The sequence below is a fragment of the Bos grunniens genome, chromosome 17, assembly GCF_055505025.1.
Source record: "Bos grunniens cultivar Pamir isolate PY7600 chromosome 17, Bosgru_T2T1.0, whole genome shotgun sequence".
NCBI lineage: Eukaryota > Metazoa > Chordata > Mammalia > Artiodactyla > Bovidae > Bos > Bos grunniens.
This window is the reverse complement of record NC_141181.1, coordinates 60,938,623-61,010,711: the sequence shown is the minus strand read 5'-3', so window position 1 is coordinate 61,010,711 and position 72,089 is coordinate 60,938,623.

Below are 72,089 nucleotides of genomic sequence, written 5' to 3'. Positions count from 1 at the left end.
GAAGTCTGAGTGCCCTAGAGCCTGTCGACAATAAGAGAGGTCATCACAGTGAGAAGCCCAAGCAACGCAACTAGCGAGTAGCCCTCTCTCATTGCAACTAGATGAAAGCCTGTATGAAGCAACAAAGACAGCATGATCAAAAAAAAAAAAAGACATTCTTGAGATGTATTTTGCAGATATTCTCATTGTGAAATTCTAACCCCTAGTCCCTCAGAATGTGACCTTATTTGGAAATAGGGTCACTAAAGATATAATCAGATGATGTCATGCTGGTGCAGGGCGAGCCCCCAATCCAGTATGACTGTTGTACTTCTACAAAGGGGAACATGGGACATGGGCATGCATGCAGCGTGAACACCATGTGAAGATGAAGGCAGAGATGGGAGTGAAATGTCTGCAAGCCAAGGGATGTTGAAGATTGCTAATCAACCCACCAGAAGCCAGGGTAGAGGCCAGGAGCAAACAGACCCTCCTTCATATCCTCAGAAGGGATCACCTTTGCTGACACCTTGATCTTGGACTTCCAACCTCCAGGACCATGAGAACAAATTTCTACTGTACCAGCCACCCTGTTGATGGTACTTGGTGACAGCAGCCTTAGCAGACTAATAAACACCCTAAAATAGAAAATTTCGGTGCTGCCAAGGAGAGGAACTTCTCTTTTCCGATGTGTTTTGGGTCATGGGCCATGCAAATCATCAAACAAAATGACAGATCCTCTCTACAAAAATCTCAGGTGCAGGGAGCATTTTGGAAACAAGGTTTGGAAATTCTTGAATATCGGAGACATGTTACTGCTCAGAGGAGAACAGTTTTAGGCAGACATGAAGAAGCATCCCCGAGCTGATTAAGTCCAGTGGATTTGATCTACAGATGTTCTTTGTATGAACGACCTTTGTTGAAACATAAATCACGAGAAGGGAGAGAAGCCCGAAACCTTTCATGATGGAAGGAGTGTGAACAGCAAGAACCGTGGGCAAGGGTTTGGCGTGAATAAAGCCCCCTTGAGTCATAGCTTCCGGCTCCCAGGAGAGGCTCTCCAATGCTGGTCCCTTTCTGCCAGCCCCTGGAAGCTAGGGATGTATAAACAGGATCTAGCACTTGCAGACCAGAAAAAATTACATGGGGCTGTTCATTTTAACCAGATCGCCAGGTTTTCAGCAGATTTGCACCATCAATGCCCTGTTCAGATTCCCTTCACTTTTTTTTTTTGGCATATTCTGTGCGAACATCCTCTGGCTTCCTTGAACTTTTGCTCCTCAAAGCTGCACCTGGAGCTGTCTTTGGAAGTCTGCTCCCAGGCTGCCCACTGCTCTGCTTGCAAACCCAGAGTGCTGAGATACCAGGAGATAGACTACACCCTGGGCACCACCCTTGGCTATCAACCGACCGGTTCAGAAGTGTGAAAGCTCGATTTCTTTGCCTTGATGAGTTGAGGCGAGCTGTGAGGCAAAATTTATGCTCCCGAGCTCCCCACAGGATCAGGCTAAGCTGAGGCTTTGTGGAGACCTCACCCTGACTTGGCTTCTTCCGTATCTCCCTTCTGCTTTCCCCCATCACCTGTTGCTTCCTCCTGGAGCACTTCCTAAATAAATCACATGGCAGGAAACTTCTAGTGTCCCTTCCTGCTTCTGCGAACCTGATGTCAGTGGGGGTGGTTTAGTCCGTTCTGAGCATCCCAAGTACCTTCTCAAATAGGCCTGGACTGTCTCCTGTGGGCTTGATCCAAATTTTGTTTAAGTAATAAGAGGAGAAAGAATACCTGGAGATAATATTGTGAGAGATTAACCAGGGAAAACGTCCTTCTGTTAATAAAGTGATCAAGGCAGGAGGTCTGAGTAGAAGGCAGAGTTTCTCCATCTCGACATTACTGATATTTGGGGCTGGATAGTTCTTTGGATTGAGGGGCTGTCCTGGGCGTTGGAGGAGGTTGAGCAGCCTCTTTGGCTTCTTCTTACTAGATGCTAGTGACCAATTGCGAGTACCAAGAATGTCCCCAAACATTGACTGCTGCTGCTGCTGCTGCTAAGTCGCTTCAGTCGTGTCTGACTCTGTGCAACCCCAGAGACAGCAGCCCACCAGGCTCCCCCGTCCCCGGGATTCTCCAGGCAAGAACACTGGAGTGGGTTGCCATTTCCTTCTCCAAGGGATCTTCCCGACCCAGGAATGGAACCCAGGATGGGCTTGGCGTATATCACGCAGGGGCTTGTGCAGTAAAGACTTGCGATTTTAACTTAAAAGCAATGGAAAGCCATAGAAGTGTTTTTCCCTTCAATTCGATGTGTATTTATTGAACATCTGCTCTGTGCCAGACACTGTGTAAGTGAAAGTTGGAGAAGAACTTTCAGAGGAAGGATCATAATGAATGGTGAGGTCGTCTCCTGATATGACATTGTTGTTCCCAGTTCCAGACTCAGGAAGGTCATACTGACGCTTTGAAATTGGCCACTGAAATCAATAGGTGCTGCAGATTAGGACTTCAGCCACTGTGTAGCCCACCAGAGCATGCCATCCACAAGTAGAACAGCCTTTCTTTCTAATCTGGTTGCCTTTTCTTTTCTTTTCCTTTTTTTTTCTTCTTCCCTCCCTCCTTTCTTTTCTTCCTTTCTTTCTTCTTTTTGTCTAATTCCCTGGCTGCAGCTTCTAGTACAGTACTGAATAGATGCAGCAGGAGTGGCCATTCCTCTTTAAAAAAAAAAAAAATTTATTTGTGTGGCTGTGCTGGATCTTGAGTTGTGGCATGTGGGATCTAGTTCCCTGACCAGGGATTGAACCTGGGTCCTCTGCATCGGGAGCTCACAGTCTTAGTCACTGGACCACCAGGGAAGTCCTGTCATCTTTGTCTTAATCCAGATCTTAGGGAGAGTGGGGAATGCTTGTTGTGTTCCATCATTAAGCCCTCATCATTGGTCGACTCATTGAAAAAGTCCTTGATGCTGGGAAAGATTGAGGGCAGAAGGAGAAGAGGGTGTCAGAGGATGAGCTGGCTGGATGGCATCACCGATGCAATAGACATGACCTTGGGCAAACTTCGGGAGATGGTGAGGGACAGAGAGGCCTGGTGTGCTGCAGTTCATGGGTCGCAAAGAGTCGGCTTTGTTTGTGTGACTGAATAACAAGCCTCACACTTGCTGAGGGTTTCTTGTAATCAGGTTGAGGATGTTTTCTTTCCATCCCTCTCTCCCCCTCACCGCCCACAAAGGGTGTTGAATTCCAGAAGAATTGCAGAGGAGCACGTTGAATAGAAATTTACTTTTTTTTTTAAATTTTAGAAGTCCCTTCTGGCCATTTACAGGACAGTGACCTGCAGAGGGCAGGAGTGGAGGCAGAGAGGCCGAGGAGCAGACCTGTGGTCGGGCAGGCGAGGGATGCTGGTGTCCTCGGAGCTGGTCTTAGCTACAGAAAGAAGGGCAGTGCTTCCAGAGATGCTGTGGTGGGAAAGATGACACCGAAGTTCATGAACCCAGCCATAGGCATGGTCCCAGGTCAGGATTTCTAGAAGCAGAGCCTGAGGGGTCGGGGAGGGGCAGTGAGGCATTCAGGAGGGGGCAGGGGCAGGGGCCCAGCCAGGGTGTGGTCCCAGGTGAAGTCTGGCCTCGGCCTGCTCCATTTCAGCCTGAGGCTCTAGAATCCCTCTTTCACTCTCCTTTCCCAGCATTAAAAGCCTCGATTTGGTGACTGGACAGCCCCGTGTTAAAAACAAAACTAAGTTGTCTGAAATGCAGTGTTGTTTGAATATGTGTATGATATCCTGAGAGTCCCTTGGATGCAAGGAGATCAAGCCAGTCGATCCTAAAGGAAATCAGTCCTGAATGTTCATTGGAAGGACTGATGCTGAAGCTGAAGCTCCAGTATTTTGGCCACCTGAGGCAAAGAACTGACTCATTGGAAAAGACCCTGATGCTGGGAAAGATTGAAGGCAGGAGGAGAAGGGGACGACAGAGGATGAGATGGTTGGATGGCATCACCAACTCGATGGACATGAGTTTGAGCAAACTCTGGGAGATGGTGAAGGACAGGGAAGCCTGGTGTTGTTGCAGTCCATGGGGTCACAGTCGGACACGCCTGGGCGACTTAACAACAACCACAATGGTATTGTTAGTTGGCTCCAGCTGTCATAATGAAGTCCTTAAACAGAAATTAATTCTCCAGCAGTTCTGGAAGTTTAAGATCAAGGTCTCAGCAGTTTGGTTTCTTCTGAGATTTCTCTCCTTGGCTTACAGACAGCCGTCTTCTCTCTGTCTTTACCTTAACCTCCCTTCTGTGTGTATCTGTCCAAACACACACACACACACACACACACACACACCACTCCTATGCCACCCCTGATCTTTTTAAGGATTTCGGTGGTTTAATTGCAAAACTGGGTCCCACACCCTTTTGGACCTGTTAGCAGCCACGGGGAGCGCCATGTACATTCCGAAAAGGTGATAGATGTGGCCAAAGCTCCGCCCACATCCCCGTTATCCCTGATGCGCCCACTCCCGAGTTGCTTCAGGAGGCTCACAACCACACAACCTTCCCTGAGAAACTGAACTGGACTGAGTGAAGCCACTTCACCCAGAGATGCACACCCCTGGGAGGCTCCACTTCCTTCTACTGGGGGCAGCCAATAACCGGCGGATATGGGGGCAACTCTGTAATGCAGGTGATGCTCCAGAGTCCCCCGAGGGTCAGGCCCCTTCCCCTGCCAGCCATGTCCTCGGACTGCATTTTGTCTGTTGAAAAAATTTATCCAAAGAGTAAGTTCAGTCAGAAAAGTGAGAAAAATGCAGGAACAAAGGAAAACGGTCAAAGGAGACAAAATAATCTTAATGTAGTCATTAAGCACAGTTGAGGACCTTTAAGCTCCTTCTCAAAGGCTATAGATGTTAATAATATTCTGAGCATATTCTGTGAGCTGTCTTAAAGATACTAAAACCCCCACCAGGTGGAAGATGTTCACTGCATGATGACCAGACTGCACCCAGACATGAGCTGCTGCAATTCCAAGAACTGACCTCAAAGAAATGGAGACTCTGGAACTGAAGATTAATTGTACCTAAAATAACCGAGATGACAATGGTCGGGCAACTAATGACCAATTTGCAGATGACTGTCAGAGCTGACTGTGCTGTTTCTGCACATGGCACCCCCATCTCTAAAAACTCTCCCACCCTGATTGTGGTGTTGAGGGGGCGCGGTGTGGAGAAGTCAGCCCTTGGATGGACATCGGCCCTTCCCACCCCTACCCTCAGTTGTCAGCTTTATCCAAAATAAAGCAAGCTTTCCTTTGCACCAACCTGGCCTCTCTTTTGGCTTTTGAGTAATGAGCAGCAAGACCCTGCTTTCGCTAACAAGGCCTGATTCCCTGTCTGACCAGTTGCAACTTGTTCAACACCCTCCCCTTGGCTCAGGGCTTTCTAGTATCACCTCCCAAACATCCTTCCACTTGATCCCTTGGCTCAGGGCCTGTTTCTGGAGCCGTCCAGCCCAAGACACCTCCCAACCCGGGAATTTGAGTCTTTGATCGGTCCTGACCAGGGGCTGAGGTCACTTTCATGTGTGTGATGTGCTTGGCTGGCTTGCCTCGACCACAAGTAGCTAATATTAGGGAAGGATGGTTTCCCAGGTGGATATTCGAAGCTGCTCAATTTGACCACTTTGCTCTGCAGCAAAAGCCAGCCTTCCCAGACCCTGTTTCATCTCACATGGGCAAAGGGCCTGCGGTTCTGGACTTCACAGCCTCAGGTGCAGGCTCTCAACTGTCATATCTCACCTGACCCAACATGCTACATTGCTGTGACAGGCAACTGTTCAAATTCTATTCAAAAGGAAGGGACCGTTAGCTGCAGAGTCCTTTATTTACTTATTCATTTTTGGCTGTGCTGGGTCTTTGTCTCCAGGAAGGCTTTTCTCTAGTTGCAGTGATTGGGTGGGGGTGGAGGGTGGCTCCTCTTTAGTTGCAGTACTCCAGCTTTTCACTGCAGTGCCTCCTCTCGCTGCAGAGCACAGGCTCTAGGGCACGCAGGCTTCAGTGGTTGCGGCACGTGGGGTCAGTAGTTACAGCTCCTGGGCTCTAGAGCGCAGGCTCGGTAGTTGTGACGCACGGGCTTAGTTGCTCCGCGGCGTGTGGGATCATCCCAGACCAGAGATCAGATCACACCTGTGTCTCCTGCATTGGCAGGTGGATTCTTTACCACTGAGGCACCTGGGAAGTCCAGCCCATAGAGCCTTACAGAGGAGAGGGGATAAGCTGGGATCTAGAAACCTAGAGATCACTAACATGACAGAGAAAGACAAATTTCTGGTATCACTTATATGTAAAATCTTTAAAAACGATACAAATGGACTCATTTACAAAGCAAACTCAAAGACACAGAAGACAAACTTATGGTTACCAAAGGGGAAGGGAGGGATAAATTAGGAGTTCGGGATTAACGATACAAACTACTATATAGAAAATAGATTAACAACAAGGACCTACTGTACAGCACAAGGAACTATATTCAGTTTCTTGTAATAACCTGTAATAGAAAAAAATTTTAAAAAGAATATCTATATATACACACATGTAAAACTGAGTCACTTTGTCATACACCGGAAACTAACTCAACATTGTAAATCAACTATAATGAGAGAAAGAAAGATAAGCTATTAAAAAAAAACTTTCTAAAAATCCCATGGACGGAGGAGCCTGGTAGGCTATAGTCCATGGGGTCGCAAAGAGTCGGACACGACTGAGCGACTTCACTTTCACTTTTCCTGAAACTTGAAATCAGAAAACCAAATTGCTGTCAACTTGCTTACATTTAGAATGGATAAACAAGGTCCTACTGTATCGCACAGGGAACTGTATCCAATCTCTCTGGATAAACCATAGTGGAAAAGAATATTTTAAAAAAGAATGCATGCATGAGTAAAACGGAGTCACTTTGCAGTACAGCAGAGATTGGCACAACATCGTACATCAACTATACTTCAATTAAACACACACACACTAGGAAGAAAGGGGGAAAGTCTCTCTTCAGCAGCTTGCCTGTGCAAGGGCGGTCCCCAAGCAAGAGGCATTGCCTTTGGCTGGGAGATCGTTTTCTGGGCTCTTTTTGGAAAAGAAGTCAAATAAGGTTTTTGAAAATTGTCCTCAAAGGCTTCCAAGAAAACTCAGTCCTCGGACCAGAGCAGGAGGTACTGTGGCTTTTGCTGGGCAGGAGTCACCCGGGAGCTGGGGAGGGAGTCAGGCCAGCATTGGCATGAGCTAGCTGAGCCCAGGGCAGAGGAGGTCAGGCTCTTGGAGATGCCAGTGGACCACCCCGGGCAGGCAGGGCTGCCCTGCGGGACTCATAAGTGGCTCATTCTCTCTGAGATGGCTGGGCACCAGGCACAAAAGGAAAGGTTGGGGACTGTGTATCTTGGCAAAGCAGGGAAGAGGGTCTGGGAGATAGCTGTTTCACACGGTGGGCATTTGCGTCTGCCATCTGTGTAGGTGAAGGAGCGATTCCAGGAGAGCCCCCAGCGGACTGGAGCCATCTGTGGAGCAGAAATCTGAAAACTTCAGGACCTAAGTCGGTCAGTCTCTCCTTTTAGAGAGAAAGATAGGGAAAGAGAGAGAGAGAGAGAAAGGGAAAGAGAGAAAGAAAGGGAAAGATAGAGAAAGAAAAGGAAAGAAAGAGAAAAGGAAAGAGAGAGAGAGAAAGCAAAAGAGAGAAAGGGAAAGGAAAGGAAAAGAGAGGTAGAAAGGAAAAGAGAAGAAAGAGAAAGGAAAAGAGAAGTGGAAAGGGAAAGAGAGAAAGGAAAAGACATGTAGAAAGGGAAGGAGAGAGAGATTCTGGGAAGGGTGGGAGACGTGATATCTGGATGTCAGGATCCTGCCACTGTCCAGACCACAGTTAGAAAGCGGAAGCAGGAGGCCACATGAGGTGGGCACAGGAGAGCTTAAGACTTGGCAAATATCTATCTCCCCCTCTTCAAAACTAGGGCCTGAACACATCGCCACGAAACCATCACCTTCTGATACCTTTACAAAGAAAATTAGGCCACATCTGGAAAATACGTCCCGCTGGACAGTTTATCACTACCTAAATATTTGAAACAGACTGTGTAAAGGCATGTCACTGGCATGTAGTCTGTAGGTAAAGCTTATTTTATTATGATCCTATGTATTAAAGTGTTAGTCTCTCAGTCTTGTCTGACTCTTCGCAACCCCATGGACCTTAGCCCACCAGGCTCCTCTGTCCATGGAATTCTCCAGGCAAGAATACTGGAGTGGGTTGCCATGCCCTTCTCCAGAAGATCTTTCCGACCCAGGGATCGAACCCAGGTCTCCTGCTTTTGCAGGAAGATTCTTTACCATCTGAGCCACTGTGGCTTGTTACTTTCCACTAATAGGGTGACTACTGCCTGGAATGTTCCTGGGTTTAGCCCTGAAAGCCTCCTGTCCTGGGAAACACCTTAGGCCTGGGAATCCTTTTCTTACGAGGACCCCAATCATAGTGGATTAGAGCCCACCCTGATGACCTCCTTTTACTTAATTACCTCTTCCATGTTTCCTAACAGCAGCACATTCTGACATCCCAGGGATTACGAGTTTAACATATGAATTTCAAGGAGACACAGTTCCATCCGTAACAGATGTTGACACTGGAAATTGCATCGCAAACCATGGGAACCCTTTTACCCATATTAGGATGGCTGAGTTTCCAGTTCTTCCCTGGGGACATGTTTATCCTCTACAGTGCAGCCACTTTATTTCATTAGGAGACTTGACCAACTGTATAGCACAAGGAACTCTTAATACTCTCTAATAACCTATATGGGAAAAGAATCTAAAGAGAGTCAATATATGTATAACTTATACACTTGGCTGTACAACAGAAACATAACATTGTAAATCAACTATACTCCAATAAAAAAAAATGTTTTTTTAAAGGGACTTCTGGCCTGTGACATCCAACATATGCCATGCTGAAGACGTCCTCCTGGGAATAGTTACTGAATCCCCCTTGGAATTAGGGATTTAAGTAAATGAGGAGGAACGAATACCAGGTGACTTCCACGAGCATCGTCTGCAGGGACTGATTTTGTCATCAACCCATACTTCTCAGACTCAGATGCACATTAGGTTCACAGGGGGAACTCTGAGTAATCGTGGTACCTGGACTCCATCCCTGACCAGTTATATCAGATTCCCTGCACGTGTGACCAGGGCATCAGAATTTTCCAGTTTCCCAGGTGATTCCGGGGTGCTGCCAAAGCTTGAGAAACACGTTTCTAGGCTATTGTGTCCCCCAAGAATACTTTGTGGTTCAAAATAAGAGTTGAGAAGGGTCCTGTAATAAAAGGACTCTGTGATAATTCATATATAAGGCGAAAGTTGGGCTTCCTGGGTGGCTCAGTGGTAAAGAATCTGACTGCCAATGGAGGAGACAGGAGATGTAGGTTCGATTCTTGGGTTGGGAAGATCCCCTGGAGAAGGAAATGGCTCTCACCTCCAGTGTTCTTGCCCGGAGAATTCCATGGACAAAGGAGCCTGGAGGGCTACAGTTCATGGGGTCACAAAGAGTTGGCCACGACTAAACGACTAATGCGTAAGACATGCAGACACAGCCACGACTACCATGAAGGAAAACAGTTATACTCAGAAACACCTAGAAGCAGAAGGCACAGCAGGGCACGCAAGGCCATGGGATGCACCAGGGTCTGTCGGGAGGCAGAGCAGAAGATGGGCAAGAGCCTTTCTAGTGGCTTCTGCAGGAAAAGCAAGCCACAGTAGGCAGGTTAAAGTTTGGCCAGTTTGACAGGTTCCAGCAGGTTCTGGGGCATACAGGCTGTCCCTAGTTGCCTGGTACCTGGCCCCTGGGGGTCACCTGGTCTGTGAGAGCCCAGTAAAGGAAGAGGTTGGGGTATAGGCTCTGGATTGGTTGGTTTGCATAGAAACACTTACAAGCAAGTCCTTTTCCAGCTCTAGGAATCAGCTATCCCTGGGAAGGGTGGTCTGTCCAGAATAAGTATGCCCCCCCACCCCTGATGTCCAAACATCAGAAAATATAGCAAATTTTAAAATGTGATGACTACCTCTTGCAGAGAGAAACACGGAAGGCAGGGTGACTTGCCCCCAGGCCAGGTGGAGGTCTGGTTAATTTCTACTTAGCATAAACATGGTCGGGGGTTTCTTTTTTTTTTTTAATTTTTATTTTATTTTTAAACTTTACATAATTGTATTAGTTTTGCCAAATATCAAAATGAATCCGCCACAGGCATACATGTGTTCCCCATCCTGAACCCTCCTCCCTCCTCCCTCCCCACACCATCCCTCTGGGTCGTCCCAGTGCTCCAGCCCCAAGCATCCAGTATCGCGCATCGAACCTGGACTGGCAACTCGTTTCTTGCATGATATTCTACATGTTTCAATGTCACTCTCCCAAATCTTCCCACCCTCTCCCTCTCCCACAGAGTCCATAAGACTGTTCTATACATCAGTGTCTCTTTTGCTGTCTCGTACACCAGGTTATTGTTACCATCTTTCTAAATTCCATATATATGCGTTAGTATACTGTATTTCTGTTTTTCCTTCTGGCTTACTTCACTCTGTATAATAGGGGGTTTCTAATGTCCCTGCAGTTCCCCCAGGTGGCACTTGTCCACTAGCCAAGGGCTGGGGAAAGGGTAAGGAAGGAAATCAAGAGGGAGGAGCCACTAGATGACCTAAGAGCACCACATCCAATCAGACAGATGGGTAGAGAAGACTAGGTGGCCAGGTGATAGTCCCCAAATGGGCAAACCCTGCTGGGACCCAACAGTGTCGAAGCTCCAGGTATCTGAGACCACCCCGGATCAGACAACCATCCAGGGAAGGAGAGATGGATGGCAGGGAAGAGAGAGAAGAAAATGGAATCTCTGGCTGGAGAATCCTGGGCAGTTCTGCAATCAACAGCCTCACTGTTCAGATGGGAATGCTGGATCAGAGAGGGGCAGCGACTTCCCCAAGGTCACACAGCGAGGGGCAGGGCAGAGCAGGGACTGGGATTCTGATCTTTCAGTGACAGAGGCGTCCCCTGTGGGTCCTCCACAGCTCCTTTCTAAACACAGCTGGACCCTGTTGTAGGTACTGCCTGGGTTTTCAGCTTCCACTAGAGATGTGAGACAAGAGGGCAACATCAGCTCCTTGCTCCCTGCCTACTGTGTCCCCAACACCTCAGAGTCTGGGTCAGAACCTTTCCCTCTCTGGGGCTTATTTTGGTTCACACGCAGAACCCAGCCTCAGTACCTTCGCTGTCTGAAGCTGACCCTTATTGTAATCAACTCAGAGTGTTAACAACAGTGCCAAGGCTTGGCACTCACCATGTGCTGAGGACCTGTTTGAATGTGTCCATGCTTTATCTCTCTTCCTCCTCACTCTAACCCTACAGGGTAAGTTTTATTATTATTTCCATTTTACAGAGACGGAAACTGAGGTCTGTTTTGTGAATATTTCCAAAGGGAAGGAGCAAACACAGATCCTCTCCCAGATGCCAGGTTCAATATGTGTATTCAGGGGCTTCCATCTTTGGCGCTCGTGCTCAGTTGTGTCTGACTCTTTGTGACCCCATGGACTGTAGCCCACCCAGGCTCCTCTGTCCATGGAATTTTCCAGGCAAGGGTACTGGAGTGGGTTACCATTTCCTGCTCCAGGGGATCTTCCTGACCCAGGGCTTGAACCTGCGTCTCCTGCACCTCCTACATTGGCAGGTAGATTCCTTACCACTGACTTCCATCCTCAAACATTTCCTTTTATAAACATGCTGCTGGGCACTTAACATACATCATGTCATCTCATCTTTGTAATGACCTCATGAAATTGGCACCATTGACATCCCCATATAACAGATGGGGCAGAAAAGAGGTGATGTGTCTTACCCTCGGGGACATGGCCATCCAGACGCAAAGCTGGGGTTTAAACCTAAGTCTTCTTAGAGCACAGTGACTCACCTACCTATGTTGTACAGAATGCAACTTAGCCCTGTCTCGTTTCCTTTCTATCTCTTTTTGCGCCAGCATCCTGTTGCCATGGAAACCAGCTGCATATGCCAGTAGCCAGACAGAACTTCACCTCATCTGTATTTCCCAACTTTTGCTTTCTTCTCTGTCCACAGCAAAAAGTTCTACCGTGTGGACACCTACACATACTTGGAAGATTCTCTGGGAAAACCCTGACTCATGGGATCAGAAGCTGGTGGGTGAATATTTCCCACTCTCTCTTTTCGTATCTTGGGGGAAAGCATTTGAGGTGTGTTCTATGTGGTTTTCCAGATGGGCCCAGGTGGGACAGAGCCCAGGCATCCCTAGTGGCACCCAGCTCAGAAATGTATCTTTGAGTTGGCTTTCTCTCATCCCTGTTTCACCCATTCAGTCCCACGGTGGGGGCATTCAAAAATGCACTCAAGTATTTCCCGTAGGGGCTTTCAGACTTCCCACCTCTCCCCAGATTCTGCACAGATCCGAAGGACAGGCTCAGAGGAAGGACTGGTACCTGCCCTGAGCCACATACAGTGCAGTTTTTGCCTATTTCCTTCACCTTACAGTGGGTAGGATTCAAGAGGCAAGCTGTTGCCCCATTTGACAGACAGTAACATCAAGGCACAATGTGTCTATAAGATTTAGAAATTCTCGTCAAGTTGGCAGCACTGACCCAGATCAGAGAACTGACTGAACCCGCAGAAAAATGTCCCCAGATGATTCTGCCTTTCCATATCCAACAAGGGCTTCTGAGTTCCTACTTTCAAGGATTTTTAGCTGCTCTTTATGAGCGAGCTTGGAGGAACCAGAGCGCACATGGCCAGTGACTCACCTTCTGTAAGATACAACTGATTGTGTGAAGGTCATCTAGTCCAACCTCATTTTAAAGGTGGGTATACTGAGCCCTCTCCAGTAGAGATTTTCTTCTCTAATAGTATGATAAAATGCATTTTTAATCTTTTTGTAGAACCGTGTTTCTCTCCAGAGGAAAAATATTGCAAATGGGCTGCCGTCTATGGGGTCGCACAGAGTCGGACACAACTGAAGTGACTTAGCAGCAGCAGCAGGCTTATTAAATATGGAAAATGCAAGTAAGAAGACTCATAAAACTTGCCTATAATTAATCTTACCATTTGGGTATAACCATGCAACATTGATTTAATATATGACTCAAAGGATGTAAAATGTAGTTTGTGTCTGTTAAAGATGGATCAGCCGAAAAATGATTGTTTCCAGCCCTTTTTTTTTTTTCCATTTATCCCTTTCTCATTTACTGAGATCTACTAAGTGTCAGGCACTGTGCTAATTCACACTGTTTAAAGAAAAAAATATGATTAAGTTAATGTGAAGAGGAAAATTTCCTCTACTTTATTGTTTGAATAAGGGACGAGGAGTCTTCTCGGCAATTATGCAAAACGTAGAGAAGTGCTCTTTAAACGACCTCAGATGGATCCATGTAAGTGTGTACGTGTGTGTGCCCCTGCTCTATGTGTGTGCACTATACGTGTGCTGTGTGTGTACACGTACGTATGCCTGTCCAGGCCGAATTTTCATGAACCTCTTGAAATCCTCTTTCCAAATCCTTAACGATCTGTGACATGGGGTTGAACGGCCTCTTGAATTGCATCAGATAAATGAATCTATTTCACCCGTCTCTCGTGGTGGCCGGTTAGGTTGTTGTCATTTTTCACCTTATAGATGCCGAGTGAAATAGTTGAGGCTGCCTTCGTGGGAGTCTCTCCTTTCTCTCCCTACAGTGTGCGCATGGTGGGGAAGTCCCACCTGCTCATCTCTCAGCCTCTTCCCCATCAATCCTGCCCTTTTCTGTTGGGAGCTGTTTTCATGTGAGGTGAAATTTTGCCACAAGAGGTCCCTCGTACTCTTTCAGCCGAAGCAAGTCTTTGTTTCAAACAGAAGGGATTTGGAGCCCGAGAAACTCTGGTTTACATCCCAGCTTGGCCACTTGCTCTGCCCAAGGCTTTGGAAAAGGGATTTGAGCTCTGTGCCCCTCTGCTTTCCTGACTGAGGACTGGGGAGAGCAGCCCTTTTAACCACATTATCTAAGCATCAGAGCAGCCTTGCAGGAAAAGTGTTTGGTGTGGTATCCGGTGCACGGTAGGCACTAGATAAGTGGCAGCTCTTCATAACAGGCTCTGCTGCTCAGTTCTTGGAAAATGGGAATTAAAGGAGTCCCCAGTTCATGGGGGTCACGGGCAGGATTAAATGAGATAGTACACATCATGTACCCAATCAAGAGTTTCAGTTGATTGAATTATTACCTTTTTGAAAGTGAAAGTGAAAGTCACCCAGCCATGTCCAGCTCTTTGTGACCCCATGGACTGTAGCCTGCCAGGCTCCTCTGTCCATGGAATTCTCCAGGCAAGAATACTGGAATGGGTAGCCATGCCCCTTTTCAGGAGATTTTCCCAACCCAGGGATCAAACCCAGGTCTCCTGCATGGCAGGCAGATTCTTTACCGTCTGAGCCACCAGAATCTCCCATTACCTTTTTAACCATTAATAAACAATATTGTTGTTTTTATTATTGTAAGGTCCTAGTCTAATGTCCCCATTTACAGAAAAATATATGAGATAAATTAGGCTAGGCCTTTGACAGGAGGTCAGTTGGGGCAGTGAGCTTTCTGGGGGCCTAGGAGTTGATCCCCCATCACCATCTCATTCTCAGCTCACTGGCAAGTGGCACCTGCTGAAAAATGTCCTGGTCATCCTCCCATGTTGGCTTCCCTAACAGCAGCAGCTGCCCCAAGGTCACTGAGAGACCCCCCGCCCAAGGCATGCAGTGTAAGTCATGCCCCTCACAGCTGTGCAGCAAAAGGACCCAGCTCCTTGCCCACCCCACAGAAGACCAAGTACCCACCCTGAAGCATTGCAACTCCTTCTACAGTCCTGCCCACACCCTCTTCTGTTGCTGGGAAAGTTCATCCAAGTGGCCCCTCATTTTGCAGGGACACTTTCAACCTGACCCCAGGTCTCCAAGGGGAAGCACGATGGGGGACACTTTCCCAGCCTCCCCCTGGCAATCATCTGAGGAGACTTGGTTATTATCTAAGAGGGAGCTGTGGTTTGAGACCAGGTCCAGTCTGAGTTCAACTCAAGCTGTCCTATTTACTATTTGAAAGAGAATTGCTGGAAAGAGTAAGTACTTAATAAATATGGGCTCTGTTCTTTATATACCTATTTATCTCTCTATTATATTGATTCTGCTCTAATCTATCTAAATAAAATATATAAAATATATTTATAAATAAAATATATAAATTAGATACATTAGAAAAGAGCTAATGAAATATATATAATATATAAAAAACATATGTCTATAAATATAGATAAGAGAATGCTTGCATGCTAAGTTGCTTCAGTCATGTCTGACTCTTTGTGACCCTATGGATTAGAGCCCGCCAAGTTCCTCTGTCCATGGAATTCTCCAGGCAAGACTACTTGAGTGGGTTGCCATGCCCTCCTTCAGGGGATCTTCCAGATCCAGGGATCAAACCTGTGTCTCCTGCGTCTCCAGGTTCTTTACCACTAGTACCACCTGAGAAATCCAGGTAAGCAAATATATATAAATACATATGTATATCCATATATGAGGATATAGCTAAGAGGTTAGATCAATGAATATATGAATACATGTATACATATAATCTTAGGGTTTCCCAGGTGGCTCACTGGTAAATAATCCACCTGTCAATGCAGGTTCGATCTCTGGGTCTGGAAGATCTTCTGGAGTAGGAAATGGCAACCCACTCCAGACTTCTTGCCTGGAGAATTCCATGGACAGAGGAGCCTGGCGAGCTACAGTCCATGGTGTTGCAAAAATTTGGACATGACTGAGCATGCAAGCACAGATATTGTCTTACACCCCATGCACAAATTTTAAAAAATGTTTGATTGTACTTTTACTAACAATGAATAATACTTTCTGTGAATAAAATAAATCAAGATAAGGAGCTAGAGTCTGATAATGTAATTTAGAGTAATTTAGAATCTCACTATAGATAGCACTACGTTATTCATTACTCTTTCCTGGCATTTTTTTGGGGGGGCTGTGTCTCGTGGTTGACATACAGTCTTTTGATCCTCTCAACAGTCTATTGAGGAAGGTACTATTATCATCATCCCATTTCACAGATGAGCAAAGTCCCAGAGACATCAGCACTGTCTTCAGAGTCCAAGCTCTTAACTGTGCGCTCTGCAGAGGAGACTGAGACCCAGGGAAGCATTGAAGGGCTCAGCAGAGTCCCTGGCAACCAAGGGCTCAGTGCCTGGTGGCTGTAACCCTGGAAGGCTCTGAAGGGTCCAGAGACGCAGCCTAGAGGGTTCCTCCAGGTTGATGCTTTTTTAACTGACCTTCTGTGGGGTGGGGGCACGGAGCTGGGTTATCTCATGGTGGCCTTTCAACCTCTGGGAGGGCTGGGGTCAGGGCCGGGGCAGCAGGCCTGCCAGGGGCTAGAGGGCTGGGCGGCAGGGGGCCTGTCAATGTGAGACATCCCAGGAGGACCGGTGGGGTGGGCTCAGGGGGTGGCAGAGCAGTGGGGGGACCCTGCCCTGCAATCCACCATCCAGCCTGGGACAGCAGATGAGGGCAGAGGGGCAGACGGGAGGCTGGTCCTGCCCCTCTTCATGCTCCTCCTTCTACCAGCTGTCTTCTGGGTTTTAGGGTTGTTTTTTTTTTTTTTTAAGATTTTTTTGACTTGGCCTAGTTTTTATTGAATTTGTTACAATATTACTTCTGTTTTATGATTTTGGTTTTTTGACTCCGAAGCGTGTGGGATTGTAGCTTCCCGACCAGGGATCGAACTTGTACTCCTGCATTGGAAGGCGAAGTTCTAACCACTGGACCGCCAGGGAAGTCCCCAAGGCTTTAGGGTCAACACTTCATCTTGTAAGTCTGAATGGCGCTTACGATCTTTAAGGAAAAATGAGAAAGGTAGAGGGACTCTAGCATCCTTTCACCCTGAGCTAAACAACAAGAATGACAATGTGTGATCTTTCCCACTTTCTTCCCCCTCCAGATAAGAAACATACAGACATGTAGGATTCCCCCCTTCTGCAAAAATTAGATCATACCCCATTGTTACTCTGCAGCGTGCCTTTATCACTGATAGGCCCCGGACAGTTTTCAAGTTAAAATGTCTGGGTCTGCCTCATTGCATAATATTGCATAATATTCCATGCTGTGGCTGTACCATCACTCAGACATTTCCCAACTGATGGATGAAAAAGTCACACCAGCTTTGTTGCATGTTATAAAACGTGCTATGATCAAACCCCTCGTATGTGTTCCTTGAGCCCTGACTACTACTTCTAGAGTTTCAGAAGTGGGTCAGACACCATGGAATTTTGGAATTCTAATAGATTTTTATCAGATTGCTTGCCGTAATGGCTCTTTTTCCACCCCCACCCCTCCAAAGCTTTTTATTTTGTATTGCAGTATAGCCGATTAACAAACAATGTCGTGATAGTTTCAGGTAAAGTGAAGGGACTCAACCATACATATACATGTATCCATTCTCCCCCAAATTCTAAAGGAAATAAATCCTGAATATTCATTGGCGGGACAGATGCTGAGGCTGAGGCTCCAATACTTTGGCTACCTGATGCAAAGGGCCAACTCATTGGAAAAGACCCCGATGCTGGGAAAGGTTGAGGGCAGGAGGAGAAGGGGATGACAGAGGTTGAGATGGTTGGATGGCATCATCGACTCAATGGACATGAGTTTGAACAAACTCCGGCAGATGGTGAAGGACAGGGAAGCCTGGCGTGCTGCAGTCCTTGAGGTCACAAAGAGTTGGAGATGACTGAGTGACTGAACAATAACGTCTGTGCTATACAGTGGGTCCTTGTTGGCTACCCATTTTAAGTATAGGACTGTGTACATGTCGATCCCAAACTCCCTCACTATCCCTTCCCCGAATCCTTCCTCCCGACACCCAGCAGCCATAAGTTCATTCTCTGTCCCTTTCTCTTCTGTAAGTTCGCTTGTATCATTTCTCTTTAGAGTCCACATATGAGGGATGTCATAGGAGCATCCTTCTGTCTGACTTACTTCACTCTGTATGGCAATCTCTAGGTCCATCCACATTGCTGCAAATGGCATTATTTCCTTCTTTTTAGTGGCTGAGTAATCATAAGATAATGGCTCTTGCGATTCACAGTGCCTCCAATGGTCTGCTCAGGTGTGTGTTTCTATGCAGCCTGAGTGTTATCTGTGTGTGTGTGTGTGAGAGAGAGAGAGAGAGAGAGAGGGAGGGTGGGAGAGAGTGAGGGAGGAGAGGAGGATGCCTAGGATCAATGAATCTGGTAGATGAAACCTGAAAATGGAAAGAAAAATTATATTTAAGACTTTTATGTCATATGCCTTTGAAAGAAAAGGTTCTGCCATTTTTAAGGGGAGAAGATAAAAGTCATGGTAATGTGAAAGTGAAGTTACTCAGTCATGTCCAACTCTTCGGACCCCATGGACTGTAGCCTGCCAGGCTCCCCCATCCCTGGGATTCTCTAGGCAAGAACACTGGAGTGGGTTGCCATTTCCTCCTCCAGTGCGTGAAAGTGAAAAGTGAAAGTGAAGTCACTTAGTCATGTCTGACTCTTAGCGACCCCAGGGACTGCAGCCTACCAGGCTCCTCCGTCCATGGGATTTTCCAGGCAAGAGTACTGGAGTAGGGTGGCATTGCCTCCTCCAGGAGATCTTCCCAATCTAGGGATTGAACCCCGGTCTTCTACATAGTAGGCAGATGCTGTACCATCTGAGCCACCAGGGAAGTCACATGGTATTGTAGTCACATAGCCAATCACAGAGGAGACTGTCATCCAAAAGGGAATGACCTGGCCCTGTGACTAGGCCAGTGGTGTCCAGAAGAAGGGACGCAGCCTGGGGTGGGGGGCTCAGGTGCACGTTGCCAGCAACTTGATGATCCAAAGGGCCGGATGAGGGACTTCCCTGGTGGTCCAGTGGTTAAGACTCTGTACTTCCAATGTAGGGGTGATGGGTTCGATCCTTGGTTGGGGAACTAAGATCTCATATGCCTTGTGGGCAGGCTAAAAAAAAAAAAAAAAAAAAGCAAAGGGTGGATGAGATGCCCAGGATGGAAGCAGTGAGTGTTGCCCTGTGGAGAAGACCCTGAGTTTCCCTCCCCAGGTCCCTGGGGTGCCGTTTACTCTGCCTGAGTCCCCATTGCTGCTGGTGTCTGTGTCCTTGTGCTCCTATTGGCCTGAATCTCTCCCTCCCTCTGGGAGGTGGCCCCTGGGGCTCTAGAATTGCTCTGTCCTCATTGGCAGAGAGAGAGAATATTCTGGAACTTCATGTTTTCCTGGGGTAGCTCTTAGGCTGTGATGGATTGGTGGGAGGTAGAGAAACCCAGCTCCCTCCCCTGAGCTGGGACAAATTCAGAGGCATAGTTCACGCTGCAGAACGCCCTGTGGGATCGGGTTGAGACTTCGCCTGAAGTTGCATCCTCACAGGACCCCCTTTCCTGCTTCTCCTCCCTTACAGGTTTCTCCTGGGGACAGTCCATTAATAAATGCTGGGCACACAAGTCTTGTCTCGGCCTCTGCAGACCTGGGCATGGGGACAATAGCAATTCTGCAAAGCCCTCTGTTGGGAGCAATGTCTCCATTCCATTGTCATCCAAACTCCAGATCTCAAACTCCACTGCAGCAGAATGGGTAGAGTCAGTCTCCCAAAGCGAGTTTGACAGTGTGAATCAGGAAATTTAAAGGCTGTATCCCTCTTGTTCTTTGTGGTTGTTCAGTCCCCAAGTGGTGCCCAACTCTTTGCGACCCCATGGACTGCAGCATGCCAGGCTTCCCTGTCCTTCAGTATCTCCTGGAGTTTGCTCAAATTCATGTCCATTGAATCCGTGAGGCTACCTAACCATCTCATCCTCTGCCACCTTCTTCTCCTTTTGCCTTCAATCTTCCCCAGCATCAGGCTCTTGTTACCCTACATCTAAGAATGCAGACTGAAAAAAGAGCTGTCACTCAGCTCACCACTTGTTAGCTGGGTAACCTTGAGCAATTTGCTCATTCTCTATAATCCTCAGTTTCCTCATCTGTGAAACTGAACAGTAACAGTGTCTATATCATAAGCCAGTGAGAATTAAACAAGATAATGCATTTCACCGCTTATATTCCAGGGCCTGGGTAAAGAGTAAATTCTAAATAAATGCTGGTGTAGATCCTGCTCACCACATGGTGGGCAGTTATGTTTCCAAACTCAGGAATTAGTAAACTGTCAACACTTACCATGAACCAAGCCCTGTAACATCACCTGGGTAACCCTGCTGACACTGGGTTTTTACACCTTCTGATGCTCTTTTTAATTTTAAGAGTATCAGTATAAAAGGGAAATAAATTCAAAGTAAAAGTCCTCCCGGTCTAAATACCAGCGCCTACCTCTCCTGTTTGCCCCAAAATGACCAATGCTAAGAGCCCTTTACTTTCCTCCAGAAGAAAATCCTACTAAATAAAGTGCCATCATATTTATTATGATGATGGCAATTAATAAGAAATTTCCATGAAAGTGCATGGCAGATCCAGGGAAATCTGGAGAAGAGAACAGCTACCCACTCCAGTCCTCTGGCCTGGAGAATTCCAAGGACAGAGGAGGCTGGCAGGCTACAGTCCATGGGGTCACTGAGCAACTTTCATTTTCACTTTTGTGGCAATTTCTTATTAATTGCCATCATCATAATAAATATGATGGCATATTATTAAGTAGGATTTTTTTTTCCTGGAAGAATATAAAGGACTCTTAGCATTGGTTATTTTGGGGAAACAGGAGAGATAGGCGTTGGTACTCAGACAGGGAGGGCTTTTACTCGTCAGGACTGTCACGAACATTAAACGGAAAGTTATGTCCATGGCCTTGCCTGGAGTAAGTTCTCGGTCATGATAACTCACACTTGGGATCACCTGAGCACAAGAGGATGACCTAGTGACATTCGAGATGTAGGGCCAGGAGGAAGTGAGAGTGTCTGTCACTCAGTCGTGTCCAACTCTTAGCAGCCCCACAGACTGTAGCCCTCCAAGCTCCTCTATCTGCGAAATTCTCCAGGCAAGAACACTGGAATGGGTTTCCAGTCCCTTCTCTGAGGGATCTTACTAACCCAGAGATCAAACACAGACCACCTGCATTACAGGCAGATTCTTTACAGTCTGAGCCACCAGAAGAGAAAATCAGATAATCTATGAAAAAGAACAAAAGAAAGGCAGCAATAGTTTTAATGAAAGAGAAGAGAAAGCCAAACAAAAATATAAAGAAAAAGCTTCTGCAGACCCTCTCCAGAGGTTACCACTGGGACTAGTTTGGGTAACCCTCCAGTCTTTCTGGAGAGTTTTTTTTATATTTCAAACATAAATGTACACCTAGATAATCTGGGAAGTATGGATCATAGTCTACCTATTTTTCAAGTTAGTGATTTTTGTGTGATGTATCTCAGAATGGGGTAGAACATCTCAGCATCAATACCTATGGCTCCATTAGCTTTCTGTCCTGTGAAACACCACTCAGTAGTCAGTGTTCATTTAATGACTCCCCCTCAGGGGGACACCTAGGTTACTACCCACTTTCTCCACTGGAAGTCATACTATGTGTGAACATCTGATGCTTGTTTTTCTCTGTGCACCTGTGGTAGTAATTTTATATAATACATCTGCTGACTCCCCCATAAAGAGCCCCTGAGAAAACCATAGGCCAAGAAGGCTAAGTTTTTTTTTTTTTTAATACTTTTGATTTTGTATTGAGTATAGTTGATTAACAGTGCTGTGACAGTTTCTGGTGGATAGCAAAGGGACTCAGCCGCACATATACATGGATCCATTCTCCCCCAGACTCTCCTCCCACCCAGCTGCCTCGTAACATTGAACACAGATCCCTGTGCTATACTGCAGGAACTTACTGGTTATTCATTTGTTTATCGTTTGATTTTTAAAAAATTTTAAATGAAATAAGCGTCCAGGATAATGTGCAGGAATATAAAACAACATGTATTATATATGTATTTGGATTTAACTCTAATTCTAGATTTTTGGGGAGAAAGAATTTTATTTCTTAATTTAAATAGAAATAGCCAAGTCATAATGTTTCCTCAAGGGAGTTAAGATTAGTTTGAAAGTAGCTGCTTAATAGAATTTCGTGATGGCTATTAATTTTAAATACAGCAGTGTGTACATGTCGATCCCAAACTCCCTAACTATCCCATCCCCTCCTCCTTCTCCCCTGGCAACCATAATTCATTCTCTAAGTTTGTGAATCTGTTTGTAAGTATGGCCGCGGCCCTATGGACTGTTGCCCACCAGGCTCCTCTGTCCATGGGGATTCTCCAGGCAAGAATACATTTCCTTCTCCAGGGAATCTTCCTGACCCAGGGATTGAACCTGGGTCTCCTGCATTGCAGGCTGATTCTTTACCATTTGAGCCACCAGGGAAGCCCTCTGTTTTGTAAATAAGTTTACAAACATTTTGTATCATTTCTTTTTAGATTCTGCATATAAGTGATGTTAAGATATTTCTCCAAGAAGGCCAAGTTCTTTTTAAATTTTTACTTTTTATTGGAGTGTAGTTGATTAACAGTATTGTGTTAATTTCAGGTTACAGCAAAGTGGTTCAGTTATAGTACAGACGTACATCTGTGCTTTTTGAAGTTCTTTTCCCATTTAGGATATTATATTGAGCAGAGTTCCCTGTGCTATGCAGTAGGTCCTTGTTGATTTAAGATAGAAAACCAAGAAGGCTAAGTGTATTAGACTGACCGCAGTAAGGGATGATATTAGCCATGTCTCGAAAGGGAAGCCCGGCAGAGTATTGATAGGGTTTTAAACGTTGGGCTGGATGATTGGAAGGCAGGAGGTGGGTTGACATTTGGTAGAGTTGATGACATGATGTCTCTGGATGGGTGAACACAGCGAGGCTGGGATTTGGGGTGGATCTTGATGTGCAAATTTTCTTCATAAGTACATTATCTAGCCTATTCTTCTAGGGGCAAGAATGTCCTCAAATCAGCAGCTGGGTTGTTTCTACTTGGCCTCAGCATTTCAATTGATGTTGGTTTCAATATTCAATGCCTGCAAGGTGAATTTTTTGCATCAAAAGTATGGCTGCTTAGAACTGCCAGCATATAGCAGTAATAAAAAGCAGACCAACTGTTCATCGATTTCATTGTTGTTTTTCTTTACAGATAAATGTGCCTTCTTATTGCCTGAGGCAGCCACTTCACCACACCCCTCCCTCAGCTCCCAACAGTGTTCCAGTGATTGACACAGAAGTATTTTGGACAGAAGCTGGCAGGAGATGGTAAAACAATGTCCATGATAAAATAATTCCTTTCTGTTGTTGCACATACCACCCTCTCCAATACAGTATTGGTTCCAAGTTATATTTCTGCCTACAATCTTAGAGGTTAATTATTTTCTTTAAAGAATTTTTTTAAAGTGTTGGAATAATTTTAGATTATGTCACAGTGGCACAGATAATACAGAGAATTGCCATATCCCCTCACCCCTCACGTTGACATCTTTCTTTCTATTTCTTTAACTTTATTTTTAGCTGGAGGATAATCGCTTTACAATGTTGTGTTCGTTTCTGCTATACAACAACAGGAATCAGCTATAAGTAGGCAAATATCCGCTCCCTCGTGAGCCTCCCTCCCACCACCACCCCATCCCACCCCTTCAGGTCATCACAGAACACTGAGCTAAGTTGAGACGCAGACATAGAGAACAAACCTGTGAATGGGGTGAGGGAAGGAGAGGGTGGGATGAACTGAGACAGTAGCATTGAGATATATATATATAGGCTTCTCTCATAGCTCAACTGGTAAAGAATCCACCTGCAATGCAGGAGACCCCATTTCGATTCCTGGGTCAGGAAGATCTTCTGGAGAAGGGATAGACTACCCACTCCAGTATTCTTGGGCTTCCCTTATGGCTCAGCTGATAAAGAAACTGCCTATAATACAGGAGACCTGGGCTCGATCCCTGGGTTGGGAAGATCCCCTGGAGAAGGGAAAGGCTACCCACTCCAGTATTCTGGCCTGGAGAATTCCATGGACTCTACAGTCCATGGGGTCGCAAAGAGTTGGACACGACTGAGTGACTTTCATATATATATATATATATATATGTACACACACACTAGCATGTGTAACATAGATGGCTAGTCAGAAGCAGCTGTATAGCACAGAGAGCTCAGCTCAGTGCTATGTTGGCATCTTTTGACATCATGGAACTTTTGTCAAAGTTGGGAAACCAACTGCGGCATTCCACTGTTATCAAAAAGTTATCCTAACTTTATTCAGATTCCACCACCTTTTATACAATCATATTTCCTTTTTTTTTTGGTTGATCCAATGTCTCACCTGGGCTCACACGTACACTTACTCATCTTGTTTCCTCCAATCTGTGGCAGTTTCTCAGTCTTCTTCTGTTGCTTGTGGCTTTGGCCGATGTGAGGAGCGCCACTCACTGGTCAGGCATTTCATAGAATGTCCCTGCACTGCAGCTTCTCTGCTGCTGTTCTCACAGTCAGATTGGGGTGATGGGTTTCCAGGAAGAAGACCCCAGCTGTGGGAACCCCATCGGTCACCCACCCTCACAGGTGGTGGCGACCTTCATCATGTGGTCAAGGTGGTGTCCGCCGGGTTTCCTCATCGTAACGCCACCATTTTCCTCCTTCCCACATTCTCTTATTTGTGGGGAAGGTTGGGGGGAGGAGAGAGACGGGATTAAACTCCACCTCCCGGACAGTATAACATCTACTTCTTAGTCTTTGGTTTCTCCTGTAATCAGAGTTGTCCCATTTTCCTCATCAATCACTTTTGTGAAAAGAGAATTTCTCAAATTCCACCAAAATACCTATCTTTCTCCATGATGGATAACTGCATGCTTGATGAATTGAAGATCACCACCCGACACTCCAATTTCATTCAATTTGATTGATTGGAGTTTCCTCAAAAGCTTCAAGCAAGAACCCCAATATTCCCCGAGCCCCTTCTCAGGGTCCCCAGAAATCCATCTGGGGTCAGGCATCTGATGGGGAACTGGGTAGCATCTTAGATGGGGCTTCTTCCACTGCGGTCTCTAGACCAGCTTCAGCATCACCTGGAAGCTGGTCAGACATGTAGTATCTCAGGCCCCAACGAGACTGCCTGATTCAGACTCCTCATGGGAATAAGTCACCCAAGGTGACTGGGGCACAGGTCCATCATTTGAGAAGTGCTGCCTTAGAATCCCAGAGCCCAGAGGAATTGGGCAGGGGGATCAGCTCCAAGTAAGGGTGGTCTTGTCTCTGTCACTGACACACCTACCATAGTTCTGGCTCCGGCAACTTGAGTTGGAAGAGACATTTAGGAAGGGCTGAAGTGAGGGTCATAGAGGTAAGGGGAGAGAGGCAGGTGGAACCGAAAGAAGGCTCAGGGACAAGCCTGAGACTGGAGGAGGGTTGGAGGGCTGGGGAAGGTGGGCGAGAGGCGGGTGGTATCAGCACCACTGATAGATGAGCGTGGTGCCTGGGATGACCTTGAGGAGACGGCTGAGAGCCGGGACCCAGTGATGGATGAGCTGGGGTGGGGAGGCCGCTTGACAGCTGCAAGGAGCAAAGGGCTCAAGGTTCAAGAGTCCACTGTGGGTGGCAGCAGAGCCCAACAACCACGAGAGAGAAGGCCTTCCTCTCTTTCTGCAGCAGTGTTCACAAAAGCTCACCTACTCCACCATAATCTCTTAAAAAAAATTTTTTTAAGTGTACAATTGCAGTTTGATGGCATTCAATACCTACACTCTATAGCCGAACCATCACCACCAGCTGCCTCCAGAATGTTTTCATCTTGCAAAGCTGGAGCTCTGCACCCACTAAAGAATAAACCCCCAGACCCCCTTCTCTCTCCAGCCTCTGGCAACCAGCACTTCACTTTTGGTCTCTTGAGTTTAACTCCTCTAGGAACCTCATAGGAGTGGAATCCTATAGCATCTGTTCTTCCGGGACCTCTTTCCACCTTCATGATTGCCTGCTGAACCAAATGGATCAGGGAATGTTAGTCCCATTGTAGAGATGAGGAAACTTAGGGTTAGGGTGAAATTCCTGGCCCTGGATCTCACATCTAGTAAGTAAGTACCATGCTTGAGAGTCAGGAGTCCAGGAGACCATCCTGACTCTGTGCGGAATGTTCTGATGCACCCACTGTGAAGTTGGGCTGGAAGAGAAAGGAACAGAACCAAGGGCATGTGTGGAGGTGGGGGGATTACCTCCAAGTTCAGGTCTCAGAGAGATTGTAGCTTTAAATCTCCCCAGCACCTGTCTTGGTACCTGCCATATAAAAGATGCTCAGATGTTTGATGAGTGAGTTAAATGTAGACTTTCTTCATTCCCATTTTAACTATTGATAAGAATGAGTTTGCTAAGACAAGATATGGAATCTATTCGAGGAAACTGGGGTAATAGAAACATGGTGGCTTTAGTAAAACCAAGTTCATGGTAAATTCAGAAGGCATTCTGAGATTTTGCTGGGTCTCCCATGCTTGTCACTGATCACCCAGGGCTGTGTGTGTGCGTGTGCTAAGCAGATATTGGGATTCAGTGTGCCTTCAATGAAACCATTTCATGTTTACCTTTTAGAATAGATACCGCAGAATTCCCTGGTGGTCCAAGGGTTAGGACTCAGCTCTTTCACTTCCTGGGGGCCCAGGTTAAATCCCTAGCCAGGGAACTAACATCCTGCAAGGTGTGACACATGGCCAAAAATAAAAATAAAATAGGAACCTCTGAAGTGCACAAGTACTCTTTCCTCTAAAAGAGTGTCACGTAGGGGCTTTCATACTGTGTTCCAGTTAATTCAAACACTGGACGTTATTAATCACCTACCATATGCTTACCTTTTAAAAACTGGGGTTATGTTTAATTCTCCCTACCCTTGTCCTCTAAACAGCTTAAACTTATTTTACTAATCATAATATGTTTTATCCACTAGACCAGGGGTTGGCAATATTTTTTTTGTGAAGGGCCAATTGGTAAACATTTTAGACTTTGAGGGCCGTACATTCTCTACTGCAACCGGTCAATGCTGCTGCTGTAGTGGAAGGATATCATAGACAAGACATCAGTGAGTGAGCATGGTTGGGTTTCAATAAAGGTTTATTTGAAGAAACACATTTGGGCCACCAGCTGTTGTATGTTGACCCTGTACTAGATTATGAACTATGCTGTGCTGGGCTTTGAATTTCCATGGCCCTAGAACCAAGCTGTGCTTCAATCTTTGGAAACAGGAAACTCGCACTCGCCTTCCCTTCACTTGTTGCCAAGGAAACGGGCTGGTGTGACTGATGGCAAGGGATGCTCTGTTGGCCCCCAGATCTGCTCTGCACCTCTTTGCTCAGGTTACCAGTGGGGTCTGATCACCTGGGCTCCCTTCCTCTCTGACTTCCATGGGGGCTTTACTATTGGAAGGTGAGGCAGCATATTGGGAAGAGGAGGAGAGGGGGCCCTGTATTTCCCCCTGGGCTTCCCCCAAGCTGGGCCACTCGGTGGCCAGTGGCTGCTCCCTCACCAAAGGCTACAGCCCCCACCAAGCAGCCTTCTCCATATGGCTCTTTCCTCCATGTTCCAGGAACTTCATCCTCCCTCCTAGTCAGTTCTAGCTGCTGTAACAAAAATACCATCAACCTGGGGCTTGAACAACAGACATTTGTTAATCACTGTTCTGGAAGCTGGAAGTCCAAGATCAAGGTATTAGCAGTTTCCGTGATCAGTGGGAATCCCTTCCTGGTTCACAGCTGCCATCTGATCACTGTGACCTCACATGATGGAGGGGGTGAGGGAGTGCTCTGGGGTCCCATTTTTTTGAAAACAAAAAAATTATTTTGCTGTGCCAGGTCTTAGTTGCAACACACAGGATCTTCATTCGGCCTTCACTGCAGCATGTGGGATGTTTAGTTGTGGGATGAAGTATCTAGTTCCCTGACCAGGGATTGAACCTGGGCCCCTTGCACTGGGAGTACAGTCTTAGCCACTGGTCCACCAGGGAAGTCCTTCTGGGATCCTTTTTATAAGGGCACTAATCCCTTTCATGAGGGCTCCACCTCATAGCCTGATCAACTCCCAAAGGCCCCACTTCCTAATAACATCACTTAAGGCATTAGGTTTCCACACATGAATTTTGCAGGGATAAAAACATTCAGTCTACAAGTGTATATTCTTCAGGTATAGGGGCATTAACAGCACCTGCTAATGCTAGCCCTGGGGTACTTCACACCCCAGACTTTTGTTTCTATGCTCCCTCTCCACCTCTCTGGGGGAAATTTTAATCATTTGAGTGTGCCTTCTGTGTCCTGCTAGGATCCTGAATGCTAGGAGAATTAGACAACCCAGCCCGTACACTAAGTGCTTCACATACATCAGCTGCTTCATTCCCTCACTGTGAGCGAGGTAAGCCTGGCACACAGGCTCTAGGACGGACCCCAGTGATCCCCACCTCCTGGTGTTTATGCCCTTGTAAAACTACCACCCCACCCCCTTAAGTGTAAGTAGGACCTGGGACTTATTTCTGAGCAATATCACAGGGAAAAGAGGATGGGATGCTGCATCTGTGATATGTTACATGGATTGTAACTTCTATCTTGCTGGCAGACTTTCTCCCTTGCTGCCTCTGATGAAGCAAGTGGACACACCAGGAGGCACACATGGCCAAGAACCAAGGGCAGCCTCCTGTCCACAGCCAGTCAGGAATGGAAGCCATCCATCCTACAACCTTCAAGAAACTGGGTCCTGCCAACAACACAGGAGCTTGGGAGTGGATCCTTCCCCAGTCGAACCTTCAGATGAGACCCCAGCTCTGGCTGACCCTTTGCAGTCTTGCCAGAGATCTTGTCCCCGACGATTTAGCCCAGCAGTATACCAATTCCCCCTAGAAACTGAGAGAATAAACATCTGCTACTTTAAGCTGGGTTTGCAATAACCTGGTCATCAGTTATAGATAACTATGCAGCAAGATAACTGCCTCTATTTTACGGGTGAGGATGGTGAGGTTCAGAGACGTGAGCTAACTTGCTCAAGGGGACACAGCTGGGGAACGGGCAGCCCAAGGACTGTCAGGCATTGGTTGCTAACTGCCCACCCCCATCCACGTGCTCATAGTTCCACCAAGTGGATGTCCTCTCAAGTGTCACTGCCCTTGGTGAACGACTTGCCTCTGAGCTCCTTCCTGCTCTGCCCGGCACCACCCGGGGAGCAGCAGGAGGCCAGGGTTTGTAAAACACCATCCAGCTGTCAGCACTGGCATTTGTCAAAGGAAGTGACTGCTCTCAGGCCCGAGCACCATTCCCAAAGTGGACACCACTTTTGAAATGTGCTAACGTACAAGCTTGTCAGGCTTGGCCGGGGGAACTGGGGCAGTGATCTGATGCTGGGGGACAGACCAGGGGCAGGCAGCTGCTGCCACAGAAAGCCAGGCATCTCTTTCCTTAGTTCACCACTTGTCCAGAGCTTCTTTCTCCAAAGCATTGAGGGGCTGGGTGAGCAGAAACTACTTCCTTTCCGATCTTCCTGTTCTTAGGACCCAGAGCTGATGAAGAATCCACCTGCCAATGCAGGGGACTTGGGTTCGACCCCTGGGTCCCTTTATACTTGAGGAAATTGAGGCTGAGGGAGGTGCTGTGACTTAGGTGACAGAGCTTGTTAGTGGCAGGGCTAGGTTTTGGTAACAGAGCATGACTTCACCCCCTTTTAAATATTTATTTATTGGCTGAGCTTGGTCTTCATTGCTGTGTGGGCTTTGTTCTAGTTGTGGTGCATGGGCTTCTCATTGGCAGTGGCTTCTCTTCTTGCTGAGCACAGGCTCTAGTGTGCTTGGGCTTCAGTAGTTGCAGTGTGAGGACTCAGTAATTGCCATTCCCATCTCTAGAGCACCGGCTTAATAGCCCGTGGCACATGGGCTTTGTTGCTTTGTGGGATCTTCCAGGATTGGGGATTGGACCCATGTCTCCTGCATTGGCAAGCCGATTTTTTACCACCAAGCCACCAGGGAAGCTGATTTACAGAGCTTTTTGTGATAATATTTCAGATACAGATCTGTGACTCAATTGTTGAAATCTTCTTTTTCCACTAATTGACCCAAGTAGCCAAAGGGACAGACTCTTCTCAACACCTCATGATCCCTTTACCATCATTTTATGGGTATAAATTTGATTCTTGGTAGATGACAGATAATTGGAAGTACGTAGGTTCAAAACATCCTTTCAGTTCAGTTCAGTCACTCAGTCATGTCTGACTCTTTGTGACCCCATTGACTGCAGCATGCAAGGCCTCCCTGTCCATCACCAACTCCCAGAGTTTACCCAAATTCATGTCCATTGAGTCAGTGATGCCATCCAACCATCTCATCCTCTGTCATCCCCTTTTCCTCCTGCCTTTAATCTTTCCCAGCATCAGGGTCTTTTCAAATGAGTCAGCTCTTCACATGAGGTGGCTAAAGTACTGGAGTTTCAGCTTCAACATCAGTCCTTCCAATGAACACCCAGGACTGACTGATCTCCTTTAGGATGGACTGGTTGGATTTCCTTGCAGTCCAAGGGACTCTCAAGAGTCTTCTCCAACACCGCAGTTCAAAAGCATCAATTCTTAGGTGCTCAGCTTCCTTTATAGTCCAACTCTCACATCCATACATGACTATTGGAAAAGCCATAGCTTTGACTAGACAGACCTTTGTTGACAAAGTAACGCCTCTGCTTTTTAATATGCTGTCTCAGTCAGTCCAGTTCAGTCGCTCAGTCGTGTCCAACTCCCTGCGACCCCATGAATCGCAGCACACCAGGCCCCCCTGTCCATCACCAACTCCCGGAGTTCACCCAGACTCATGTCCATCGAGTCAGTGATGCCATCCAGCCATTGTCCTCGATCGTCCCCGTCTCCTCCTGCCCCCAATCCCTCCCAGCATCAGAGTCTTTTCCAATGAGTCAACTCTTCGCATGAGGTGGCCAAAGTACTGGATTTTCAGCTTTAGCATCATTCCTTCCAAAGAAATCCCAGGGCTGATCTCCTTCAGAATGGACTGGTTGGATCTCCTCGAAGTCCAAGGGACTCTCAAGAGTCTTCTCCAACACCACAGCTCAAAAGCATCAATTCTTCAGTGCTCAGCTTTCTTCACAGTCTAACCCTCACATCCATACATGACCACTGGAAAAACCATAGCCTCGACTAGACCGACCTTTGTTGGCAAAGTAATGTCTCTGCTTTTGAATATGCTATCTAGGTTGGTCATAACTTTTCTTCCAAGGAGTAAGTGTCTTTTAATTTCATGGCTGCAGTCACCATCTGCAGTAATTTTGGAGCCCAAAAAAACAAAGTCTGACATTGTTTCCACTGTTTCCCCATCTATTTCCCATGAAGTGATGAGACAGGATGCCATGATCTTCGTTTTCTGAATGTTGAGTTTTAAGCCAACTTTTTTAGTCTCCTCTTTCAACTTCATCAAGAGGCTTTTTAGTTCCTCTTCAGTTTCTGCCATAAGGGTGGTGTCATCTGCATATCTGAGGTTATTGATATTTCTCCTGGCAATCTTGATTCCAGCTTGTGTTTCTTCCAGTCCAGTGTTTCTCATGATGTACTCTGCATAAGTTAAATAAGCAGGGTGACAATATACAGTCTTGATGTACTCCTTTTCCTATTTGGAAACAGTCTGTTGTTCCATGTCCAGTTCTAACTGTTGCTTCCTGACCTGCATACAAATTTCTCAAGAGGCAGGTCAGGTGGTCTGGTATTCCCATCTCTTTCAGAATTTTCCACAGTTTGTTGTGATCCACACAAAGGCTTTGGCATAGTCAATAAAACAGAAATAGATGTTTTTCTGGAACTCTCTTGCTTTTTCCATGATCCAGCGGATGTTGGCAATTTGGTCTCTGGTTCCTCTGTCTTTTCTAAAACCAGCTTGAACAACTGGAAGTTCATGGTTCATGTATTGCTGAAGCCTGGCTTGGAGAATTTTGAGCATTACTTTACTAGCATGTGAGATGAGTGCAATCGTGCAGTAGTTTGAGCATTCTTTGGCATTGCCTTTCTAATATGCTGTCTAGGTTAGTCATAACTTTCCTTCCAAAGAGTAAGTGTCTTTTAATTTCATGGCTGCAGTCACCATCTGCAGTGATTTTAGAGCCCCAAAACAAAGTCTGCCACTGTTTCTACTGTTTCCCCATCTATTTGCCATGAAGTGATGGGACCAGATGCCATCATTAGGACAAAGGAAATCCACAAGGGATGCATGAATTAAACCTCACATGTCCATCTCTGTGGATGAAAACTGTCTCAGGTTGGCCATATCTGCAACGGGAAACAAATGGTCATTATTCCAGGGGCTACATCAAAGCTGTATTTTGAAGGCTGCTGCTGCTGCTTAGTTGCTTCAGTTGTGTTCGACTCTGTGCAATCCTATGGACTGGAGCCTTCCAGGGCCCTCTGCCCATGGGATTCTCCAGGCAAGAATACCAGAGTGGGTTGCCATGCCTTCCTCCAGGGTATCTTCCTGACCTAGGGATTGAACCTGGGTCTCCTGCACTGCAGGCAGATTCTTTACTGCTGAGCCACCAGGGAAGCCCATACTTTGAATACTTATTGTCAAAGGTCATGGGACTCCTGAGTTAAAAAGGACTTTTTACTCATAGCACAGCAAGCAGGAGGATCATGGTGTTCCCATTGTCCCTCAAGGAATGATCCAGGTAGATGCTGTATGCTCAATGAGTCTACATCCCAGATGAGAAGTCTCAAATTTAGGGAGGGCTTCCCAGATGGTGCTAAAGAACCCACCTGCCAATGCAGGAGACATAAGAGATGTGGGTTAAATCCCTGAGTTGGGAAGATCCCCTGGAGGAGGGCATCCGCTCTAGTATTCTCACCTGGAGAATCCCATGGACAGAGGATAGTCCATTGGGTCACAAAGAGTCAGACATGACTCAAGTGACTTAGCATGGACTCATATGAATATACATGTGTTCATATGTACGATATACCTGTGAATGAATATATAAATGCCTTATACATGTATTTATATATATGTATATCTTTGATTTATATATATATATCTTTGTGACCCAATGGACTATATAGTCCATGGAATTCTCTAGGCCAAAATACCAGAGAGGGTAGCCTTTCCCTTCTCCAGGATATCTTCCCAACCTAGGGATTGAACCTAGGTCTCTCACATTGCAGGTGGATTCTTTACCAGCTGAGCCACAAGGGAAGCCCAAGAATACTGGAGTAGGTAGCCTATCCTTTCTCCAGCAGATCTTCCTGGTCCAGGAATCAAACTGGGGTCTCCCACATTGCAGGCAGATTCTCTACCATCTGAGCCACAGGGGAAGCCCCAAGCTTAGCGAGGAAGGCACATCCAAAGCCAAGTTTGGCACAAGTTTTGGCCCAACAGGTGGCCAAGTTGTAGATGCAAAGGAAACATCCTTGAAGGAAATCTGTTGTTCTAGACACCTCATTATGGGTATGGGAGCTTCTCAATGCGTTGTGGCCAAGAGCGGGGCTCCCTGCTCTGCCTTTGTGGTCCCCATTCTCTGCCCTGACCCCCTGAGCACAGCAGGTCTCTCAGAGCCCACCCTCTAATCTGTCCTCGGGGGGCAAGGCTGCTGCCACACAAGGCACGGCCCCACTGCCTCGTCCAACCCCAGGAAGTGATGGGCATCGTGAGTCTCCCGCAATTCTGCACCACTCTCTGTGCTGCTGTTGAGAGATCTGAAGCCCCACCTCTGAAGGCAGCACTCTCGTCTGCCTCAAGGCAGTGGAAAAGTGCTGACTTTCTGCTAGAAAGTGAGCCCTTCCCACATTTGTTGTGTCTGGATGTAGGTGCTCCAAACGAAAGCAGGAACACCCAGCTTCCTGGAAGCTCCCTCCCTCGTCTCTGGGCGGCTTACCTGCACAGAGTGACATTCTGGAACTTTCTTCCCCCGTGGCCGCCCCAGACTTCGGTTTCATCTGCTCCTGAGGCTCCCTGCTTCTGGCTGGCCGGCCCTGCAGTCTGTCACCGACAAGATGGCCAACCTTAGAACTGGGTGACCTTTCAAAGGCACCAGGATTTGTTTAATTTTTCAGAATTCACCTCTCTCCATCCTTATCAGAGGCAAGCCAGTCCCCAGCTGGGGAGGCTGTTTGGCATCTTTCCCTGAATTTTGAAACAGATGGGCTGGGAGTTTCTGGGACGGTATCCCTTTTTTCTCAATGAAAAGGAACAGAGAGAAAGGAAAGACAATGACAGGACAGGATGGGGTAGAGTAGAGCTCCCTAGAGAAGAGAGGAAAAAGCAGAACACACACTTAATGACTATAATGCCTGATGCATTATCATAAGTCTTCATTACTGCACTTTCAGAAAAAGTTCTTACCTGCACTTAACTGCAGCTTATGTTTGCAGAGCTTTTTTGTTTGTCCAGCATCATCTCCGCTAATCCTTAGAGCAGCACCTTGAGGTTTTATTATTCCCATTTTACAGGTGAGGAAACTGAGGCAGAGTCATTGCCCAAATCTATGCACACTGAGTGAGGGTCCAGTGTCCAAACATAGCACCACGAACTCTGAGGTCTGTACATGAGGCAGGTCTGAGTAAACTTGCCTCATCCTTACAGTAATTTGGTGACACCAGTGGCGGAAGGAATGGACCCTCCCCATATGATATGATTCTCAGGATGTCACTTTTATTTTTCAAGTCACACAGCCAGCAGATCTCAAGCACAAGAGGAACAATAATATAATAATGAATACTAGAAAGTGCACAGCACAGGGGGGTTCAGAACCCTTTACCGTCTCTGAATTTATTTTTAATCCCAACAGTCACATGTGCGGATGTGCTAAGTTACTTCAGTCGTGTCTGACTCTCTGCAACCCCATGGACTGTAGCCTGCCAGGCTCCCCTGTCCATGGGCTTTTTCAGGCAAGAATTCTGGAGTGGGTTGCCATTTCCTTCTCCAGGGTATCTTCCTGACCCAAGACATACTATATCATGGTACTGTTATTGCTGTTTTATAGGAGAGAAGAAAGCTCAGGGTTATCAAATGTGTCTGAGAGCAAATTGCTGGTGGGTGTAAAGACTGGTTGAAATTGCAGCCACCTGACCCTGTGGCCTACATCATCCTTGACCATCAAACCTTCCTATGCAGACCATGGTCAGTGGGCCTCCAACATCAAGGTCTTTCTCTGGTGGGGCCACCTGGTGTTCATGGATGAACGATTCTGGATGCCTAGCTACAGCAGATCCTATGGAGTCACGTGCCAACTTACCTTGCTTCCTTCATCTTTCTGCTCTGACCAGTCCAGACACCCCACACATGGCCCCTAGAAACCACAGGGACATTTTGAGGCTGGTGCAAACTGGTTCAAGTGGAAAAATATCTCTTAAAGAGGGAATAGTTGTAAAAGGCTACACCAACCAAATTAGGAATGGAGGACAAGAGATTTTATAGAAGGGAGGCTGCTGGAAGGAAGCTATGCTGAAGAATTGTGAGCATGTGCCTATTTTTTAATTTTTTTGAATATTAGAAATAGTACTTCTTTTTTAAAAATAGGAATAGAATTGCTTTACAATGTTGTGTTAGTTTCTGCTGTACAATGAAGTGAATCAATCAGTCATATGTATACACATATCCCCTCCCTCTTGGACCTCCCTTCTCCCATTCAGAAGCCAAGCCTGAGAGTTTGACCCCCAAGCTCACTCCTGGGCATGAAGTGAGAGTGGTGTAGGGTCCTGCTTACCGGAAGTTAGGGGAAAGAGCTTCTGTGGCCTCTTGCTGACAACTCTAACCCAGGGAAGATAGGTAAGTAAAAGCATTTCCCTTCTGGAGTCGAGCTACCTTGGTCTGAAGACATCCAGGTATCTGAACCTAGACGATCACACCCCACTCCAGTACTCTTGCCTGGAAAATCCCATGGACAGAGGAGCCTGGTAGGCTGCAGTCCATGGGGTCGCTAAGTTGGACAAGACTGAGCGACTTCACTTTCACTTTTCACTTTCATGCATTGGAGAAGGAAATGGCAACCCACTCCAGTGTTCTTGCCTGGAGAATCCCAGGGATGGGGGAGCCTGGTGGGCTGCCGTCTCTGGGGTCGCACAGAGTCGGACACGACTGAAGTGACTTAGCAGCAGCAGCAGCAGCATGAGCTTAAGCACACAAAGGAAAAAGAGCTCAAGACTGACATCACGCTTTCTTTTAGCCGATTAAGTTCTTAGCTCTTCTTTTTTTAATATGTATTTATTTGGCTGTGCTGAGTCTTGGTTTCAGTATGCAGGATCTTTAGTTGGGGCATGTGAACTCTTAGCTGGGGCATGTGGCATCTTAGTTCCCTGACCAGGGATTGAACCTATGTCCCCTGCATTAGGAACGAGGAGTCTTAGCCGCTGGACCACCAGTGAAGTCCCTTAAGTTCTTAGCTTCTTGAATTTAGAAATTTTCCACCCATTTTCTCCTTATTTCAGACCATAATGGCATCATTTGTCATCTTAGCTTATACCTCTTATCAGGTTCTAAGCTCTAGCTTATCCTTTGTTGGAGCTTATTGGGTCTCGGGGGCTTGTTGAATAAAGCTGCCAGCAGAGAAATTGTGAAGATGCCTAGTTAGCATCTTTGTGTGGAATACTACATTGAAGGTGGCAGGCTGTCCCTACATTTCTCCTCCCCCGGGCACCAGGAAGGGGTCAGCAAATATATGTCCATTATAACCATGAGGAGTTCTAGTGAGGGGAGTATGGGTGTTTAAGAACCTACAGCTAAGGATCTTAACTCACTCAAGGAAGTTGTTTTACTCTAATTTTGTTATTTTAACCTCTTCTACTTTTATCTGCCTCTTTAATTGGGTTGTTTTATCCTTTGTTTGGAATGTCACTCATTTAGAATTTTATTCTTAGTTGATGGAGCAGCAGGCAGGAAGTGTGGATATAAGGTGACCACTGCAAGGAGGGTCCATACTCTAATCAAGGTGGCCCAGCAACTCTGAGTAACTTCACACACACACACACACTCTTCAGAATTCTGCGGGATCTGAGTTATCAAGGAGACAAATTTCTCAGCATTTATACTTGAACTGCTGGAACTAGATTACTTTCTCAAATATATCCTCCCTCTCTCTGTCGAGGTCATGGTGCTGTATACTACATGATCCTGAGATCCTAATTAAAGTTTCTGACATCTGCAAATATACCGTGTGCCACAGTCGTGTCTCACCTACACACGGGCTCTAGCAGCAAAGTGTGTATCCATTTTCAGATGGAGACAGAAGCTCCTGCAAGGTTGAGAAACTTGCCCAGAGTCACATGGCTCTCGTTAACGGAGGCAGCACTTGCCACATAGTCTCATTCTAAAGTGTGAGCTCCTCACGGCTCCTGGATGCCTGCCTGATAGTCCGAAGTGTGGGATTTTAGCCTTGGTCTGGAATTTCTGAAACCACACCACCACAAGCTTTTAGAATGGAGTCTAGCTCCTACCTGGAGAAGGAAATGGCAACTACTCCAGTTTCCTTGCCTGGGAAATCCCATGGACAGAGGAGCCTGGTGGGCTGAGCATGGGGTCTCAAAGAGTCAGACACAACTGAGTGACTAGGCACACATGCCAGCTCCTAGCATGAAAGTTATTGCCTACCTGGAGAAGGTACCACTGTGCTATACACTCCAGGGTGGTAGAGAGGACGTTCGTTTGCAGCCAAGGGACTGTGATTTCTTGAAGGCTGAGATAGTTACTGAAATGAGATCCCTTCCCATCACTGTGACCTGGGTTGATCCTCAGTTTGTGTGTTCATGATATGGGGATGCTATTTACTCCTCCTCCCTTACGAGGATCAGTTTGGGGATAAAATGAAGACCATGGAAGGAAGGTATGTTCAGGGCTATGCAGGAGAAGGTATCAAAAGTATCGACTTCCAGGGCAGTCCAGGGGTTAAGACTCTGCCTGCACTTCCACTTCAGGGGGCATGGGTTCCATCCTTGGTCAGGGAACTAAGATCTTGCGCGTGGCACTCCATGGCCAAAAATTAAAAGAGATTAAGAATTTAAAAAAAGAAGAGTTTAAAAAAAGTGTAGGACCTGCTGAGATAGAGTAACCGGTTGCTTCCAAGCAAACAAGTGTTGGCAGAGGTGTGGATGAGTGGTTCTCATAAACTGTGGGTGGAATGTCCAGACTGTTTTGGAAACTGTGTTGGCATCATTCACTCTTTCTGGGGCTTCCCCCACTCATAGGACGTAGAAATGTGCTTGGCACCCAGGAGTTGCTGCTCAGTGGCTTCAGTATTACTTTAATACTATGCCGTGGACCTTATCACTTGTTTTCCACATGAGGAAACTGGAGCACAGAGAGGTTGAGTCATTTTCGTAATGTCACACAGCTAGTGGATTGCAGAGCTAGAACTTGAACCTGGGCAGCCCAGCTCCCAGAGCCTGAGATCTGGGCACTGTCCTGCCCTTCAGTTCCTAGGGCTTTGCACGCAGTACGCACTCCATGGCTTAATGAATAGCCCTCAAGGGAGGAAGAGAAGACAGGAAAGCATCCTTTTCCCCACCCCTAGGTGGCCTCAAACCCAGTAGTCAAGAGGAAGACAGAGGGTGCCCCAGCTGCAGGTTCCCGGACGTGCCAATGGACCACAGGTCAGCACATGTGCCCACGTGTGTCTACATGGTACCCCCCTCCACTGGAGCAGGTCTTTCCCTGTTCACAATGAGCCCTCCAGCTCTTCCCCTGCCCCCTTCCCAGCCGCCTGCTTGGGGTCTAGGAACAGAACAACCCCATCAATTCATCAGGGGACGTCAGCCTCACTGAGCGGTTTGGGGCATAAATCAAACCATGAGGAGGAAACGAAAAGAAAAAAAAAGAGAGAGAGAGAGAGAGGTAGTGAGGAGAGAAAAATCAGGGAAGGGGGTGGGGAGAAAGAGCGATGGAAGGAGGTTGAGGGGGACGGGTGTGAGATCAAAGGCAAAAATTCATCAGAGATAACGAAATTATTTATTTTTCCTGCTCTCCGGCTCTGGGCCTTTGAGGCCTCCACGCTGATGTATTTGGACATCTTGGGGCCGTCTGTTACGGAGGCCACCCCAGCCCCCCAAAGGCACGTCGGTCCCATCAGCCGCGGCTGCCCACGGAGCCTTTTGAAGTGGGTCCTGGTGGTGTTTACTCGCCTTCGTGTCCGAAACGTGTGCGCAGTGCCGGCGGGGCGGCTGCCCGGGGCGGGGTGGGGGTTGGGAGCGGGGAGGGGATCCCCTCATCACTCATGAGCCTGTTTATTTGGGAACCAGAGCGGCACTTTCTCTGGTTATTACTCAACGTCCTCTGTAGACCAAAGGCCTTCATTCCAGAAGGTAGAGTGGGACTGGCACGCACACTGCCCACCGCCAGGCGCGCCCGTCTCTCCCGCCCCCTGGTGCGCTTGGCTTTCGGAGAAGCCTCCGGCTGAGCCGAGCATCTTCTTGGCCGCTCGTCTTCAAGAGCACTGGTGAGGATCACAGGTCAGGGGCCAGAACTCTGGGCTTCAGATGCTGGTTCTCTTAGTAGCTTTTGCAGCAATCACGGGCAAGCGAATTCTTTTAATTCTCAAAACAACTCTCCTTCCTCACATTATAGACGGGGAAACGGTGGTTCAAAGCGGTTAACACGTGCAGAGAACTTAGATGTGTGCTCAGTACCTGGGAGGTCCAATACAAATGTGATTTGAAAACCAGTAAGTCAGAAAGAGAAAAACAAATACCATATATTAACACATAAATGTGGACTCTAGAAAAATGGTACAGGTGGATCTCTTTGCAAAGTAGAAAGAGAGAGAGAAATGCAAAGAAACATAAGGACACCAAGAGAGGAAAGAGAAGGCAGGAGGAATTGGGACCAACATACATACACCCCCATGTATGAAACAGATCTCTGATGAGAGCCTCCGTATAGCACAGGGGACTCTAAATGGGAAGGAAGTCCAAAAGAGAGGACGTCTGTAAACCCATAGCTGGTTCGCTTTTCCATATGGCAGAAATACCCACAATATTATAAAGCAACTATACTCCAATAAAAATTTTTTAAAAAGAAACCCAGAGGTTGGCTAATATCAGCTCTCTCCACCCCACCCCCAATTTATAGTTAACTGGTAGACAGCTTAAGACTACATTTTATAAGCCATTTTAATAAGACAACAGTCTGAGAAGCTGTGGGCTAAAAAGCCGGCAATTTGAATGGATAGTGTTGAAGAAGGTGGTCAGTGAGGCTACCAATACAAACTGCCCACATTCAAGGAGAAAAATCATCTGGGGTCAAGTCACCAAATCAGTTAACGCAGCGTGAAGCTGGAGGTTGGGGCAAAGACCAGAGTCAGGCCGCCGAGCTTCAAAATTTGGAGGCTGCCGTGGGCTGGTTGTGTGACCTATGAGGCACGGAGCCCCCAGCTTCTTGCTTCCACATTGGTAAGAGGGAGATGCCAGCTCCTTCCTCTGTGAAGTTTCTGTGAAGACTCGGGGGGTGTTTATTAAATAATCTTTGTAGAATATGATGCACCAGGCTGTGTTCTCACTGATTGATCAAATATCTGCTTATTTAATCCTCAGAACAATCCTCTGAGATGTGTACTATTATCTGCAGGGCACTTGGGGACACAAACAGGAGGGAGAGAGGACTATTCTGGAAGAGGTTGTGTGCGCGTGCTTAGTCGCTCAGTTGTGTCTGACTCTTTTGTGACCGCATGGACTATAGCCCTCCAGGCTCCTCTGTCCATGGGGATTTTCCAGGCAAGAAGACTGGAGTGGGTTGCCATGCCGTCTTCTAGGGGATCTTCCTAACCCAGGGATCGAACCCGCGTCTTCTATGGCTCCTGCATTGCAGGTGGATTCTTTACCGCTGAGCCACCAGGGAAGCCCCACTGGAGTGGGTAGCCATCCCCTTCTACAGGGGATCCTTCCAACCCAGGGACTGAACCTGGGTCTCCTGCATTGCAGGCAGATTCTTTACTGTCTGAAGCATCAGGGAAGCTGCCCTGAAAGAGGCATAGGAGGCTGCAAAGGTCCTCTGCTGTGGACTGGAGATGGGAAGGTGAGGGTTGGAAATTCGGGTCTCAGTGAAGAGGTGACCCAGCCTGTCCATTTGCCCCTCCTGCAGCAGCAGGGACCAGAGTTCCGCTAGAAGGGCTGGGACCAGCCACATCTGGACTGTCAGACTTCAGAGGCATAACGGAGCCAGGAGGAAGGGAGGCTCCCCTGGGATAAACAGGTGTGGTCAGGCTGCTCCTCAGGGGAGAAGCAGGTCTAGTGCTGGTTCCTTCATTCTCAGAGGCAGCAGGGAAAGTGATCCAGCAGATCCCAGAGACCTGCCAGGACTTCTTAGGGGTGGGACAAGGGATTTCCCAGAGCTGGAGGGGTTGTTGGAGTTTCTGGTTAGAGTGGCCTAGAGCTGGGACCTGCTTCACACCATCCTGGCTTCCCCTACAAGCCCACCACCAATACCAGGACAACAGAACCCACTGGCATCAAGTCAAGAGATTTTAGCACTGTGGAGTCAATGGTATTTTTTTTTAACAGACATATATGTCTTCAATCTTCTCTGCCATTATGGGTATTCCTGGAACCATGGGAGCAAATGCATCTCAGACTTTCTTATTCACATCTCGCATCATCTAATCCCAGCCTTAGGATCATCCTTGCAGAAGCAGCAGGACCAGACATGGCCAGAAGCCCACTTTGTGAAGGGGTGATGAGCAGATGGATCCTCAGCCCAGCTGCCTTGTGCTAAGGAGGAAACGAGTGAGAAGCAGCTCCCTGAAGGACAAAGACCCCTGGCCCAAAAGCCCCCGGGCGGGGGTCGGGGGAAGGCTGGTGCTGGTGAGGTGCTCGGTCAGGCGAGAGGCCGGGTCTGGTTTTGATTAAAAAGTCATCATTTACTCGCTGCAGAAACAATGCTGGGGAAGGCAGATGTCACGTGACCCACAGGCTGGGGTGGGGGGGTGGTAGCTCTGCCAACCCAGAAAGTCACCATGTTGCCTCCACTTTATGCAATGGTCCCGACGTGTCTGGAAGACCTCGTTAAATCCCCGTGATGCTCCTACTGCAACAGAAGTTTTTCTGGAGATGTCCTTATTCCTCTCAGAAAAATACGGACCTCCAGCCGCCTTCCAGACTGAACAATCCACCTCTGAGGTCTGACAACTGGGATCTGTCCGGTCTGCTACCAGTGGCAAAACTGGGACTCGAATTAGATTCCAGTGTTTCCCAGGTTTGAGTTTACTATTGCTACATTATTTTGAGGATCAAGTCAGAAATTAAGTCATCAAGAGTCACAGCCTTTTCCTTCCCCCTTTCCTAGCTCAACCAGGCAACTTTCCAGAAAGGGATGTGATTCAGGACTTTCCCACTTAGGAGAATAAGGGTGGGTGTCAGAAATGGAAGCAGTCATGATGAATTGGGTCTTTAAAATTGATGCTTTCCTTTTAATCACAGTGAATTCTTATCCCTGGCTGTGAGCACTGTCATTCACATTTTGTGAAAAGACGGAGGCTCCCAGAAGCTCCTGAGGAAGATTTACCCCCAAATCCTTACATCCTTGCAGAGGATGCATCCCGAAGTCCAGCAATTCTTGATCCTGTAACTCCATGAAGGGCAGGGACCTAGCCTGTCTTCCACACTGTGAATCAGTGGTGGACACAAGAGAGCTCACGCACAAGATCTCAGCCTGGGATCTGGAGGCTCAGAGAGGTGATGGAGTTCTAGTTCTTCCTTAGAATGGAAGCTGCGAAACAGCTTCACAGCTACCACCAGGTCACGCTGACGAGGACCCAGGTGATGAAGGTGGGGTCCCACATCCAGGGCTTTTTCATAATTTGAGGTACATTCAGAATGAGCTAAAAGGGACCACCAGCTTTGGTGGCATCTTTTCATGGCAGTGTGCCCATCAGGACACATGTGTCTTGGGTTCTCACCCTCATCTCTGTGTAACCACTGTAGGGGTTTAAGACCAGCCTTCTGGCAGAAGCAGGTACCACAATTTCCACCAAGCTCCTGAGCAGTCAGACAGCCTCCCTCTTCTCAGCCAAGGTTCCCAAAACTTTCTGAGCCCAGAACCAAGAAGGGTTCTCGTGTGTGTTCTTTCCTTGATCCGAAAAGCTGCAAGTGTCTAACTTTTTAACATCTAGGAAAGACTGAGCACCAAACTTACCAGTATTACAACAAGCATTACTGGGGATAAGTAAAGTTTGCTGTAAACTTTCTGGCTCAGGCAGTAAATAATCTGCCTGCAATGGCAAGAGACCCAGGTTCAATCCCTGGGTTGGGAAGATCCCCTGGAGAAGGGCATGGCAACCCACTGCAGTATTCTTGCCTAGAGAATTCCATGGACAGTGGAGCCTAAAGGGCTACAGTCCATGGGGTCGCAAAGAGTCAGACATGACTGATCCACTAACACTTATTGGGGATAGCTTCCCAAGTGGTGCTAGTCATAAAGAACATGCCTTCCAATTCAGAACACCCAAGAGATGAGGGTTTGATCCTTGGGTTGGGAAGATCCCCTGGAGTAGGAAATGGCAACCCATTCCAGTATTCTTGCCTGGGAAATCCCATGGACAGAGGAGTCTGGCAGGCTACTCCACTGGGTCTCAAAGAGCTGGACACAACAGCATTTATTTGGGGGTAATTTTAGTATTTCAGAAATGTTACAAAAATAGTCCAGAGACCACCCCCCATACATGCTTTCCTTAATGTTTCGTATCACCACGGGACATTTGTTAGAGTTGAAAACCACAGGTCCATTCATGGTAACTCACTCCAGGCTTTATTCAAATTTCAGCAGTGTTTCCACTGCTATCCTTTTTTCATCCCAGGATCCAATCCAGGGCACTACAGGACACTTAGAAGAGTGTTCATTTGTACTGAGTTAGCCAAAAAGTTTGCTCAGGTTTTTCTGTAACATTTTATGAAAAAACCTGAACTTTTTGGCCATTGCAATATAATACAGGACTGTAGTATATTCCCTAAATAAGCCAGAGGAAAAAAGAGGGAAATTCCCCTGTGACTACTGGTCTCCTGCCCCCATGCCGTTAGGTTTCCTCTCTACCTTCTAGACCTCTGCCATTCAATATGGTACCCGCTTGCCAACGAGGCAATTTCCATTTCAATGTTAATTCTACTTAATTCCTCAGTCACACTGGCTACATTTCAAGTGCTCAACAGTATGTGTTACTAGTGGCTATGGCGCCAGGCAGCAGAGGTATATATAGATTTCTATTATTACCTAAGGTTCTGTTAAACAGCATTATCCTAGATCTTTTGCTGTTTTCCTACAAATACCGATACATACTTAAATCCATGCCTTGAGTTTGAGATAAATATTGTAGGTTACATACCACCTCACATTTTTACCTAATGTGTTTTAACCATCAGTACATTTTTATTTTTTATCAAAGTATAGTTGATTTATAGTGTTGTGTTTTATGTATACAGCAAAGTGATTCAGTTATTCACGCATGCGTGTGTGCTAAGTTGCTATAGTCATGTCCAACTCTTTTTGACTCCATGGATTTTAGCCTTCTAGGCTCCTCTGTCCATGGGATTCTCCAGGCCAGAATACTGGAGTGGGTTGCCATGCCCTTCTCCAGGAGATCTTTCCGACCCAGGGATTGAATCCATGTCTCTCGCATCTCCTGTATTGCCAGGCAGTTGCTTTACCACTAGCCCCACCTGGAAAGCCCTCAGTTATATAAAGTTTTCGGTTTCTTTTCCATTACAGGGGCTTCCCAGGTGGCTCAGTGGTAAAGAATCTGCCTGCTAATGCAAGGAGACACAGGTTCGATCCCTGGATCAGGAAGATCCCCTGGAGGAGAAAATGGCAAGCTAGTCCAGTATTCTTGTATGAAAAATGGACAGAGGAGACTGGTGGGCTACTGTCCATAGGGTAGCAAAGATTGGACATGACTGAGCACATTACTGGAGAAGGCAATGGCACCCCAATCCAGTACTCCTGCCTGGAAAATCCCATGGACAGAGGAGCCCGGTAAGCTACAGTCCATGGGGCGGCTAAGAGTTGGACATGACTGAGCGACTTCCCTTTCACTTTTCACTTTTATGCATTGGAGAAGGAAATGGCAACCCACTCCAGTGTTCTTGCCTGGAGAATCCCAGGGACGGGGGAGCCTGGTGGGCTGCCGTCTATGGGGTCGCACAGAGTCGGACACGACTGAAGCAACTTAGCAGCAGCAGCAGCAGCAGGGCACATTACATTATTACTATTAACTGAAAACCAGAATTTAATTAGATTTCAGCAGTGTTCCCCCTCTCATCCTTATTACTGCCCACCATGGACCAGGCTCAGGTCTATAAATATTTGCTCCATTTTACAAAGGGTGGATGGAGTATTGGGGAACTGTGTTCGCCAACCCAGGCCTGTCCAAAGCCAGGCTGTGACCTGACCTTGCTGAGCGATCCTGGCGTTTGTAGTCTCAGCTGCTGGGGTAATGGTGTGCTTGTAATTCAGTGCTATAGGAATTAGGCAAGGCTTCTTGGAAGAGGGAGATTAGAATTGGGCCTTAAGGACTGGGCAGGATTTGGAGGGGGTGGGGCACGGGATTCGTCATTGGTTTAGGCTGGAGACCTCCTATGTTCCCTGCTCCAGGGAGCACAGTTTTAGACTCAGTAAGACTTAATAGCTGAGAAACCCTGAGCCTAGAAGCTTCAGACCTCCTGATCTTTGTGCTTCTGATCAAATTCAGCTGGCGATTCATCCATGTGGCTCAGATACAGGGTCTGCAAACCCTCCGGAAGCACGTTTGCTGTCGCTGACTGCCCAGCATGCATGGAGCGGTCCCTCCACCCTGATCCATCTTTTGAGATGGCCAAAGGCCACCAGTGAAACTCCCAACCCCGGGCATCCTCAACGTGGCTTGTCATAGCGGAAGAATATTTTATTGTGGTTTCAGTCCCACCCCTCATTTATCACAGAGGGCTTCTAACCACAGGCTCAGGCAGAAAATGGCCCACAAGACATGGGGTGTGGTTATATTAGTATCTCCTGGGATGCTCTTAAAGCATCCAGAGGCCTGGGCCCTGCTCCAGACCCAGTGAAATCTTTGTCTCCAGCAATGGGGCTTTGGCCTCTGAATTTTTACAATCTCCCAAATGACAGATCAAAGCCTGTTTGAGCTATGATGCTGGATATATTTCCCAAGATTACAGGAGTCTTTTCAAGGAGTGGTTAGGGAAGAGGCGCCTCCTTGAGTGTGCCATGTGGACTGGACCTCTGCTTGGTGTTATTCCTGTACTGCGGCACGCCTCTCACCGCTTTTCCCACGAAGGGTTTCCTACTGCAGGCAGAGCAAATATGTCACTTTACAAAAATATTTTTATTTGTTATTTGACTGCCCTGAGTCTAAGTTGTGGCATGTGGAATCTAGATCCCCGACCAGGGATTGAACCCTGGCCCCCTGCATTGGAGTCTGTCAACTGTGAATTGGCCCTTGCCAAGAGCATTTGCCAGCGACTGAACAACAAGGGCATTTGCCATCTGCCTTTGCAGAGATTGACCCTGTACTGCTGCAGCTGCTGACCTTCAGCGCCCCCTGAGGGGAATTTAGGGTGGAGAGTGAGGCACTCTGTGGTCCAGGGAACCTGGTGGAACAGGTTAGAGAACAGATATTCTCAGGAACTGATTTCATGATCCCAATCTTTGCATCTCTTCAATGTCTAGAAAATCACTAAATCCCTCATGGTGACATCAGTTCCTCGTGACTAGCAGAAAACCTTTTGTAAAGTAAGTGCTTGATTGCACTGAACTCCCCCTTCACCAAAGTCTTATATATGGACTATCTCCCACCACCTTTTTGGAACAGTTCCTCAGAGCTATCTGAGGTGCCGGCTCCCAGGCTGCAGTCCTCATTTTGCCCCCACATAAAAGTTAAGTCAAAACTCTCATGTTGTACATCTTTTTAAGGTCAACAAGTCCAGTGCGCAATCTCAGCCATTGGATCACCGGGGAAGTCCCAAACATGTATTGATGAAAAACTGCATCCCACCTATGGAACAAACAATGAGGATGAAATGATGGTGCTTTGCTGAGAGAATATAAAAGATTCAACTTTGCAAACGCCCCTCCACCCAAGTTAAGCTTGTTGTCAAGTGCGTGCCTGTAGAGTGCACAGTATGACTAATGCATGTAGTCATTTTGCCTCGTATTCAGGACACTTGGGCCCTGAATAAAAACTTCAAGGGCCCTATGCAGAGGGCTCAATATGGAAATCGCATTCTCCCAAAAAGTAACATATACATTTGGTTACTAATAGTGTGGGCAAGAACCTTTAAGTACGTGGGCTTTCTGCATTGTTAAATACCTGATCTTTAGTTTTTAAATTATATCTATTAAATCAATTATGCAAATGTCTCAACATCTCTCCCTCTTCCCAAACCAAAGCGATATAACCTTTAAAAAGTCAATTAGTAAAATATCCTACTCACCTAATTCTGCTACCGCAAAAAAATTCACTGTTGATATCTTGGTGTGTATCTTTGTCTCCAGGGCAAAAAATCACCCCCATTAAGAATTGTTATGGGCTTCCCAGGTGACACTTGTGGTAAAGAACCCACCTGCCAATGCAGGAGACTTAAAAGACTCAGGTTCAATCCCTGGGTTGGGAAGATCCCCTGCAGGAGGGCATGGCAACCCACTCCAGTAATCTTGCCCAAAGAATCCCATTGACAGAGGAGCCTAGGGGGGCTAAAGTCCATGGGGTCACAAAGAGTGGGACACGACTGACGTGACAAAGCACACACATACACACAAGAACCACTATTCTGGGATTTCCCTGGTGGTCCAGTGGTTAAGAATCTGCACTCCCACTGCAGGGCAGCATGAGTTCAATCTCTATTTCGGGAACAAAGATCTTGCATGCTGTATGGAGTGGCAAAAAAATAAATATCTTAAAGATAACCACTATTCTACATTCAGCAATGCCTAAAGATCCACCTGAAAGCTGCCACTGGGCTCAGTGGGTAGGGGTCAAGAATGCTGTGAAATATCCTACAGTGTACATTCAGAACAGCCCAAAACAAAGACTTATCCAGTCCCCAACACCTCTAGTGCTGGGATGGAGAAACCTCATTCTAGATCTGTTCTGTGCACCTGGATGTGGGCATCTGCACTCTAACTCTTCTGAGTTCTGCTATTTTACACCTAATATTGAGGACATCTGTCTATTGTTCTGATGAATGCACATCCCATAGAGCATCGTAGAAAACTGGAAATAATCTCAGACCTATTACCTACATCTTTGCACATTTATCCACTGAATCCCAGTTGTCTGAGCTGTTGCAGATGTGTTCTTTGGATTCAAGAGACAGGACCCTGGAACATGGCTAACAGGAAAGCTGCTTCAGGTGGGCAGAACTGTCTGCCGCGTGGTTGTGTGTCTGCCCGCATGTGTACGCAGAGAGCCTTCCAGATCCTTTAGCCACCAGGGCTTTGGAGGAAACCTTCTCTCCAGAAGGGAAACCTGTGTGGAGGGCTCATTGCTGGAGCTTGCTCCCCGGTCCTGAGCCTGGAAGCGCACATGAGTCATGGCTTTGAAATCCACCTCGGATGCCAGCTGAAGAGAGAGGCTTTGCATAATCAAGTTGACAGATGAAGCCGGGCCTGCCCTGCTAGGGACAGGCTCATCTATATCCTGGGTTAAAAGAAATATTGCGTTTTTAAAGAGGAAAGAAACATATTTAAGAGATAAAGGCAGGGGGGGAAAGAGAGAAGAGTTTTCTGGTCATTAATTATAATAAAACATAGGGGGAGAAATTCACTTTAAAGGCAGGCTAAAGCCCCATAATCTTCAAAGAGATAGAGGAGGCTCAGCTGCCCGGAGAAGAGAGAAACTTCTCTGGGGCAGACAGCATCATTTCTAACCAACTGCAAACAGCTAAAGCGAGGGCTGCAGCTGGTGGACCGACTTGGGCTGGGAACAAGCTTTCTTCCGGCCAAACTCGGGTCAGCTGCTGCTCACTGGGTGCTGCGCTTCGGGATCCCACCGTGTGTTGCAGAAAGGGACTGGCTTCCCATCTACCCCAGGGTCGTCATGCCCCAGACATTCACCCCTGTTCTTTTGGGGTCTCAAACTCTTGCTCCCTGTCAGGATCTTGGTCTTCAGGGCAGAGTTCCCGTTGAAAGCCATCAGGTCATCACCGGGCAAGAACACAGACTCACTGTGGCCAGGCTTTGATCTCAAGACGCCCCTCTCCTGGCTTTTATGTCCCCATCCGGTCTTGGCCATGCAAGAATTCAGGCTCAGTGTTGCCAGGCTCTGCTCGTGAGAAGCCCAACTCCAGGTTTTTGTGTCCAGTTTCCCCGGTTTGCACAAGCCAAATGACATGCCTGCCCCTGATCAGAGCCCTGCTGTAACCAGTTGGCCAGTTGTTGAAGGTACTGGAAGCCTTACACCATCTTGAGGGAGGTGACTTCAGTTAACGCCAGGATATTAATGGCAGCGGCTTCCCAGGTGGCTCAGTGGCAAAGAATCTGCCTGCCAAAGCAGGAGACATGGGTTCAATCCCTGGGTGGGGAAGATCCCCTGGAGGAGGAAATGGCAACCCATTCCAGGATTCTTGCCTGCAAAATCCCACAGATGGAGGAGCCTGGAGGTCTACAGTCCACAGGGTCATGAGAGTTGGACATGACTGAGCGAGCATGCATGCATGCATTACTGGCAGAATATGGCTTTATTTATCCAGTGAACCCCTGGCTTGTTTCCCTAACCCATGGCGTTGGAAGAACCCAAGAGTTTTATACAACTGGGGAGGGGACGAGATGGTACTGGATGAGGGAAAGACTTGGATACTTTTGGGGAATTAAATCTTCACTTCAGTCTCAATGTGCTGAGAAACATGTTTGCAGGCAGGGAGAATCAGGTTGTCCAGCAGGAACCAGTTCTGTAGAGGGGCTCATACCAAGAAGAGAGGTTATTTGCAAGAGTTTCAATGTTTTAAAAAACCCAACTTTCAAAAAAAAAACCAAAACAATCTAACTTTCCACTCATCCTTCTCTCCCCACCTCCTGAACGAAGAGATCTTGGATGACCCTGGAAGGGTGGGAAGATTCCTATCCCCAAACCCTCCTTCACACTCTGCCAAGCAGAGTTAGTTGCTCAGTCATGGCCAATTCTTTGCAATTCCATGGACTGTAGCCTGCCAAGAGACTCTGTCCATGGGATTATCCAGGCAAGAATACTGGAGTGGATTGCCATTTCTTCCTCCAGGGGATCTTCCCAAGTCATAGATCGAACCCAGGTCTACCCACTCCTAACACACACATTTCAGACTGCAAGTCAGGACTCACTCAGTTCAGTTCAGTCATTCAGTCGTGTCTGACTCTTTGTGACCCCATGAACTGCAGAACGGCAGGCCTCCCTGTCCATCACCAACTCCCAGAGTCTACTCAGACTCATGTCCATTGAGTCGGTGATGTCATCCAACCATCTCATCCTCTGTTGTCCCCTTCTCCTCCTGCCCTCAATCTTTCCCAGCATCAGGGTCTTTTCAAATGAGTCAGCTCTTTGCATCAGGTGGCCAAAGTACTGGAGTTTCAGCTTCAACATCAGTCCTTCCAATGAACACCCAGGACTGATCTTCTTTAGGATGGACGAGTTGGATCTCCTTGCAGTCCAAGAGACTCTCAAGAGTCTTCTCCAACACCACAGTTCAAAAGCATCAATTCTTCAGCGCTCAGCTTTCTTCACAGTCCAAAACCATAGCCTTGAGATGGACCTTTGTTGACAAAGTAATGTCTCTGCTTTTTAATATGCTGTCTAGGCTGGTCATAACTTTCCTTCCAAGGAGTAAGCGTCTTTTAATTTCATGGCTGCAATCACCATCTGCAGTGATTTTGGAGCCCTCCAAAATAAAGTCAGCCACTGTTTCTACCATTTCCCCATCTATTTGCCATGAAGTGATGAGACCAGATGTTACAATCAGGACTCACTAGAGGACTTAAAACTCAGTGACTTGAGATGGGCTTTAAAAAGTGGTAGAGAAATCAGAATCCCTCCATATAATTGGATATCTTGGGTATTGCTCCAAGATACTTGTTACATATGCACACATGTATGGGAATGCTGGGGCCTGGAGGTGGCTTCCTACACACCTTTGCCCATCTTGTCCCAAGCCCACATTCAATGACTTCAAAATGATAATCTGACATTGGTCATGGTGGGAGCATTTACCGCACGGAAATTGGCAAACACACACATCAGAATGTTTTCCCCCCAGAGAGCTGGTTGTTTACACGTAACTAATGGCTCACTGCTCGGTGTTAAGGATGGGTGTTGAACTCTTCAATTAGGTAGTAACAAAGTCACACGTTGTCAGCTGTTTCCTGGATTTGCATGCAGGTGGATTTTCATCCTGGGGAGAACGCTTAGCATTAGTACCTGTGGAAGCCAAGGAAGAAGGGTTGTGCTTCTCCTGGGAGAAACAGGACTGAAATGCAGTTGCAGAGGCCTCAGTTGACCCCATGGGGGAGATTTGGTTCAACTGTGAAAAGCCATCCCAGTTTCAAAGTGGAGAAGAGGTGAGCTTTGTGCTCTTCATAGACTAGCCATTTAAGGTAGACTGCCTCTGAGATGGTAGCAGATGTTAGGAGGAGGAGTTCTCTTTGGCCAGAAGCCAGTTCCTAGAGGACAATTGATCTGTGAGCTATTAGCAGTCCAAACTCAGAGCACCCAGGGGAATGTTTCCATTTGGAAAGGGGAGATCTGGGTGCACACTGGGGCATCTACTACTTTAGCTGAAGTAGACATGCCACCATGGTGTGGAGGAACCTCAGAGAATGACCATGAGGCCCAGCTGTCCCAGCCATGGTCAACCTATAGCCAGTTGGTCCAGTACATGAGGGGCTTGTTAGGTAGCACTAGTGGTAAAGAATCCGCCTGCAATGCACGAGATGTAAGAGATGTAAGTTCAGTCTCTGGGTAGGGAGGATCCCATGGAGGAGGGTATGGCAACCCACTCCAGTATTCTTGCCTGGAGGATCCCGTGGACAGAGGAACCTAGAGAGCTATAGTCCACAGGGTCGCAAAGAGTCAGACATGCTTGAAGCAACTGAGCATACACACACGCCAATACATGAGAAAGCCCAGAGTTGCCCAGCTGATGAGAGATGCATGAGTGGGCCCAGCCAATACCAAAATACCCACCTAGCTGAGTCCCTAGACTCAGTAGAAATCATGCTTGAACCACAGAGTTGAGCTCAATAACCTGTATGAGGCCTTTCAGAAAAAAAGAATGGACATGATTCTGAAGGTAGTAGTGAGCCATAGAAGGTTGTTGAGCAAGAGTATTCCCCCCAAACACTGTCTTTTTGGAATCAAACTATTCCAATCAAGATTTTTTTTTTTTTTTGGCTGCAAGGAACATTCATTCAAGCCAGCTCACAATTTTAAAAAGTAGGGGGAGGGAGAGGGTTTTTTTTTTTTTTTTAAGGTTGTGGATCTCAATCTCAAAAGGACAAGAAATGAAATGTCTGAACTTGATAGGAGTCAGAAGACATCAGTGACAGAGGCTACTTTCCATCTCCCTGTGTCCACATGGCCTTGCCCTCTTCGTCCCAGGTGGTCTGCTCCATCCTGTTCCTCTTTGAGAGAATAGAAACTGCCATCTTCAAATATCTGAATACCTACTGTGTGCAAGGCCAGGACTGCTTTGCTGATCATTACCTGTTTACTTTTTCATCACTTCTCTCCCTTTCTTCTGCTCAGCTCTGCATGTAAAGACAGCTGAAGACTTCCTGGGCTCCTTGGCAGCTGGCTTTGGTTTGGGTTCATCAATGGGAGCAGAGGAGATGGGGAGCCCAGGTTACTTCTCTCTGTTCCTTTCTCCCTCAGGTGTTATCCCGTCCTTATTTCCAGTCATCAGCCACTGATGGGGAAATCCAGTGCCTTTCCAGATTCAGCCCAATGGCTCCAATCAAAGGAAGAGGTAAGTCTACCTCTCCTGCCCTCCATGTTCCCCAGGAGGGGCCCCCACTATTGCTAATGCCTGAGTTGTCTTGCTAGAGAAAACAGGGTAAGTAACACTTTGAGTGCGTGTGTGTGTGTGCTCAGTCATGTCCGACATTGCAACCTCATAGATTATAGTCTGCCAGGTTCCTCTGTCCATGGGATTTCCCAGGCAAGAATACTAGAGTGGGTTAGGGGCTTTGAAATGGATTTTCTATATTAAATTATCTGGCATCTTCCCCCACTGCCCGGGACCTTGCAGATGGGTCTACCCTCTTAGGCCATGCAAGTGTACCTGGCACACACCCAAGGCACCTTTCACAAAAAATGTCCACTTTGACCTATTCTTTGCTATAGCTTTGAGTGCTGGGAACACAGCAGTGAACACAATGAAATCTCAGTCCTTGTGGGGCTCATGTTCCAGGCTCATATTCCCTATACTGGAGGGGACAGGTCAGCCAAACAAATGCAAATTTAGTTGGTGATAAGAGCTATGAAGAAAAATAAAGCAGGAACATGGGTGGAGGTGAGGGGGTGATGCATAGGGTATCAATTTAAAATATGCCTAGAAAAGGACTCATGACTAAAGACTTGAAACAAGCATACACCATGCTAGTATCTGGGGCAAGTTCTGCTGTTTGAATCAGTCAATGACCCCAACCTCTCTCACATTCTCATCTCCTGCCTCCACTGACTGGACTCCATAGGATGCAAAAGAAGAGAGCGGAACCAGCACAGGAAGAAAGTGAAAGAGATCTAGTCCAGAGAGGACGTGGAGATACAGACATGGGGATTGATACCCAGTTGTCTAATAGCAGGACCTAGTGTGTAGGTCTGCGTATGTGTGTTTCACTTGACAACCACCCCCACCACACACACATACACAGAGCAGAGCCACAGTGGAGATACATCTCCTGGATCTCAAAAAAACAAACAAACAAACTTTCATTCAGCTGCAGAAATGTGGTTCAGCTGACAGTTTGGGGGTCAGCCTCAACTTTCAAGCTGACTTCACGCTCTTCCTGGGCAGCATATTGGCAATAGCCCAGCAAGCTAGGGTAACTGGCCCTTTCTGGCTACTAGAAGCATCCTGCAGTCTTCGATCAAGCTCCCTGTTAGGTTAACTAATACTTCATCAGCTCTCTTTTGGAGACTGAGGCTCTCCCTGCCAATTCTTCTTCCCCCCTCTTCTTTCCCAGGCTTATCTGTGGTGTGACGGAAAATGGTTAACTGTCGGCTCTGACTTCGGTGCTTGCCAGATTTCTTTGGCATAAATACTTCTACCCCAACTAGTTTCAGCCTATCTGTTGGGCATTGCTGAACGAAGAGTTGGAAAGTGATGTCAGCCACAGCGTATGCCTGGGAATTGCCCTAAATAAGCCACTTTTCCCTTTCCACTGCATCTCTGCTTAACTTTCTGAAAGACCAAACTAACAAGACTTGAGAATTCTAGCTTACAAGGTTCTCTTCCTACATTCCATCTGTTCACAGGGCACAAACTCAAATACACCCTGAACCTGCCCACTTCCTTCATGCTGACTATCCCAGGGAGGATGTAGGAAGACCAGGTAGCTTCACCCATGATGAGGTTTTAAAATCTCATCTTGGGGCTTCCCTGGTTTGAGTGGTTTCTGGCTTCCCAGTGGTTGAGATGCCATGCTTCCATTGCAAGGGGCTGGGGTTCAATCCCTAATCCAGGAACTAAGATCCTACATGCCACACAGCCTAAAAAAAAAAAATTCTTGAACTGAGTTTTAAAAAATGAAAATGCAACACACCACCTTTAAAAAATTTAATAAACTGAAAAAAACTCACCTTAATGCTTCTACTAGTTTCCCACTGGCCTAAAAAATAAAACCTAAACTCCCTTCCCTAACCCACAAAGTTCCACACAATCCACTCCCTTTGTCTTTTCCAAACACATCCCCCAGCCACCCTCTGTCAGCCGTATTTGACTTTCCCACTGTATGACGACAAACCCAGTCACCTCTTACCCTCTACTCCTCTTTGTCCCCTTGACCTGAAATGCTCCTCACACCTTCTGTTGGCTTATCTGCCTTCCTCTTCTTCAGATCTCAGCCTGATCAGCTGCAAGAGGCTACCTCAGATATTTTCTTATTTGTCTGAAGATCTAGGGAGGCCAAGTAGGCTGGTGTGATGAAGTGAGGCTACATACTATTGGGTCAGGAAAACTGGGGCTATTTCTTGAAGATAGGCAATCCCATCTATAGTCTCTAGGTCTACAATCTCAGTACCTCAAACAGTGCTGGAACATAGCTGTTGCCTCAGTATTTGTGGGCTGAACAAATGAAGGCTGCTAAAATGGTCCAAGCTGGAGTTCGTGGACTTGGAATCCTACGCAAGAACTCATCAACCCAAGTTTCCAAATGTAGCACGCATTCCCTATATCCTCCTGGCCCACCCTGAAGTTCACTTGCAACGTTAATGGACAGCTCTTTTCCCGTGGCCTTCCCACTTCTATTGTAAAAATTGTAAACAGTCCAGAAGTGTTGAGAAGTTAATACCCTGAGTGATCCTCTGAGCCAATAAAAGGGGTTAGTGGTTAAATGTCCCCAGCTTCCTTCTCTAAGAAGGATCCTGAGGTTTGGTCTAATTTAGTTTCATGAGAGGTTCCCAATAGGATAAACCCCAGTTTCCTAGAGTGGTCATCTTATTAACAGCCCCTTTAATGGAAGGTCATTCTAGAAAGCATAATGGAGTGGGGAAATATGACAGAGAAGGGAGGAAAATGTGATTGCAAAATGCAAATTCCTGTCTCAGTCCAGGACCCCTCAAACAGATCCTTTTGCTGGCAAATTGGCTAAGCTTGTCCAGGCATGAGCCTGGTGTAGGGGAATGAACTCAAAGCCTTGCTGATTCAAGTCTCCGATGACATTGGTTCTAGAGCTGGTCATGGCAGTTGACTGAGTGGGCCAACCATTTCCCACACAGCCAAACCAGGTGTGCTCAGAAGCTCTGGAAGGTAAGGACCACTTTGATCCACTTAGCCCTGCCATCCTGGGCTGGAAATTGAAGAAGCCGCCTCCACCCTACACGTGGAAGCCTTCAGAGGCAAGTCTGGTGCCTGCAGATTTATAGGTTGCAATCTCCTGCCTTGATCCTGCTCCATTCACTTCCCCTGCCCTCCCTGCTCTGCATTCTCTACCTGCTCTGAAGTTATTGGGGCCTGGTATGAATTTAGGGACAATAAAACCATCAAAGGCCTTGGTCCTGAGAACAATCAGTTGGGGAGTTTGCAATAAAGGAACATCCTGCCTGGGGAAGGTGTGAGACTTCAAGGCAAGCTGATGAGAGACCTCTGAAAGTGCCTTCTCTGGGGGAGTCTGGCAGGGTCCACACCTGGCATGGCTTACGGTACCATCTGGCCTGGAGACAGGCAGATGGACCTCATCAGCTGCCTTGAAAGTCCCTGATTCTCCAGGGTTCTGGGAGGAAGGTCTCCCTGTCCTTCTCAGGACATCCATTCCAGGTGTCAGCACACCTGGCAAGGCATCTGATTGAACTGAGTTTTCTAAAAAAGCTCCACCATGCCAAGTTCCCTGCACATTGACGTCACCTGCCAGCTTACCACCTAACCCTTGCTTCTCTCCAGTCTCTTGACTCACTCAGCCAAAGCTCTGGACTTCAGCCAAGTATGTGTGTGTACTGGGGATGCTGAAAACACGAAGTGGATGCCCAAGTAGTGCCCTTGGGAAGCTCCTGTTCTTGGAGAGAATAAGAATCAAAAAAGACAGGTCAAGTTACCTCCCTGTCAGGGATCAGTGAGAGCTGGGAAGCCTAACTGGGTAAGGGATAGAGGGCAGCAGGAGCCATCTTAGAGAGCCATCAGCTTGAAGTTTGCCTCCTTAGAAAGGCTTCCTGAATGCAGACAGGGAGTGAGCCATACAGGCATCTAGGAGAAATGAGTTCCCAGGGCAGAGGCTTGAAATAGGAACATGCTTTGTATGTCCAAGGTCACCAATGGAATTGGTATGTCTGCTTTCTTCTCGCACTTACCCCCCACTCTTCGCTTGTGATGTCTTTTCAGACTGTCCCTTCAAGATCTTTCAACTGGCCAAATCTTCCAGGATCTTTAAGAACTCAGCTAAGATGCCACCTCCTCCAGGAAGCCCTCCTTGGCCCACCCCAACTCCAGATATCAGGGAGGTATCCCCTTTCATAGATCACATCAACTGTAGAGAGCTCCTTAACCCAAGGTCATGTTCTTGTATATGTAGCTCACAACCAGGGACAAACCTGTGCAGGGGTATAAAGGCCAGACCATCCCAGGATACCTCACAATGGCCATTCTAGAGCCAGGGCCCCCATGGGATTGGCTGACCCTGAAATTGGTTCCCAGTGGAGATCAATTCTCCCTCCTTCCCAGGGGTTGATCCCAAGGTCACCCTCTAAACAAGGGTCCCCAACCTCTGGGATCTAATGTCTAATGATCCTAGATGGATCTGATGTAATAATAGAGAATAAAAGTACATAATACATGCAATGTGCTTGAATCATCCTGAGACCATCCCCCTCACCCTAGTCCAAGGAAAATTTTCTTTCACGAAAGTAGTACCTGGTGCCAAAACAGTTGGGGATGGCTGGATGCTCTAAACCTCACTTCAGTCCATTTTGTAGGAAACTCAGCCTGTGATATTCTGATGTTATTTGTCCCAATCCTTGGTAAATAGTAGCACCCATGAAGAAGTAGACAGTTGCAGCCTCCATAAGGGTTTACGCAGCATCTGGCATGCTAGGCAGTCTGATAAGGACTTGATGTGATTACAGAGATTTGCAAAGAGTGTTTGGAGTTAGGTAACTTTACTCCCACTTTATAGATCGAGGGGAAAAGGAATCAAGTAGCTAGTCCAACGTTTCCTAGCAATACAAGAGGCAAGTTAAGGGTGCTTCCCAGGTCGCACTAGTGGTAAAGAACCTGTTCGCCAATGCAGGAAAAATAAGAGACGAAGGTTTGACCCCTGGGTTGGGAAGATCCCCTGGAGAAGGAAATGGCAACCCACTCCAGTATTCTTGCCTGGAAAATCCCATGGACAGAGGAGCCCGACAGGCTTACAGCCCTTGGGACCACAAAGAGTCAGAGATGACTAAGCGACTGAGCACAAGCAGCCCATTCAATCAACAAACAGCCAATGCAGGAGGCACAGGTTCGATCCTCTAGGATCCCACATGCTGAGGAGCAACTCAGCCCATGTGCCACAACTATTGAGCCTTGGCTCCAGAGCCCGGGAGCCACAACTACTGAAGCCTGTGTTCCCTAGAGCTCATCCTCCACAGCAAGAGAAAGCACCACAATGCGAAGCCTGAGCGCCACGCTAGACAGGAGCCCCCGCTTGTTGCAATGAGAGAAAAGAGCCTGCTTGACAGTGAAGACCCAGCACAGCCAAAAAAAAAAAAAAAAAGTTAAGAGTTTCTAGGGGCTTAAAAAAAGGCGGCAAGCTAGGGTCTCACACTAAACCCATCTCCTCAAGTGCTAGTCAACACAGCTCTCGATTTCTTGGCTGGCCTATCTCCATCTCATTCCTGATCCCAGGGTGGGTCACTGACTTGGCCTTCCACTTACAAGGTTCCAAGGTACCTGGGAGCCTGGGATGGACACCAGCAGCCAATCAATAGCTGTTACCTAGTTTCCTTGGTGGCATTTCATGTCCCATCTTTATGAATTTCCCTGCACTGTGGATACATACAGTTCCTTTCCATGCTTCTCAGTGTAGACCTCATGACCACCATCTGTTACAGTGGAAGGTTCTACCCCTTGATGAGCCAGCATACCCTTTCTGTAAGGATTATAAGATCTGAGACGAGGGGTGTGGCTTGTTTGCCATCACGGAGCACTGGGGTGGCCTCACTTCCATCTCAACAATACCAAGATACCTGTGCTTGCAGGGACTTGAATGTATGAGAGAAAGTGACCAGTCCTGGGGTCTGATCCGGCAATGAGGATCCCATGGCTTTGTTAGCAAGCTATAGGCTGAGATCCTCTGGGGCTCAAGGTAGAAGTAAGTTTCATGTTATTGGCACATCCTTTCTACTCAGCATTGGGGGCAGCTCTTGGTGTGCCAGGAAGAGCAATGGATTAGGGGATCAGGATCTTAGTCACTAGTCCTTCCAGAATGCTGTAGATGGGCAAGTTCCTTACCCCCATTTTACAGCCAAGAAAACTAAGGCTCAGCTAGGAGATGGGCAGGCATTGTCTGTTTTCTGTCTCGAAGATGAAGTGCCTCTGATTCACAGCTTGCATGATGCACACACATCTTTCTCAGCAATCTTGTGTCTTACTGGAGCTTGAGCAACTGTAGAAACTGGTGTCTCCTCTAGTAACACGAGGTCTACACAGTGGGAGGGTGTCTTTCATATATCTTCTAAGAAGCCTTGCTTGAGAAGCCAAAGGGTATTGGGTTGGCCAAACAATTTGGGTTTTTCTTAACCATCTCACAGAAATATCCAAATGAACTTTTCGGCCAACCCAATATTTGCGTGCCAAACGTGGCATTGACTGACTTCTGTTTGTGAAGACAGTCAATCGGATTGTTAGTAGCATGAGGAAGAACAGTGTTTAGGGTAAGGCTGATCTGGCTTTGAATATTAGTTTTCTCTTACTAGTCCTGTGACTTCAAACATATGACATCACAACACCGAAACTTTGTTGTTGATGTTCAGTCACCCAGTTGGGTCTGACTCTTTGCAACCCCATGGACTGCAGCACGTCAGGCCTCCCTGTCCCTCACCATCTCCCAGCGTTTGCCCAAGTTCATGTTCATTGCATCGGTGATGCCATCCAATCATCTCATCCTCTGACATCCTCTTCTGCCCTTGATCTTTCCCAGCATCAGGGACTTTTCCAATGAGTTGTCTGTTTGATTCTGACGGCCAAAATACTGGAGTTTCTGCTTCAGTATCAGTCCTTCCAGTGAATATTCAGGGTTGATCTCCCTTAAGATTGGCTGGTTTGATATCCTCGCGTCCAAGGGACTTCCAGGAGTCTTCTCCAGCACCACAGTTCAAAGGCATCAATTCTTTGGCATTCTGCCTTCTTTATGGTCCAACTCTCACAACCATATGTGACCACTGGGAAGACCATAGCTTTGACTATACGAACCTTGGTCGGTAGAGTAATGCCTCTGCTTTTCAACACACTGACTAGATTTGTCATTGCTTTCCTGCCAAGAAGCAATCATCTTCTGATTTCATGGCTGCAGTCACCATCCACAGTGATTTTGGAGCCCAAGAAGAGGAAATCTGTCACTACTTCCACCTTTTCCCCCTTCTATTTGCCATGCAGTAATGGGGCCAGATGCCATGATCTTAGTTTTTTAATATATAGTCTTAAACCAGATCTTTCAGTCTCCTCCTTCACCCTCGTCAAGAGGCTCTTTAATTCCTCTTTGCTTTCTGCCGTTAGAGTGATATCATCTGCATATCTGAGTTTGTTGTTTCCCTCGCCTATCTTGATTCTGGCTTGTAACTCATCCAGCCCAGCATTTCTCATGATATGCTCAGTGTATAGGTTAAACAAACAGGGGACAGCAGACAGCCCTGTCATACTCCTTTCTCGATCTTGAACCAATCAGTTGTCCCATACAGGGTTCTAACTGTTGCTTCTTGACCTGCATACAGGTTTCTCAGGAGACAGGTAAGATGGTCTGGTATTCCCATCTCTTTAAGAGCTATCCATAGTTTGTCATGATTACACAGTCAAAGGCTTTGGAGTAGTCAATGAAACAGAGAAAGATGTTTTTCTGAAATTCCCTTGCTTTTTCTATAATCCAGTAACTATTGGCAACTTGACCTCTAGTTCTTCCATTTCTAAACCCAGCTTGGACATCTGGAAGTCCTTGGTTTTCATAACACTGAGGCCTAGCATGCAAGATTTTAAACATGACCTTACTACCATGGGAGATGAGTGAAATTATCTGATGGCTAGCACATTCTCTGGTACTACCCTTCTTGGGAATTGGTGCTACCCTGATAGCTCAGTTGGTAAAGAATCCACCTGCAATGCAGGAGACCCCAGTTCAATTCCTGGGTCAGGCAGATCTGCTGGAGAAGGGATATGCTACCCACTCCAGTATTCTAGGGCTTCCCTTGTGGCTCAGCTGGTAAAGAATCAGCCTGCAATGCAGGAGACCTGGGTTCGATCCTTGGATTGGGAAGATCCCCTGGAGAAGGGAAAGGCTGCCCACTCCAGTATTCTGGCCTGGAGAATTCCAAGAACTGTATAGTCCATGGGGTCGCAAAGAGTCAGACACGACTGAGCAACTTTCACTTTTCTTGGGAATTGGTACTACCCTTCTTGGGAATTGGGATGAATGATCCCTACCTTGTCATGGCGAAGGGGCTTGATAACTCAATGAAGCCATGAGCCATGCAGTGCAGGGCCACCCAAGATGGATGGGTCACAGCAGAGAGTTCTGACAAAATGTGGTCCACTGGAGGAGGGGATGGCAAACCACCACGGTATACTTGCTGTGAGAACATCATGAGCTGTATAAAAGGCCAAAAAGACATGACCCCAAAAGATGAGACCCCAGCTCTGAAAGTGTCCAAGAGGCTGAACCTTTATCCATCTGTAAAATGAGGTCTTCTTTTCCCAGACCTCACCACTGGTATTTCAAAGCTGAAAAGCTCTTTGTAATCCTTTGCCCAGACTGAGCTCCTTAAAGAAAAAGGAGCCATTGATTTTGTCCATGGATCTGCATGCATCCATGATGTGAGGGTGGGACCAACAGCTCCCATGGCATCATGTGGGGCAACTTGGTTGAACAGTCTTGAAAGTGGATTCTTTCCCCCGACCTAGATGCCTGGTGAATTGGTGCTGATTATCCGTTCCTTTCCAGATGGGCCTCTCCTCAGGGAGGCTTGGGCTTCCTCACACCATGGCTGCAGTTCCTAAGAACAAGCATCCTAGAAGAGAGTGCCTGGTGGAAGCTATATCTCCTTTTGTGATCTAGTCTTGGAAGACACAGGGTCATTTCAGCCGTATTTTATCAGTTGGGGCAGCCACAAAAGCTGATTTTTTTTAATAAAATTTTATTAAAGTATAATTGCTTTACAGTGTTGTGTTACTTTCTACTGTACAGCAAAATGAATCAGCCATACATATACATACATACCCTCCCTTTTGAACTTCTTCCATTCAGGTCACCACAGAGCACTGAGTAGAGTTCCCTGTGCTACACAGCAAGTCCTCAACAGCTATCTGTTTTATAGATAGTATCAAGCGTATATGTGTCAAAGACTGCTTTAGGTTCAGGATTAAGGATGTGTTAACAGATCTCACCTCTTGATTGGGTTTGACAAGACAGGAAGTATTATTATAATCATTTTGGGAAAATGTGACCTGTCACTCTGACGTCCTGAGTTTAGTTCAGCTGGCCACATCGAGCACTGGCGTCTCTGCCTCTTTGCCTGGCACCTTTCTCTGCCTTGCTGGGTTTTGGGCTGAGCCAGCACTCAGCACCAACCTGAAAGCACTGGGATTTGACAGAGGGTGACCTCAACTATTGGGCTTCCCAAGGTGGCTCTAGTCATAAAGAACCCGCCTGCCAATGCAGGAGACATAAGAGATCCCTGGGTTTGATCCCTGGGTTGGGAAGATCCCCTGGAGAAGGAGGGCATGGCAATCCACTCTAGTATTCTTGCCTGGAGAATTCCATGGACGGAAGAGCCTGGAAGGACACAGTCCATGGGATCGCAGAGAGTTGAACACGACTGAGGTGACTTAGCATGTATGCGTGCAACCTTAACTATCAGGTCACCTTTCTGTCTCCTTCCCATTGCCCCTCTTATGCTTTTTGGGTCTTCAAAGCAGACACTTGAAGATATTAAGGTTTAGCAAATGGCATAGCTTCAGATACTTTGACTTTTGGCTTTTCAAGGAGTTATAAGGGGGGGGTGGGGTTGCAGCTGTTTGACCGGGTGACTAAGGTACGTCTCAAATTATGCATGCCGGACTTCTTTCATGGCCCAGTGTTTAAGAATCTGCCTACCAGTGTAGGAGATGGGGGGTTGATCCCTTGTCCTGGAAGATCCCACATGCCTCAGGACAACTAAGCCTTCTCACCCTAGAGCCTATGTTCTGCAGCAGGAGAAGCCACCACAGTGAGAAACGGTCACACCACAAAGTCCCAGTGCAGCCAAAAATAAATTTCAGAAAAGAGCAACCTTGACCAGGTACAGAGTCTGCTGCCTTAAAAAAAAATTATGCCTACCACTAGGATGGCAGATACAGTTGTAAAGAGCTAGAGGTACATTTTCTCCGAGGGCCTGATTTAAATGGTCACTTTATCTGGATGCATCAGCCAGGTTCTCCAAAGAACCTGAATTCCTGGAAGGAGAAAGGTGTGTAGGGAGACCTCCATGTGACAGCCATGGAGGTCCAGCCCCCTTCGAGGAGTGGACACAGCAGCAATGCGATGGGGGACCCATCATGGCTCCCCTATGCTGTTGCCATGGTCTTCCCAGGGCTCCCCAGCTGCTGGTTGAGTTGTGGGGCCCAGGGGTCTGACCACTGACACCCTCTCTGGCACTTCTCAAATGGACAGTCTTTTCTCAGGGGCGCCCATGGAGTTTAGCCCTTATTCCATCTTCACTGGGATCTGAGGCTCTCTGCCTGCTTCTGCTTCCTCTCATTTATTTCACACTGGCCTCGCCCACCCTCCGTACAGGTGCCTTTGCCCAATTTGCACTCCGGTCCACACTCCAGCCCGTCTCCCTCCATCCATGTCGGGCCCTTTCCACCTCCTACATCAGGGCAGGCCTGCTCGGGTGGCCACGATTTCCCAGGGAGGCTCTGCCCCAGCTCCTCCCAAGGGATCTTTAAAATATAAATTGCTGACCCGGGATGCATTGGTGCCGAGTTTATCACGAAGTTAAACGCTGACATTCTTTCCCCAACTTAAGCCAAAACCAACATAAACAGCCCACTCCCCATTCGTTACCCTAATGCCATCAGCAATCTGACCAGGCCTGACCCCACCTGAGGCCTCCTGATTTATGGCCTCACCAACAGATGCCTGGCTAGTTCTTAGCTGCTGCGTCTGGTTGCCTGGGAGGAAACTGCTTCAAGAGAAATGGCAGCCTCCCCTCTTGGCCTGGAGGCAATGGGCTTCATCAGGGAGGTGGTTTCAAAGTTGCAGCCTTTGCTGATGTCTGGGAAAGGACAGAGACCAAGCTCTCATTGGGTTGGCCAAAAAGTTCGTTCAGGTTTTCCCAGATCCTCTTAGAGAGGAACCCCAATGAACTTTTTGACCCACTCGGTATTTAGGGCAAAAACCAGTCTTTTCTGCATCCTCCTCATTTCTCCCCTAAATCAGTTGACCTGAAAAGAGGGAGAGCAAAGCTTGGGCCAGTGGCATGACAAGGCAACATGTGAGGTCCCACTCTTCTCCATAGTTGAATCCTGGACCCTGTTTTTCCTTTTTAGCAGCAATAAGATTGTGGGCAGAATTCCCAAGTCAGTATTTTTAATCTATGTTTTTTACTATAAATTTTTATCCCATCCATACAGAAAAGTGCACAAATCATAATTACAGAGCTTGATGAATTTAAGTGGATGCAGTAGCCATCATGGTCAACAAAAGAGTCTGAAATGCAGTACTTGGATGCAATCTCAAGAATGACAGAGTGATCTGTTTGTTTCCAAGGCAAACCATTCAATATCACAGTAATCCAAGTGTATGCCCCAACCAGTAATGCTGAAGAAGCTGAAGTTGAACGGTCCTATGAAGACCTACAAGACCTTTTAGAACTAACACCCAAAAAGATGTCCTTTTCATTACAGGGGACTGGAATGCAAAAGTAGGAGGTCAAGAAACACCTGGAGTAACAGGCAAATTTGGCCTTGGAATACGGAATGAAGCAGGGCAAAGACTAATAGAGTTTTGCCAAGAGAACACACTGGTCATAGCAAACACCCTCTTCCAACAACACAAGAGAAGACTCTACACATGAACATCACCAGATGGTCAACACCGAAATCAGACTGATTATATTCTTCGCAGCCAAAGATGGAGCAGCTCTATACAGTCAGCAAAAACAAGACCAGGAGCTGACTGTGGCTCAGATCATGAACTCCTTATTGCCAAATTCAGACTGAAATTGAAGAAAGTAGGGAAAACCACTAGACCATTCAGGTATGACCTAAATCAAATCCCTTATGATTATACAGTGGAAGTGAGAAATAGATTTAAGGGCCTAGATCTGATACATAGAGTGCCTGATGAACTATGGAATGAGGTTCGTGGCATTGTACAGGAGACAGGGATCAAGACCATCCCCATGGAAAAGAAATGCAAAAAAGCAAAATGGCTGTCTGGGGAGGCCTTACATATAGCTGTGAAAAGAAGAGAAGCAAAAAGCAAAGGAGAAAAGGAAAGATATAAGCATCTGAATGCAGAGTTCCAAAAAATAGCAAGAAGAGATAAGAAAGCCTTTCTGAGCGACCAATGCAAAGAAATAGAGGAAAACAACAGAATGGGAAAGACTAGAGATCTCAAGAAAAGTAGAGATACCAAGGGAACATTTCATGCAAATATGGGCTAGAAAAAGGACAGAAATGGTATGGACCTAATAGAAGCAGAAGATATTAAGAAGAGATGGCAAGAATACACAGAAGAACTGTACAAAAAAGATCTTCATGACCGAGATAATCACGATGGTGTGATTGGTCTGGCTCACCTAGAGCCAGACATCCTGGAATGTGAAGTCAAGTGGGCCTTAGAAAGCATCACTACGAACAAAGCTAGTGGAGGCGATAGAATTCCAGTTGAGCTATTCCAAATCCTGAAAGATGATGCTGTGAAAGCGCTGCACTCAATATGCCAGCAAATTTGGAAAACTCAGCAGTGGCCACAGGACTGGAAAAGGTCAGTTTTCATTCCAATCCCAAAGAAAGGCAATGCCAAAGAATGCTCAAACTACTGCACAATTGCACTCATCTCACACACTAGTAAAGTAATGCTCAAAATTCTCCAAGCCAGGCTTAAGCAATACATGAACCGTGAACTTCCTGATGTTCAAGCTGGTTTTAGAAAAGGCAGAGGAACCAGAGATCAAATTGTCAATATCTTCTGGATCATGGAAAAAGCAAGAGAGTTCCAGAAAAACATCTATTTCTGCTTTATTGACTATGCCAAAGCCTTTGACTGTGTGGATCACAATAAACTGTGGAAAATTCTGAAAGGGATGGGAATACCAGACCACCTGATCTGCCTCTTAAGAAATGTGTATGCAGGTCAGGAAGCAACAGTTAGTACTGGACATGGAACAACAGACTAGTTCCAAATAGTAAAAGGAATACGTCAAGGCTGTATATTGTCACCCTGCTTATTTAACTTATATGCAGAGTACATCATGAGAAACGCTGGACTGGAAGAAGCACAAGCTGGAATCAAGATTGCCGGGAGAAATATCAATAACCTCAGATATGCAAATGACACCACCCTTATGGCAGAAAGTGAAGAGGAACTAAAAAGCCTCTTGAGGAAGGTGAAAGTGGAGAGTGAAAAAGTTGGCTTAAAGCTCAACATTCAGAAAACGAAGATCATGGCATCTGGTCCCATCACTTCATAGGAAATAGATGGGGAAACAGTGGAAACAGTGTCAGACTTTATTTTTTGGGGCTCCAAAATCACTGCAGATGGTGACTGCAGCCATGAAATTAAAAGATGCTTACTCCTTGGAAGAAAAGTTATGACCAACCTAGATAGCATATTCAAAAGCAGAGACATTACTTTGCCAACAAAGGTCTGTCTAGTCAAGGCTATGGTTTTTCCTGTGGTCATGTATGGATGTGAGAGTTGGACTGTGAAGAAGGCTGAGCGCCGAAGAATTGATGCTTTTGAACTGTGGTGTTGGAGAAGACCCTTGAGAGTCCCTTGGACTGCAAGGAGATCCAACCAGTCCATTCTGAAGGAGATCAGCCCTGGGATTTCTTTGGAAGGAATGATGCTAAAGCTGAAACTCCAGTACTTTGGCCACCTCATGCGAAGAGTTGACTCATTGGAAAAGACTGATGCTGGGAGGGATTGGGGGCAGGAGGAGAAGAGGATGACAGAGGATGAGATGGCTGGAAGGCATCACTGACTCAATGGATGTGAGTCTGAGTGTACTCTGGGAGTTGGTGATGGACAGGGAGGCCTGGCGTGCTGCGATTCATGGGGTCACAAAGAGTCAAACATGACTGAGCGACTGAACTGAACTGAACTGAAGCAAGTCATCCTTATGTGTTGAAATGAGTGGGTTTTTTTTGAGTGTTCTTTTTAAAGGTCTTCTTTCCAGGAGAATTCACCATAGACTTCCTTCCTACATGCAGAAAATCTCACCCAATTTATTTAACTTACTTGATAAGTTTTTAGCCACCTGATGCAGTAGTGACAGAGAAGCCAGAGCTGGTCACATCCTGCGGTTGCTTGGAGTTAGGATTCTTTGGCATTCTTGTCAGCAATTCTGCCATCTCCTGATGCTGTCTCACTTCCATTTTCTTCTCAACCCTGTCACACATGCTATGTGATGCCAGGATCTAGAGAATTCCAAGTTTGAAGCCCATCTCCACTTCTTGTCTTAAAAGCCCTAGGCCCGTATTAAAATTCAGAGCACTGAATTTGACAGTTGCATCTACCCCCGACTTAATTTCCAAAGTGCTACGTTCCAAGCCAAAAGACCACGTGGAGAACCTAGGTAGCCTATGGTCTTAGCTTTCACCTGAACCTCAGAGGGGATGTTATTAGGAAAGGGAAGTTGTTAAGACGTGGCCTCAGGACCTGCCAGTCAGGGAGCAAGGAAATAGGACCAGGGAGGCTTCTAAGTATTAAGACTGGATACCAAGTCTAGTCTCCCAAAAGGTAACTGGTTAAGTTCTACAGGTGAAATCTGGAGATCACATAAATGATGTCAAGCTGGCCTCATAGTAGTGAGGGAGCTGAGGTATTTATACTCCTGCGGCCACCATTCAGGTGTTTATACTTCACGTGTGTGCTGACTGAACTCCTGAGTTCTAAAAACCAATGTCAGCATCTTAGTGACTAGAAGTGCCTCAGGAGCCAGTGGGCATGAAAGTGGCAAAGAGACCCCAGGAGAGAGACTGACCTGGAGCATCTGCCTCGCCCCCTCTAGGACACACGATGGGGATTGAAGCTAATTCTGAGATGCTAGATAATTTGTAACAGTTGATGAAAAGGCTACTTTGGGGTTGGGAGTCCAGATCCCTGTTGCTCCACCAGCTTTTTGAGCCATTGATGAGCCTTGCTCTCTTACATGTGTCTTTCATTGTGCTGAGAACTATAGCCAAAGAAGGATGTTCTGTGAAAACTAAGAACCAGGGATAATCTTACTGCAAGATGTACTATGCACCTGATTCCTAACCTTCAGTGTTGTCAGGGACAGCAGGTATGGATGTGATGGCAGTAGCAGTGAGAGCCGTGGGAACCTGAGAGAAACATGAGAAGGCTCGCTGCGATAACAATGGTACCAGGAGCAGAAAGGGCAGAGTATTAGAAGCATCCTGGAGACAGTCTCCTCATGACTGGGTCATCCAGAGCACTATAAGGTTAAAATGCCCCAAGTATGCCATGGCCAGCGTGCAGTGGAGGATCATACCTTGCTCCATATATCAGAAACCATCAGTCCTCAGAGTTGAGCATAAACCAAGAAAACACACCCACTCAAATCCTGCTATCAGCTCGATTATTTGCTTTGCCTCCAGAGATCCACTCTAGCATTCTGTACCTGGTTATGGATTCTTAGAGGATCATCTGTTTTTACTCATCTGGAAGACAGAGGGCAAAAGAATCAGTTGATGGACTCGAGTTACTAGTAAATGATAGACAAGAGGAGAGTGGTTGGGGTAATTAGTCCCCTTCAGCCAGTGGCTGCATCTCTTTCAGACTGCAACTTCAGAACTCCAGTTCACAGTTGGCCGTGAGCACTGGTTATGTTCCCTGTCACTTCAGTTCTGGGAGTGGGAGTGATGAACCCTGAGACTCCAATGGAGGGAGTCTCATTGGTTCTCTCAATGCATCCCATGTCTGTAAGTAGTCATCTGACATGGATTCTGTCTCCAGTTGGGATTCTCATGGAGAAGGACATTCAGTTTTCAGGATTCAAGGCTGGTAGTGTGCAGGCTGGTAAGAGAAGGTTATAATGTGAGTGGATTCCTATGATGACTGGGTCAGCTCATAGACCTGCAGACTTTTTGATGAAGAACAGGGCATAGCCGCATGAAGAAATTGGGACTCAAAGGGGGTCCTTCTTCCAGATTAATCAGGATGAAAGCTCTGGTACGTGGGAACATAGTTCAGAAATCTGAGATTCTCCAGGGAGAGCAAGAATTCCATCAATTGAAGAAATGTAGGAATCTCCTCAATAAGAGACTTAGCCTCTTTAGGGGGAGGAGATTCTCTGGAGAGGAGTTCCTGTCCAGGCCCCATTGCAAAGGCAAGTTGATCCTCCTGATCTACCCTGGAAAGGGTCCCAGGCAGAGAGCCAGAGGAGTCATTTATTTAGAGTCCATTTCCAGGCCCACTGAGGACCATTCTGGGCCCCACGGGATCGCAGAGGAAGAGATTCCCTAGGTCCTGCCAAGAAGCCTAACCTCACTTGTGAAGAGCATCGCTAGCAAGGCCCTACTCCTGGGAACTTGGGTCTACAATCTCTTCACCACACTCCTGCAGGATTGGCCAGAGTTTGAAGTCTTAGTACCTTCTAAGGTTAGCTCGCTCCTTGTGTGACTTAGAGAATGATAAGCTTTGACTTCTGTTCCTTCATTTTTTTCTAAGTGTGGTCTCTCCCTCTGCTTCTGGAAAATCCTACCAACCCCTCTGAAAACTCCAGAGATTGCAGAATTACAAGCAGTGCTGACTATTCAATGCTTCAGTTCAGTCTAGTCCATGGGGTCACATAGAGTTGGACATGACTGAGCATGTAGCACGCAGTCATCTCAGCGGGAGCCAAGAAATTGCCAATGAGGAACTCACCCAACACTCATCATGAAAGAGCCAGAGTCTCAGGGCCAAGTCTTTAAAAACTGCCAAGTGATTGTAGGTTAAATGCCACTTCTCTGCTCTTGTCATTCTCACTCACTTGCAAGGGCACGTGGGGTCTTTTAACCTTTAAACTATAAGTGAAGAGGAGGACAAAATGGGCATCCTCTGAGTTTTTCATCTTATTGCTCCATCTATGGCTTCAGACAGTGGCTCACATCTCCTCTGGACCACAAGATCATCCCTCAGTTCTTTGGCTTCAGATGTGGTTGACTCTTCGTCATGGACTATTCATTTGTTCTTCAACTACCTGCACAGAAATCCTGATAGACTCCATTCTACTTTCTATTAAGCCTCTAGTTTCACTTTGAAATACGTGTGTTCTTTGCTTTAGTATCACTATGGTTTATCTGCAGTATTTTTATTGCAATACAGAAGGAAGTCACGATTCATAACAGATTCAGCCCCTTGCACCACTATGGACTTCCCACACATACACATTAAGTAGATCATTAAATGTTAAGTAACTAGGGATGTAGTGTTTATATTATTTGGTTACTAGAATCAAATAGAAACATGGGAACTTCCCTGGCAGTCCAGTGGTTAAGACTCCAAGCTTCCAATGCAAGGGGTGTGGGTTCAATCCCTGGTCAGGGGAAGTAAGATCCGACATGCCTCAGGGCAACTAAGCCTGAGTGCTATAACTACTGAGCCTATGCACCACAATGAAAGATCCCGTGTACCACAACAAAGACCTCACAGTCAAAAATAAATATTTTTTTAAAAAAGGAAAGTTGAAATACCCAAATAGTGGTGGCCTCTGAGTTTGAGTACCCCTTCTAAGTTTTTCATTTAGGAATTTGGACCAAGTTGGCATGTGTTATACAATAGAAGCCTGATGGTTGAGTCCACCTAAAACCTGATTATCAGGAAACTAGACCAATCTAGCATCAAGGGAAATAGATTATTCTGGAAGAATTTACCCACAGACGATCCCCCCACTCCCAGACTAAAGATGGTATGACATGCTCTTTGTGTTCAGAAACTAGGTTTTAATAAGAAAAGGAGAGAACAGAAGAAATCAGGTACAAATAGCCAGAAGTGCACTCAGATGAGGCTACAACAGGATCAAGTTGCAGAGTCAAGTCCCCACCCATTTGGAGTTGACCCCTTATTCTGCCCATAAATCGTCAGCACTGCAGACATGGAAGAATCACCAACTTGACCTTCTCCGGGTTTGACCTTGAAATGCCCCCAATCATTTCCCACTAACATAAAGAAAGGCTTTACTTGGCCTGACAAAGCTAACCCTTGGCTCTTCTCTTGGGGTCTCTCCAGGTTTCTCCACAGAGCCAGGTAAGCTGGAGAAAGATGCCAGTAAAGGATAAAATAGCAATAGCAAAAAAAAGAAGCTCTTCTAAGACAAAGCCTAAAATGTACAATAGAGCATTCCAGCCTCTGATATGGGGGTCTAAGAATTGTTGCTGAACGCTTTGTGGAAGGAAGAACCAATGACATTTTGAAAAGTCTACATTGATATCCTGCAAAGGTAGCCCTGTGATTATCATAATAAAAATATGCATTCCATCTTAATCCTCATCCTAACACATAGCTTTTAAAACCCTTCTAGGAGAAACTACAAGAGTCATTGGAGCATCTTTTGTTGTAGTATTTAGTTTTGTTTCCAGCTCCTGAGTAGTTGTAGAGCTACACAGGTAAAGCGGTGTCTTTTGTTATTCATAACAAGCCCCCTTTAACCATACTGTTATGTTAATGGTGTGACTTCTGGATAACTCAAGCTGAGAGCTGGTTGCCAGGAGAACCAATTTAGAATTAGAGATTTGGATGTCTCCTAATACTATTCTTTTGGGGTTTTCGTTGTTTACTCACTCAGTCATGTCTGACTCTTTGTGACCCCATGGACTGTAGACCACCACGCTCCTCTGTCCATGGGATTTTTCCAGGCAAGAATACTGGACTGGGTTACCATTTCTTTCTCCAGGGGATCTTCCTGGCCCAGGGATCAAACCCACATCTCCTGCATTGACAGTGGATTCTTTACCGAGACGTCATTATGTAGGCATGATTGGCCTGTGCTCTGCAACAAGAGAAGCCACCTCAATGAGGTGCCCTCGCATCACAGCTAGAGAGAAACCCCCACTGG